Source organism: Indicator indicator, chromosome 20 (genome assembly GCF_027791375.1).
Source record: "Indicator indicator isolate 239-I01 chromosome 20, UM_Iind_1.1, whole genome shotgun sequence".
Taxonomy (NCBI): Eukaryota; Metazoa; Chordata; class Aves; order Piciformes; family Indicatoridae; genus Indicator; species Indicator indicator.
In genome coordinates this window covers 539,705-606,077 of record NC_072029.1, presented here as the reverse complement: position 1 = coordinate 606,077, position 66,373 = coordinate 539,705, and the positions used below count along the sequence as shown (strand labels likewise).

Here is a 66,373-nt window from a genome sequence, read left to right as displayed (position 1 = left end):
TTACAAAAAATATATAATGAAGCAAGTACAAACCTAGTTAGTAGTCTGTATATATGACTAACGACTTCTCAAATGAGGTTACAGAGTTATTCAAAGGATTCCTTTTGGTTTTACTCCTCATCCCCCAGCATACATTTCCTAAAGTTTGGTTTTTAAAACAAGAAGTAAACAAGTATGAAAAGGGCAGGGATATATTCTTCTGTCTACCAAGATAATTTAAATTTGACAAAAACACTTTGATACTGCAGCATGAAAGTGATTGGAGGCAGTTGCCCTTTGCAGTCTGGCACAGCAGGCTGTTGTGTGTATTCAGATGTTTGCCAAGGATATGCAGTGTTTCATGCTAAACCAGAAATCTCTAAAATCAAATTAGTAGATTATGTAAATCAGTCTTGTTCTGTTGAAATCAATGAGTTGCAGTTTGTAGTTCAAACCTTGGATGGTATTGATGCCTATCCATGAATCATGCCTCAGAAGCCTTCCATGGTAATGTAAGAGTACAAAAATAAATCAAGGTGCTTGCAGAGTGTCTTTGTTCATGGGACAGTTTCATAACCTATGTGCTAACCTCTCTGGAAGTGGGTTACTGCAGAGTACTTAAGTGTCTTGCTTCTTTTGGGTTGTGTGTCACTGCTGACTTTGGGACACGAGGTGGGCTCAAGTGAGTGCCTTTTGGGCAATTTAGAACTTAAGTATAATTACAAATGTCAGATTAGTGAAGGAGAGGAGCAGGTAAAAAGTTTGTATCCTGTGGGAGACCACTGTAAAGAGGTTAATGTGCAGATTTGTCTCTGGACTTACCCAGACTGTGCTAAGAGTGTCAGAGATGATTAATCCCATTATGAATATAGTCTAGTCTTGGTCAACAAGTAGGTCCTAGCTGTGGGGGTTTGGGGTTTGTTGTTTCTTTTCTCCCACCACCCCCCTTTGATGTTTATGGAGTTGTCTCAACTATAACAGCATACTAGCTGTGATCAAAGCAAGAGGAGTGAGTCCTTCAGCAAATGTATAGAAGTGCTAAATAGTGGGTTTACTCGGTAACATAACAGTTATGCTCATCTTCAGTAGGATGCAGGAGCTACCCCTAAAGTCCTTGTTAAGGACATCCTTTATCAGCCTTCAGTGTGCAGGTGAGCTCTTGAGATGCTTGATGTGTCTATTCTCCTTCTGTCCATGATGGGATATATTAGAAAAAATATGTCTAAAGCAATGAATGACAGTCTTCACATAATTGGAAAAATTACTCATAGATGATAGAAAGTAAATGATACAGCAGTTTTAGTTGGTTTGGGTTTTTTTTTCCTGCTTTCATCAAAAATAATCTTGCTTCAAGGCCTTAGGAAATGGTGGACCACAGCTTCAATATATGTTGTCATTTTAGCAGTGAAGAACATCACTCATCACTGCTCTGAGCAGGCTTTTACTGAGGAGAGCTGTGCTATCCTCCTGTGCTATTCTCAGTTGGGTCTTTGCTGAACAACATTTGGCTTTATTTGCTTATCCTGTTGCTGCATCTTGATCTCTAGAAGTAAACACTTAAACCCTGAGTTTCTCAGTCACAGAGAGGTATGCTTCAGAGTTCTGTAACTTAGTTGGCCACTTAGCTGTGCAGAGTGGGCCTGACCATTGAAGTTGTTGGGCTCAGAAGAACCTTCTCATCAAAGACTATCCTGATGCACATGGAAGTACGTTAGTATGTTGTGACGTTAGAACAGCCAAGATCTCTTCTTTCTTTTTTGAAGAAACAGTTTTGAGTAGGCTCTGTTTCTTGGGAAGCACTATGTGAGAAGGAGGTGCTGCAGTGCAAGCCTGGCTCTTGATACGTTCGAACCCCAGAAAGCAGCAGTGCTGCAGCAGCTGCTGCACTGCAGCTATTTCTCTGCCTTCTAATAATGTTACAAAAGCTTCTCAGTCCTTATGAGTGTGTCATTTGGAGGATGAAATAATAAAGGTGGCTGCATTCCTTCTGAGATATTTGCAGCTGATAACAGTTTTGAAATGTGATATTGATGTTGTCTTACTGTGCTCTTCTGTTTATCTGCTGCATGGAGGAGGGAGGGAATATGACCTAAATCTTGCCTCATAGCTGTGCAGGGTGTGATGTTTTCAAGTTTTATTGAGTAAAAGGTGTAAAATCATCGCAGGAAATAGTTGGAGGCTTTGCTCATTGTGGGAATTCACATTGCTGGGGAAACATTCTGTAATGTTCAGGAGTACAAGGAAGTAACTTGGCAACGGTGAGCAGTTGGAGCTGTAGTAATGGGCATGCGAAGACAAGTAGTTCTTAAATAAGCAAATATATTTGTGTTAAAATAGATTGCTGCACTCTCCCCACCCCAGCCTCTGGACAGAGATACAAGTGTCGATTTAGTCACCGTATCAGCTGCTCTTGCTGATCTGCTCAGTGCAAACTGCGAGGAAATAGGCAGGTCACATATGATCACATCATAAGCCAACGTTCAAAAGCTTCTGGATTTGCAGCGAAACTGAAAATCCTGTGGCAAACTTTCTCCTCTTCATCCTCTTAGTGATATCTTATCTCTAGGCGTAAAGATTTAAGGTGATTTTTTTCAGGTTAATGACTTAGTACTTTTTTTTTTTTAAGCTTTCTGTGCATTTTCTTTGCAAATTAAGTTCTTCACTGAAAAAGTTGCTTTCCTTCCTCTGTATAAGCAAAACAGATTGCAAATGTGGAGTTCTGAAATCATTTGCCTGGGGTGTTTGGATAAGTGGCTTTGTGCCTGTATGCTAATCTTACTTTATTTTTATTTTTTTATGAAACCCAAACCTTTTCACTTCTGAGGCTTTTAAAACTTAGACTGCAGTGATTTGCACATTATATAGTGTGTTCAAATGAAGTATCTTGAAACATGGGACCAGAGTGATATTTCAGTGGTGGGTGTGTCTGCAGGAGGTTAGTAATAGTCTCTGTATTAGGAGGCTTTGACACCAAGTAGCTCCAGCTGTATATTTAGAGGTTATTTTTCAGGAGGGAAGATGTCTGTGTGGGGCTGTAAAGAATCTTGACATGATTTTCTTACAAGTTTTATGGTGTCTTGAGCCACGTTCTCTGTTAAACTTCCTGAGAATCTGAAGCTTGGTACAAATAGTTCTTCTCTCAAGTCAGTTGTTCTTAAAACTCTCTCCATGCATCTAGGTAAATCTTCTGCAAGCAGAGTTGGATTCTGGGATAACAGCTCCCTTCAAATAGCTGTGTTCTTAGGGCAGCAACTTGGATTTCATCTTCAAGTGTCAATTCCCTAATATTTCAAAGGCTTCCATTTGGCTTTGGCCAGGTCAAAGATATTTCTGCTGTACATGAAATAAAAACTTGAGTAAAGCAGCAATACTGCAAAGTTGAATTATCTCAACAGCTTTAATTACCAACAGTAACCATGATGTGTTTATGCAGATGAAGTGGTGTAGCCAGTCTCTAAATGAGCTCATTCTTGTTTTTAGAACAGGAATGAGTGTTTTCTGCTTTTGTCGAGAAGTTCAGTAGCTTTAGTGAAAGAACACTAACCTCATACTTATATTTGAGGGAGAGCAGGTGTAAGGTGTACTTCCATCTCACTGCTGAGCCCACGAAGTAAAGCCCTTACTCAGCGTTGTAGCTTCATCATGGAGTAGCCCAGTCCGAACACCAGGGTTTGTTGTAGGGACAAGGAGGCTGTGGAAAAGTGGGTGCTGTCTTGGGCAGTTTAAATGAATTCTTTGATAGTCTGAGGCTGCAGTGGAGAGAGAATGAACTGAAGGAAATGTATAGGTAGTTTCCGAGTTTAAAGCTGTGGTGCATGTGGTTGCTGAACTGGGGTCAGTGCACATTGAGTTTTGCACTGTGCAGTGATTTTGTTTTTCCTAATGGCTTCTGCCGAACCATTTCACCTGTAAATAGGTGTGTTAGAATAGTTGGAAAGTCTAGTGAAAGCTGTCTGGTAGGTTGTGTGCTTGATGAAGTCTGTGTTATCCTGGAAAGCAAGAGAGCACAAACTGTGTTGAAACTGACTCCTATTTTTGCAGTGGTGTTCTTAGCTGGGGACATTGGTGGTCCTTATTGTTCTCTCCCCATTTCTAGGAAGCAGAGTGGGTCATGGGGTGACTCACATTCTGGGATCTATCAAAAAGTTCCCATAGACTTAAAAAAGGTAGCCCTTGACAGGCAGTGACTGTGTGCAGGCCATTCTCCATCATTGCTGTCAGGCTGCTGAGAAGGTTCTTTCATCATGCATGGAGTAAGCGCAAAGGTTGCTTCAGCGTTGAGGGGCAGAAGTGTGCTTTCTGGTCTCCTGTCTCTAATATTTCCAGATCAGACTGTTAAGGTGAGGACAAAGCATTTCCTATTATTACCAAGCAGAGAAGGAACAGCTTCTCTGCCTAAATTAGGATCACATGACATTTTGCTGTTTGCTACTAGCCCTGCAGATGTTTCCTCTTTCCACTTTAAGCTGTTAAGAGGGGAGGCTTTTGCTAATGAGCCTATGAGAAAACAAGGAAGCTCTCAATTTCTTTTTGTTTTAAATTTTTTCTGACTAAATTTAATACTGTGAGCTCTGTGTTATCGTAAATAGTAAATGCAAGATAGAAAAACACATTGTGAAAGTAGTTTGCAGTTACTCTTGGTGCTGTTACTCTGTGGAAGTCATGATCTAAACTGAAGTGGCCTTCTTTAGCTCTGAAATGTGTCCCAGTAAAGTACAGGTTTTGAGTGTGAACAAACTACTCCCAATATATATGGATGTGCACACAAACTACAGTAGACTTTTCATGTGTGTATCTGTATATAAACCCTATACATTTATATGTTAGGTTAGGGTCATCTTACTGAGCTGAAGTATGCAAAACTTCCTAGTATCTAATGTTTACAGGGAGATCTGGTAAGTTACTTTGTTCTGCCACTCTGCTCTGGTGAGACATCACCTGAGGTATTGTGTCCAGCTTTGGATCTTCAAACACAAAAAAGATATAGACCTGTTGGAGAGTGGGTCCAGAAGAGGCCATGAAGATGATCAGAGACCTGGAGCACCTCTCCTATAAAAACGAGCTGGTAGAATGTAGAATTGGTGGCTGTCCAGCCATTAAAAGAGCAGGCTTGGGGAGATCTTAGAGCAGCATTTCAATACCTGAAGGGCACCTACAAAGACTGAGGAAGCACTGTTTAGAAGGTCTTGTAGTGATAGGACAAGGGGAAATGGTTTTAGACTGGAGCAAGTTAGATTTAGTTTGGTCATAAAGAAGTTCTTTACAATGAGAGTGGTAAAATACTGGAACAGGTTGCCCAGGGATGTGGTTGAGGCCCCCATCCCTGGAGATGTTCAGGATCAGACTGGATGTGGCCCTGGGCAGCCTAATCTAGTTGGAGGTGTCCTTGCTGACTGCAGGGAGGGTTGAACAAGATGACCTATGAGGGTCCCTTCCAACTTGATGCATTCTGTGAACACGTAGAGTGCAGTAAGGAAAGCTTAAGCTGTGTAATAAGCTGTATGTCTGGAGGGTTTCACTAACTGTTTTGTGTGCACCTTTACTGACAACTGAAAATACTGTTTGTTTCTCCTTTGGATGATTGTGTTTACTCAACAGTGCACAGGATCATGTGTGCCTCTGTCCTCCTCCCTACCCCCTCCAGCCAGCTCTGTGCCTGCATGGTGCATGGCAGTAGTGCATGTCTCCTTCCCTCTGCCTCCAAGCCATCTGCTGTGCTGGCACACACACTTTGCTTTCCCAAAGGTTGCAGATTTCCCACTTACTTCATATATGGACTTGGAGCTGTCACATACTGCTTTCTTGAGCTTGCCTTCTTACCTAGGCTTGATTTGAGGCTGTGATTTATGTAGTTTATTGAATTGGTTCATTCACTTCTGCAGTGCATTTCAAAGGCTGTATTGTGTTCTTGCCGGTCTCTGCTTCAGGCAGGCAGCTGCTGTCTGTTACTGGATGCACCAGTATAGGTTGGGGAGTGACCTGGTAGAGAGCCATGTAGGAGAGAGGGACCTGGGGGGGTCCTGGTGGACAGAAGGATAACTATGAGCCAGCAATAATGTGCCCTTGTGGCCAAGAAGGCCAGTGGTATCCTGGGGTGCATTAGAAGGGCTGTGGTTAGTATGTCGAGAGAGGTTCTCCTACCCCTCTGCTCTGCCCTGGTGAGGCTGCATCTGGAATATTGTGCCCAGTTCTGGGCTTGAAAAGAGTCCAGCAGAGAGATACCAAGCTACTGTGGTGGAACATCTCCCAATGAGGACAGGCTGAGGGAGCTAGGGCTTGGAGCACAGGAGCCTGGGGGCTGCCCTCATTGCTGGGGATAAAGATGTGCAGGGCAGTGTGAGAAGGACGGAGCCAGGCTCTGCTCAGGGATGTCCAAGGACAGGACAAGGGACAATGGTTGCAAGCTGGAGCAGAGGAAGTTCCATGTAAACTCAAGGAGAAACTTTTTCACTGTGAGGGTGAGAGAGCCCTGGAGCAGGCTTCTATGACCTACTCTAGGTGATCCTGCACTGGAGTCTGTGTAATTAAAAGAATATTTGAGGCTTGTATTCCATCTGGGTAGGCAAATATCCTGCACCTCATGTGTGTATGACACCCACTCTGTGAGAAGAGGGGAATGGGGTCCCTGAGTTTTGGAGTTAAAGAAGTCTTCCTCTGGAGATTTAACTTTCCTCTTTCGTTTTCCTGCCTTCCTGAAGAGCTGCTGCATGGAAGAAAAGTTCTGTGTTCCAGTTCCAAAAGCAGACTGTTTTCTGCTGTTAGCAGTGGTCCCCGGAGAGAGGGGTCTTGACTGGACCAGTCTTATCTGTCTCTGGGAATGCTATCTCCTGCTGGTTGTATGTGTGAGGGCTCGTACTCCATTATCTCCACATCTCAGTTTTCTCTTGTGGTGAGAGTGGTTCTGTAGCTTGTTTGATCTTTTGAGCTTTGAGGGCTTGTTTGCATCTTCATTTCCAGTTTTAGGGCTTCATGGCAAGGCAGCCTCCTACTGAAAACAGGCTCTGCAGTTCCCACCATTGGGCTACCAAGCGCTTCCTGCAGCGTTCTCAAGTACATGGTACTGAGGTGAACAGGATGGAGACATACTTTCTGTCTTATGCTCTGAGGGCTACCTGTCAGTATGTCCATCATGATCTTTTGGGTGGGATCCATTTCCCTGTGTCCTGTTCGGCAGAATAATGGAGGAATAATTAGGGGTGTTAGGTAGTGGATGTGGCATTTTGGGATGTGGTTTAATTGGCTGTAGTGTTGTTAGGTCAGTGGTTGGACTTGATCTTAGAAGTCTTTTCCAAGCAAACCAACTCTAGGATTCTGGGGTAGGTGACTCCAATTGCCTGATTCTCCTGTTCAGGGTATACTCTCAGCAGTGTCACTGTAGATAAGAGCTTGTTCATCCTGAACTACTCTCACTACAGCCTGCTCTGTTGTGGTCATGTCTAGTTTTAGTGAAGTGCTGCTAGTCAAGTGTATGTGTCAGCAATTACATAAATTGATGCCTGTACTGCTGGGTTGTATATGTCGTACTGTGAACTTGTAATTGCAAGTTGAACTCATTATGGGATAAGAGGGAAGCTTTTATTTTTATCATTACAGTGATTTATTTCTACTTAGGGAAGTTCAGTTTTGCACAGGAACAGGTCACTTAGCCATGCCCAGGTAATGTTCCTATTTCTAAAAGGTAGAGAAGAAAAAATGTACTTTGATGAAAACAGAAATCATAGCAATGCTTAGTGGCAGGGTTTGAACATCATGAGAATTTAGTCTGGGGAGAGGATGTACAGCAGAAAGTTGGAATTCAGCTTAAAGTTTCTTGAGAAGTCTAGCATGGATGGCTGTAAAATATTTAATTGCTGGTTTTTTTTTGTTGTGTTTTTTTTTTTTTTTGGCCTCTCTTTATGGAAATTCTAGATCCATTTTGGGTTTTCCTGGTATTGGCTTGCATCCAAGATCATACATCTGGGATTTTAATAGGTTCCCTTTTATTCCACTTGTTCCAATTTGGCAGACTGATTTCTGTCCATCAGTGTGGCTTTGGAGATAGTGATGGTTTCATCTTCTAGCTACCTTGTGAGGACAGCAAATGATGGAAGGCTTCTTAGAGGAAGGGGCACTGTACATGTGCTGCCAGACTTACTGCCTTGACTGCATTTCTGTCCTTGCCAACATAGTTCCTGCTTGTTTAGGGGAAGACTACAGACTGTTGTTGAGCACAAAAGTCAGGAGTTTGAACAAGTGGATGTCTGATACATAGGTCCTGGCTTTTCTTCATTCTAGTTGTTCTGCTGTTCTCTCTTCAGGGATTTTTTTCCAGTAAGAGGCTAAGGCTGAAAGTGATGGAACTCGTGTTTGAGGAGAGAGCAGTGTCCTGGACAGGAGGATGGATTTACGTAAGGTGTCCCTCTGTGTCAGTAACTACTTTTCTCTGACTGGAAACTACTTCTATAGAAGATGCTGTTTTTACGTTCCAGTTTGATTTAAAGACATTAGAAGTGTCTTCTCTCACCGTTTCACCATGTGACCACAGCATTTGTCTTCCTCAACGTGACTCATCTGCCTTAAAGTCACTGATTTATGACCTTGGGGAGAACCAAAAGGGCTCACCTTGTATGAATGATGCTGCTTTGGGTGTCACTAAGAGAAAACATGGGCTGCTTTTCTTTGGGTGCTGGATACACCTCCCTGTGCTGCAAACGAGGATGGCAAGAATGCATCTCAAAGAAAAGGTGCAGAAGCTTTTCTTCTGTCTCTGGGATGTTTCTGACAGGAAGTGTTACCTCTTTTCAGAATGCAGAGAGCCTTGGAGAGTTTGTAGTGGTTTTTCTGTCATAATCAGAAGACCAGGGCAACGTTTTCTCCAGCAGATTAACCTTTTGTTTTGAGTTTGCTTCTGTGCAGAAGTCCCAGTCTGTAACCACAGGAGAAAATGAGTGAGGATGGAAGGGGACATGCTGTGCTCTAGGCATGGTAACATTTCTTTGCTTCATCATTTCTGATCAGATAGGTGTAGCAAAAATAAGGGGTTATGTTTGTTTTATTTAAAAAAGAGTTAATAATATTATCACTTCATTTGACTTTGTCAGCTTCTAGCAAAGCAATTTGAAGTTCTTCATATGATTGATACTAAAAGGTTCAGTGGCTTATAACCACATTTAAAACTAAGCAATGGAAGAACCTGGTTATTAAAGAAACAAAGGCTGACTTGCAGTGAAACTTGCTGTTGTTTTGTGGGTAATGTTTTTTTTTCCATATAGGTGGTATTTTTTGTCCCATGCTGTAGCCTTAGCAAGAAAAGACACTTTTTGTTTTGTTTTTGTTTGTTGTTTGGGGTTTTTTTTTCCCCTCCCTCCTCTCTGTTACCTTTAGAAAGATCCTTGTACTTAGTCACATTAAAATAAGATCAAACTGTTCTAGAAAAGTCCTTTTTTTGTCCCTCTGCAATTGCAGATTTAACAGGGCAGTTAGCTAAGTGATAGCTACTTTGGTACAGAAACTAGGGAAAATAAATGACCCAATGAAAGAAATACCGCTTTTTAAGTGAGCTCAGCATTTGTTAGAGCATTTTGGAACATCCTCTTGGTGTCATGGGATAATTTAGGGATTAATAACTATATTCAAAATGTTGCTTTGCTCTGGCTTATGTCAGTAATTACTTACAATGTTATTTTTATCTTTTTCTTTTTTTTTTACTATGTATTATAGCTATTGAATCAGTGAAATGAATACCATCAACTCATTTTCTGTCCAACCTATCCCCATTTAGCTGAACTGTTAGGTCAGCTATCACATTTCTTGGACTAGACAAAAGTTGAAGGTTGATAAATGCAGCTGAAGCAGGTGCTGCTCAGCACCACCTTTCCCTATGCTTTTATTGAGGTGTTGGTAGGTAGTCAGCTGCTTGGTCTGGTGGAACTTTCCCTCCTCCCCTTCTAAACATGTATTTAGGCTTCAGTAAATGTAGTTTGGGTAACCTTTACAACTACAATGCAACTTCTACTTACAGAAAACTTCACAAAGAAATGATTTGTGGTCAAAACAAAAATACAGGTCTGTCTGTAAATTGGTCAGCAGATGAAAGGCTGGCTTTGGATAACATGCAAATTGGATAGTTAGCCTTTATCAGTCTAAAAAAAAAATAATTCTACAGAATGGGAAATTACTTATTTGAGATTTATTCTTAATCGGGCATAGTATAATTTCCTGATTGTTCATAATTCTCTTAATTGTGTTATAGTCCCACTGATTCATGGAGTTCTTCAAGGCACCATCTGAATTTTCCTGGATACTTTCGTTGCTCAGAAAAAAAGAGTTAAATCCAGTATTAAACCCCAACTCTGTATTTCACTTACAGCATCTGTTGTATGTCCTTGTAATTGCCTATAACAGGAAATGATGCTTTGAGAAACTTTGTGCAAAAACCTTGTATGAAGAACTCCTGAGGGAAATGTTTGATTCATTTTTAGTAGCCTGGGATTCTTCAGTCCTTGAACTTGGTTGTATGTATTCTGACTTCCATTTGCAGCATTGCATCTATAGAAAAATAAATGTGGGGATCTTCACTAAGGAATATGGCAAAATAATCTTTGGGGGGGATTAGATTTCATATGAAATGAATGAAAAATGAATGTTTTATTTTCTCTTGAAATGCAAATTAGTTGACTCAAAAGACAAATTACCTTAAAGATATGAGAAATTAATTGATATGTAATTGTATTGCTGGCATTTGGGCTCACAAAGAAAGCTACGCAGCAACTCTGCCTTCAGTAACATTCCTGCCCATTCTAAACATCATCTGTTTCTTGGTTGCTGTCTTGCATCCTTGTTTTGTTTGTGGTTTTGAAAACTTTCTCATGTTGTTTTTAAAGCCTTCTCTGGCAAGGGACAGTCTGATGGGTGTGCTGTGGTTGGGCTTGTCACAGGATTACTCGGCAGATGTTCACTCTCCTCTTTGTAATTCAAACTGATTGTTCATACTGTGACTGTGAAAGTTGCTGTTACTGAATGTGTTAGTAGTGCTGCCCTCTCTTGTCCTGTTGGCAGAGCTTGTAGTGGTTCCCAGGCTGGCATGAAGATAACCTTTTAGTTCTGGAATGCTCTTCCCAGAAACAGTGATTTGATTGGGGAGTAGTGATGTTTATGAACAGCTCTTAGTTCAGCAACTTAGAATGACAAAATTATTTTGGTTGGAAAAGACCAAAATCATCCAGTCCAACCATTCTCTAACTCTACCAAGGCTGGGGCTAAACCATGTCCCTCAGTTCTACAGCTTTGCCTCTTTGAAACACCTCCAGGATGGGCATTCAAACATCTCCCTGGGGAGCCTGTGCCAGTGGTTGAGAATCCTTTCAGGGAAGAAGTTTCTTCTAATCTCCAACCTAAACCTCTCCTGGGGCAGCTTGAGGCTGTTTCCTCTCATCCTTCCACTTTTTACTAGGGAGAAGAGACCAACGCCCACCTCACTACAACCTCTTTTTGGGGAGTTGGGGATAGCCAGGAGGTCTCCCCTCAGCATCCTTTTCTGCAGACTAAGCAACACCCCAGTTCCCTCAGCTGCTCCTCACCAGCCCTGTACTTCAAAGACCTGTGTTTTGAATTTAAGTTACAGCATTTCCATAGCAAACATCTCTTGTTACACATGTTAAATCTATCATTTGGTCTAGTAGGAAAAAAAGACTCAGGTACATTGCAGACTTGTATTTATCACTGTTAATCTAACCTTGCTGCTTACACATCAGTAAGACATTGTGGATGTTGTGTGGTACCTGTGGTTGTTTTTGAGTGTTCAGAACTTCAGCATCAAGCATTGCCTGTAAAAAATAGAGGAGGAGATTGCGAGGGAATGCTAAGAGATGGGTTGCTGCCCGTCACTTCATAGAGGAAATCACTGTCATTTTTCAGAGACCAGGGATTGATTTTTTTTTTAATTTATTTTCTATTTTTTAAGAGATATTTCTTTTGCCATTTCACTAGGATCAAGATGTTGTTACTGGCTTCAGTTTCAGCTCGTGTTATGAGATGGAAATACTGAGAAGGGACATTTATTTGTGCAGAACTGAAAAAAGTAACTCTTGTCTTTGGAGAATCTGAACAGATTGGTGGAGAAACCTCAACAGCAAACCCTTCTCCTTAGCCTGAAGGGTCGTGTAACCTTTACCTTAATCTTTGCCCTGCTTGAACTTCAAACTCAAGCCACTCATTTTGGTCCAGTTCTCCCTCATTTTTTGTTCATCAGTCATCTCATTGCACAGTCTTTTTGTTTTCATACCAACACTTGAAAATGTGGTGGAAGGTGATAGATGAGGACAGACTGGGCTGAGATATAGTCCTTGATATTTATTATTGTTCTTTCCAGAATCTACTGATTATCCCTCCAGGCTGTTAAGAGGAGCAGAGTTTTGTCTGGCTGCTCTTAATGCTCTGCATTTTCTGGTTCCAGAAATGGTTCTGTTTTGTGGCTTGGCCATAGCACCATGACCTTTCTCCATGAGTATCTTCTGCCCTACTGATAAAACAGGGTTATTGGAGATAGGGAGACTGTTCGTGGAAGCACTGGCTGGTATTTGCTTATCCTTCCTGCTGGATGTAGCAGGATGTGGGTTTCCAAGGACAAACTGAAGTATTTGTGCAGAAATGTGTCATGCTTTACACATCTGAATGCAGAATGTTGTTCTGGTGGGTTAGCTCTTACCAAGCAGCTGCAACACTCCTTGCAGTAATCCATGCTGTCATCATTGTGGTTCGAGTGGGAATGCTTTATCTGCTCAGTAGATGTTGATTGGAGTAGGCTGGGCCCACCTTGCCAATAAGTGCTGCAATTCGAGATCCCAGCTGTAAGGCTCAAGCAAAAGGGATTATTTTGGGGCAGCCCAGGGAGAAAACTGAGCAGTAAATTCTGACACGTATGGGGCAGTGGCTGAGCCACAGCAGCAGAGCTCCAGGAGGACAAGACCACCATTATTTCCCTTTGGATACCCTTTGAATAGGCTGTAGGATCTGGTATCTAAATTTGTTTCATGCATCATTGAACTCAGCTATTTAGAGGGGGGGGTCACAGGGTTCTGCATGCTTTCTTCGTGGGACTTCTGCCTTTGATTTGAAATGTTGTGTGCTGTGGCACTCACTTCAAAAATTTAAATGGGAGATTTTATATAAGATGAGAAGATAAGTATTTTTATGATAGTATGTTTCTTGAGTCATAGGTATATAAAATTACCATTAAGAAACAAAACTAAAGATATCTTATTTTTGCATGAAAGGAAGGACTGCAGTTAGACTGTGAAAGGAAACTAGGTTTTTTTAACTTATGCACATAGAATTTGCATAGTGAAATGTTCAGGTAAAGTAGCTAAGGGCACAAAAAAACATAGGTGAAGTCTGTCCAAGGTATGACTGGAGGAAAAGAAACATCAGCTGCCTTCTTGCTGAGGAATCCTAACCGCTTGCATATGTGTTCAGTTGTGTTCCACTTGTTTTAAGTGAGGAGCTACTAGCTGAGAAGATGATGCCTGCATTGTAGGTGAGAAAAGGAAGAATTAGTCTTACACATATGAGAGCTGTGTGCACCCAGAGCTGGATTCCCAGAAGACAGATGATTGTGTCTGAAATAGTGATTAAAACATGAAGGCTGTACTCGTTTCTTGGGGCTTATTTGAGCCTCTCACTGTTGTATGTTGACTTTCTAACATAATTTAAGAGTAATTCTTTATGGTGTACTGCTGAAAGGGAAGCTGCTTTACAAGACATTTCTCTTAAAAATATTAGTGACCATCCATGGGGGAGAAAGGAGATTTTTCAAGTGCACAGGAATGTTTAGTGTGTTTGTTGTGGTTTGGGGGCTCTTTATTGTCCTAAAAAAATAATTCCCCAAATGATGACTTTTGTGTCTGTCTTCTTTATTTTAGGCATCAAAAAACAAAGAGGGAAAAGAGCAGAGTGAAGTTATATCACCATCAGAGGATGAAGAAACTTTCTCTTGGCCTGGCCCCAAAACTGTTGTGCTAAGGAGGACTTCTCAGGGTTTTGGCTTCACCTTAAGACACTTCATAGTTTACCCTCCAGAATCTGCAGTTCAATTTTCTTTTAAAGTAAGTTTAATAAATGAACCACTGACATACAGCTTTATTATCCTTTTTAGGGTCAAAAATCTAGCTTGAAAGTAAGCATATGTCTAGGTGTGTCTTACCCAGGTTAAAGATCTGTTATGTGTAAGGTGGGGAGGCTCACTCTCTGCTTCGTTAGATAGCCATGCACTGATCCCTTCCAAAAACATGGAATGGATTGAGTAGGAGTTTACACAAGGTCCTGGGCACCAGAGCCTTCAAAGCTGTGTGGGTTTGTTGTTCTAGCCTTGATTCGTTAGTTTTAGCCAAAACAGGGCTGTCTTATCTTCACCAGACTCCTTTCCTCAGCTGCATGGCAGCCCAGCTTCATGGATCTCCATTCCTAGGGATAACAAACATGTCTCGCTTCTTACCTTCTCAACCCTTCTCCTGGTGTGCACTCAGTTAGCCTGCATTCATTCTTCTCCCCTATAAGCTGGGCAGTTCTCCCACAGTGGGGATCAGTGAGCATCTCTCAGACAGTTGTGGAAGGAAGTGGTGTTTGGTAGGTCTGTTGGCAGAGACAGCCCTGTGTGAAAGATAGTCTTGGAAGCTGAGGCTGCAGTTTAACACATTTCATTCGGGCAACCATGCTTGCTGTGTTTGAGTGAGGCCACACAGCAAACTGGGAATAGCTGCACATTCAGGAGCAGCCCTTTATGGGTCCTCCTTGCTTCCAATGCCTCTTGTCCCTCAGGGAATAAGGAGCGTGTGCTTAAGCTAGCATTGCAAAAAGCCTGGGTGAAATGCCGCCTTTAACATCAGATAGTTATTAGGATTTGTTAGTCACAACACACGTTTCTTCATGTGAAGTTCAGTCTGGGAAGCAAGGGAGTGATAAAACTCCCTACTCGCTGTGCATGGAAGCAGCAGATACTAACATCTTGCAAAGTATAAAAGGTAAGCTTAGGAGGGAGGGCTAATTCCAAAACATTTGCGTTTAGTCTAAAGCATTCCATTTTTCAAGACCTGAGCTCATTGGCTTGGTACCACAGAAAACTAAGGCGCTGCAGCTCTTGTAACTGGGCTCTGCATAGCCAGTGACAAGCTGACAAACCCACTGCAGCATTTCATCAATGATGGCAGTTCTTTAGTACCTAACTTTTCCCTTCTTGAGTGCTTGCTTCTATAGCACCAAATCAGGTAACTCCCCTACACATGACCCGCATTCTCCAGACTCTGAATTCTAATATTCAGGGCCCTAAAGATATTTTTTTTCCCTTCACTTGATAAATTGGGTGGAAACAAGAAACATGCACACGTTAGCCTCATCTAATTTTGCGTTGCCAGTCAGTTTAAAACTATCTGACTGTTGGAAAGCTTCAAGAGAGGAAATGATGATGTGTTTCTCTGGGGATGCTTTATGTTAAGGCAGGTGTCATGCTGCATTCTCAGCACAAGGAAAGCCTGAATGCTTGTGGAAAAGTACTAAACAGCAGAATGCAGACTTAACGTTACAAATTCTGTTCAAGCCTCCTTATAGATGCCTATGTGTTTTTTTCCATTTGCTGGATTTTTAATATTATGCACTTTCTTTTTCCTTAGGATGAAGAGAATGGGAATAGACAAGGTATGTCTTGTTTTCCTTCTTTCACAGATCCAGTATGTTGAATGTTTCTCTTGAGCTGTATAATGCACTTCAATAGCTACCAAAGTGAGTTCACATGAACTCATTTCAAGTTTGTCCTAGACCCTCTGGATGGTGTTTGATTTAGAAGGGATGGAAAAACCTTACTTCTAGGTTATTCCTCTCGGTTCCCCCCCATTTTTCATAGCTTCCTCCCTCTCACGTTGCCTGTCTCTACTAATAATTCACCAATTAACTTTTATTAATTTGGGCTACATCACAGTCCCACTTAATATAAACTCCCTTTGGTGCTCAGCTGTTTTCTCATCCGTGCTCCCTCTCCCAATAGTATTTTATGTTTCCCTTAGAATAGTAGAAATGTGTTGATTTAGGTAAGGAAATGGAGTTTTCAGGTTGACAGCCCTATCTCACCTCCTGCTTTCCCTTTGTGTCCTGATGGTGGGCAGAGGAGGTGGAGTTAGCTGTGGTGAGTGCAGTGTGCAAGGCTTCAGTTTGTGCTTCTGCTGCCACTTGTCGACTCCAGCCCTGGTGATGGGTATTGCCTTTGGTCAGAGACAGCACAGGGTCAGTGCTTGTTTCACTGGTGAGTTCCAGTAGGCTTCACACCATAGCAGAGAAGGGGACCTGCTTTCAGTGGACTCTTAAAATCTTGCTTAGTTTGAAGACAGAGAATGGCTGATCTTTTGTTTTGGGTGTTTTGTGTGACAGTGATGTATCAGAAGTATTCTGGGAAACAGAAATGTAGAACTTTCTTTTCCCGTGGAGGCAGATGAATCCATCCCTTTCATCCTTCTAGTTTTACTTGTCTGTTGTCACCTGCTTGTTATATGCTGAAAACTCAATCTCTCCCCATTCTTCATCACCCTGCAAACCTGTGCCCTCCTCTATCTATTCTGACATCAAAAATAAAATGCACGTAACTTTAGGAAAGGAAGAGAGTCAAGTCTCACTGCCAGAGCAGCATGGAAGACACCACCTGTGGTCTAGAGGAGGAAGTTCTGCAGTATTCTTCTCAGGGAGGACTGGATCAACTAAGCATGGAAATATCATAGAGTGGTAGGGTTTGGAAGGGACCTCTGGAGACTGAGTCCAACCCCTCTGCCAAAGCAGGGTTACCTAGGGCAGGTCACAAAGGAATGTGTCTCCAGGCAGGTCTTGAAAGTCTGCAGAGAAGGAGACTGCACAACCTCTCTGGGCAGCCTGCTCCAGGGCTCCAGCACCCTCACAGTAATGAAGTTTCTCCTGATGTTGAGGTAGAACTTCTTGTGTTCCAATTTGTATCCACAGCCTCTTGTTCTGTCACAAAACACCATTGAAAAGAGAATGACCCCTTCTTGACACCCACCCTTGGGTCTGTTTATCTAAAATGTTCTCCAAGGTGTGTTTTTCAGCAGAGGAATAGCAGTCAACAAACATTGATTTGGTTCATAATGACACCTGTGCAGGTGGGATTAAGATTTCTTGCTGGAAACTTTGGTGTAGCAACTTAAACTGTGAATCACAGCTCAACTATTGCTACTTACAGCAACATAGGATGTTGAAATACAGATAAGAGGGCACAGAATGCTCTGGAGAGAGAACAATATTGTCATTAGCAGGAGAGAAGGTAGGACTGGTGCTCCTGGGAAGAGCTGAAATGGCTGAGAGGCAGAGGATGGTAGGTGTCAGTAGAACTTAACCTGATGGGTTTGTGTATTGCACCTTTACAAGTAACAAAATGGGACAACAGCTGTAAGATATTTCTCTCATGCATTTAGCCTGATCTTGGGGTTGGATGAAACAATTCCTATTTACCTTGCTACCAGTTGTTCCTATTCTCAAATGAGTCAGTAGCGTGTAAGTTAAAAACGGAGAGAAGCTGATCTCCTCTTTGGTGCTAACAAACAACAGGTTCATTTAGCACAAGTGGGTATGCCAGAAATGCTGTGAAGGATTAGCACAAGGATTCTTAAAGTATTGGAGAATGTGACAGAGCCACTTTGGAGAGAGGCAAGACCCTGTGTGTTTTGCTGCTGGGGATCCCTTGCTGCTGGAGCTGTGGTTGCTTCTGGAGCTTCCTGGAGAGCTGTGGCTGCAGTGTGTCGTGCAGAGGAGCCATCTAGTGGCAATCCTCTTGTGTTTGCCTTCAGACTTGCTGCTCTGAAGCTCTGTCTTAACAATTAAAATATCTGCAGATAAGTGTCTTTCCTTTTGAAGTTTGTGGGTGATCATTCAACTGAGCTTTCCCCATTAAAGGACTATTTTCAAAGGAGCTGAGCATCTTATTAAGTCTAGAGAGCAGAAGATAAGAGCCTGTACCAAGTTTGATGCATTCTAGCAAAGAAATATTATTACTTGATTTAAGAGAAGAGTAACAAAAGAGGAAATACCATCCTCCAATTGCCTGATCAACATGCCAGAGGTGCTTTGAGGTCCTTACCAACTGTGAATCTGTGAGTTTGGAGAAGCATTGCTGTATGTGGTACTCTTCCCAGATGTCAATTATAAATCTTAACAGTTCTTACTTCTGTTCTTTCAAAAGAAGTAACATTTGAATTTTGTTCTAATGTTCCTCTTTATCAGGAAGAAAGCATTTGATTATTTTGTGGCTCAGCTGCTTGCGCTAGTGCAGCGTGCTCCCTTCTGCTGCTTCTGGCACCTCAAACTTCTAGTTATAACTTTATAGTGGGAAACTTTTCCCTGGCAGTGTGAACGTCCTGCTGACTTGGAGTCCCAGCTGCTAGATCAGGTAGTATAAATGCTAGGTTGTAAATGAGTCTAAATATATCCAAATGTTTGAACCAACAAATGAAGTAAGACACCAATCTTAACGGTGTAGATTCTACTTTGATCTCACTGCTTATTGAGGGCAGTAATTAGTATTGCAAATTGCTAGTTAATTAGATTTGCACACAATTATGAAACACGTATTGGCTTGGAAAAGTTTCCTTGCAATAAACTGGTTTTCTCTTTTTGCCATGTATTTGATTTACAGATCCTTGTGCTTCCCTAGCCTGCTTTTCCTAACCTTGGTTGTTTAGGCTAAGGACCTCATTATACAGGCTGCCCTGATTCCTTGCTTAAGTCAATGCCTTTTTGCCTTGAGCCTTGTATATACTTGGTGATTAATTTTTCATAGGATTGTTTGTGTTGTGAAGGACCTGTAACATTGAGTCCAGCTGTCAACCCAACACCACCATGGCCACTAAACCATGTCCCCAAGTGCCATGGCCACATATTTCTTGAACACCTCTGGGGGTGGTGACTCCACCACCTCACTGGGCAGCCTGTTCCAAGGACTGAGCATTCTTTCAGAAAATAAATCTTTCCTGATTTCCAACCTAAACCTCTCCTGACATAATTTCAGGCCATTTCCTTTTGTTCTATCACCTGACAATAAAGAGACCAGGTCTCCCCACCTCAGCCTTCTCTTCTCCAGGCTAAACAATGCCATTTTATTTCTGATCTCTATGAACTGGTGCAGTTTTTCTGTCTAACTCATAAGTGGAAAGTATATTAAAGGTGTTCTGAGTTTGGCTGTTGGATGGGAGTAACTTTATCTGTGTGACCTCTTGTTATGTGTATTCAGGTATGGACAAGACAAAAGGTGGCACCTGAGTGTTTGGCAAACTAGCACGAGGCCCCTAATATTTTTGTGGAGCATTTTCTGAAGGAAGCTGAGGTAGCCCCTTGGTGTTGGGTGGTTGGTGTCAGATAAGGGTTCTGAATGAAATCTGCCACAGGAGCTGCAGTGTTTTTCTTGTCACTTTTTGTGGGCCTACAAGAGGTCATATTTTAACATCACTCTTGTAAGTGGTTGAAACAACCTTTTGTTCATGGCATCTGGGTAAATTATTCTTGGAGCTTGTTTAAACTTGCTGAAAAGTTACTACCTCTTAAAGGACAAGACCCATCATGTGTTCAGTGTCTGCTTAAATCAGCAGATTAAATATGACAGATATTAGCTTTGGCTCACAAAGAGCATTTGCTATGTCTTGTAGCTGTGTCCTGCTAATCCAATTTTAAAGTATTTGGGGACTGAGCTGCCAGCTGGGCTTTCTTGATTTTATACTTCAGTTGCTTTGTAGACAGTAGTTATCTGATTCTATCAAATCCACTTTTTGATTATTCTCTACCAATCTGAAGTTATTTTGAGGAGACTGTTTAGAGTATGAGTATTCAGTTCTGGTCAACTGATTTGTAGTAGAATGACAGGACCTGAGGGTCTGCATTATGAAGGCACTGGGCTAAAGCCTCTATTTGAAAAATGTGAATCAGAGTCAGAGGAAAGTTTCATTCTGTGCAGTCGATCAAAATTCTTCAAATAATGGACTTTTCCAAAATGGAAATGGAACAAAAAAGGCGTAAGGGAGGCAGCTTATTTACATTCAGTAAACAGTGCCGTGGATTAATATACATGGCCAAGTGCGATATTTAAAGCTGGGGAGGAGGGGTTTGCTTGGTGGTAACTTGTTTGGGGAGGGGTTTTGGGGGGCATTTCTGGTTGGGGTTTTTTTTTCTTTCTTTTTACTAAAGCAGTGCCTTCAACTAAATTACATCAGTTTGGTGGCGGATCTGTAAAAGCACAAGGTACTTGCCTTTCTGGAATGATAGAAATCAAGTGTATGCTGAGAAGGCAAGAAGATACAGGTGTTACGGTTCCCAACTACTGCAGACTAACTTCCAAGATGTATATGTGGATATGTGTGACCAGCAGGACGAGGGAGGTCATTCTGCCTCTTTGCTCTTGTGAGACCCCACCAGAGCACTGCATCCAGCTGAGGTGCCCCCAGCATAAGAGGAGAATGGAACTGTTGGAGTGGATCCAGAAGAGGCCACAAAGATGATCAAAGAGGGCTGGAGAACCTGCCCTATGGGGACAGGCTGTTCAACCTGGAGAAAAGATGGCCCTGGGGAGATCTTAGAGCAGCCTTCCAGTACCTGAAGGGAGCTACAAGAAAGCTGGGGAGGGACTTTTTACAAGGACTTATAGAGATAGGATGAGAGGGAATGGATTTAAGCTTGAGGAGGGCAGATTTAGACTGAAGATATGGAAGAAATTTCTTACAGTGAGGAACAGGAACAGGCACTGGACACTGGAACAGGCTACCCAGGGAGGTTGTGGATGTCCCTTCCCTGGAGGTGTTCAAGGCCAGGCTGGATGAGGCCTTGAGCAACCTGGGCTGGGGGGAGGTGTCCCTGCCCATTGCGAGGGACGGGGGTTGGGACTGGATGATCTTTAACATGCCTTCCAACCTAAACCATTCTATGAACCTATGAATGTGCACAGCATGTGCAGACATAATAATATACTTTGAATTATCCTTTGCTTCTGGAATTTTGATAAGTCTCCCAGAAAACTTCAGACTTCATTTTGGAACATCTGAGAAACAGTACTAGAGAGTCAGTGTTGCAGTTCCACAAGGACTGGAAATCAACATTCTGTAAAAGCCTTGTAATGCAGTATAATTACATTTGCTTAAGAAATATTCTTTCTTCCTCAGGAAAACAAAGAAACAGACTGGAGCCAATGGATACCATATTTGTTAAACAAGTTAAAGAGGGTGGACCTGCTTTTGAAGCTGGACTGTGCACAGGTACTGCTCTTCTGTGATGTACATGATGTAAAGGAGATATTATTTATGCTTCTACATACAGCTCTATCTTCCAATTAAACCTTGTTCTTCAGAAGTTTGAAACCTGTCTTTTAATTGTCCTTCAGTGAGGTTTTAATCTCAAAAGCACTGTTATTTTCTCTCAGCCAGTGCTATGGTGGTGCTGGGTTGATGTTTGGACTTCATGATCTTAGAGGTGTTTCCCCAACCTTAATGATTTTATGATTCTATATAAAATATATTAAGATATTAAGTCTTGATCTTTCTTGATTTATTACCTTTTTTAAAGTAAGAACAAGTATATGAGGAGAAAGAAAAGGGAGGAGAATTACACCTGTAAAAGCTACTAGTTCCTTAACTTTGTGACAACTGATAACATCAAAATAGATTTTTGTCCTTTAAATTATTCTACCTTACTTAAATGGGAACAAGCCTATCTCTTCTTATCAATTTCCACTCAGTTTTTAATTTAATCAAACTGGAGAGGAGAGAACACACTTTTTGTGAAGTGCCGGGTACTTTGTCACACCCTCTACTGAAATGTTGAAAGAGCCTGGGGGGAGAAAAGAAAAAAGCTCTGTGAGAGTGAGAAGTCTTAAAAGTGCTGAACTTGTTAGTTATGTGGATGGGTAATGCTGCAAACAGGTTTCTGTTCTTGAAAAATAGGCAAAACACAAAAAAATAGGCTTGTGTCCCTAAGGATGTGTTTTCTTAGAACAGATAATGTTACACACAATCAGAATGTTAGGGGGTTGGAAGGGATGTCTGGAGATTGAGTCCAACCCCCCTGCCAGAGCAGGTCACACAGGAACACATCCAGGTGGGTTTTGAAGTGTCTGCACAGGAGGAGACTCCACAACCTCTCCAGGCAGCCTATTCCAGGGCTCTGGCACCCTCACAGTGACAAAGTTTCTCCTTCCGTTCCCATGGCACCTCCTCTGCTCCAGCTTGCCCCCATTGCCCCTTGTCCTGTCCTTGAACATCCCTAAGCAGAGCCTAGCTATGTCCTCCCCACACTGTCCTTGACATCATCTAAACATGAATAAGGTCACCCCTCAGGCTCCTCTGCTCCAAGCTCAACAGCCTCAGCTCCCTCAGCCTTTTTCACATAAGGAAGATGTTCCACTGTCTTCAGCATCTTCATGGCTCTGGGCTATTTGCAGCAGTTCCCTGGACATGCATTTGACTGAAATAGATCCATTTTGGTATGTTTCTACCTAAAGGCATAGAAAGATTTAGGATGATCAGCAATTTTTAAACAGTGCTAGCTCCTATTTGTGCAACATGAGACACTTGTCTTTTTTTAACTCCTTAAGTAGTTATTCAGTGAAGGGCTACTTTGGCATTATTTTCATGTGATTACGTAAAGAAATGTTTGGACTTGATAAAAGGCAGCATATGCTGAAGCTGTACAGAGGAGCCATGTTAATTTCTGCTCTGTTCAGCATTTGCCAAATTGAAAGAGATGAAATCTCTAGAGAATGTTTTATTTATAGCCAGAGAAGAGAATTTTAGAAGCCCAAAATAAAGAGCAGAAAATAAATGAGGAAAAATAATTTAAATTACCAGAATACTCTTCTTAAACACACTGCTGATGGCAGTTCTATCTAATTAGGTGATACCATTAGTTCTTGTTTAAAACTTCAGTGTAACATGTATTGATCCATCTTTATCTTGAAATTCTATTACAAAACACTCAGGGAATGAGTAGACAGATTATTAACCTCTGATACAGACACTGAATAAATTTCTTGTTTTGTAGAATCAACTGTCTTTATTTTCTTAATTCAACTTGGCTTCGTTTCGTGGTCACACTAATGGAAAGAAAAGTCTTGCAAATCTAATGAGTGTAGGTTAGTTTGTCAATTCTTGTTTCACTGCCACAGGGCTCTTTGTAATACTGAGAGGCTCAGCACAAACTTCCTTACTCAGAATCAATGAGCTCTGTTTCAGGAACTTGCCTGGCTGCTACTTGCTACAAAGCCTGGAGTACTCCTGGAAATTTGAGGAATAGGTTACAATATCTTACTTGTAAGATGATTCATTTCGAGTATTTTTGAATACTCCTGAAAAATTCATAGATTCATGGAATGTTGTAGGGGTTGGAAGGGACTTTGAAGATATCTAGTTCAACCACACCACCATGGGCAGGAACACCTTCCATTAGACCAGGCTGTCCCATCCAGCCTGGCCTTGAACACCTCCAGGGAAGGAACATCCATAACCTCCCTGGGCAAACCTGTTCCAGTGTATCATCTCCCTGACTCTAAACAATTTCTTCCTAATCTTCAGTCTAAATCTGCCCTCTTCAAGCTTAAATCCATTCCCTCTCATCCTATCACTACAAGCCATTGTAAAAAGTCCCTCCCCATCTTTCTTGTAGGTCCCTTTAGATGCTGGAAGGCTGCTCTAAGGTTTCCCCAGAGCTGCTTTTTCTCCAGCACCAGCTCTTGCAGCCTGTCCCCGTACAGGAGTTTCTCCAGCCCTCTTGATCATCTTTGTGGCCTCCTCTGGATCCACTCCAACAGTTCCATGTCCCTCCTATGCTGTGGTCACCAGAACTGAATGCAGTGTTCCAGGTGGGGTCTCATGAGAGCAGAATAGAGAGGGGGAGAATCGCTGCTCGTAAGCCTTTGATACACCTTACACCTGCTTGTGGTTTTCTTTCTATGAGTTTCTAGGTGATTTATTTGGAAGCTTAGGAGGTGGCACATCTGAAAACATTCTGATAGAAATGCAGTAATGTAGCATTCTGTGTATGGCTACATGTAGTGAGAATATTTTATTTTCTTTTTTAAAATTTTCTTTTTCAAAGAAGTCTAACCTTCAGTTTAACATACTGTTGGTCCTGATGATTGTGGGATGTAGAAGTGCAACATAAAAAACGATTAAAAAAGAAATCTAGGCAAATTAATTTAAGGTGTAACTTTTCCCTTTACAGGTGACAGAATTATAAAGGTCAATGGGGAAAGTGTTATTGGGAAGACATATTCTCAAGTCATTGCTTTAATCCAGAACAGGTAAGACACCAGTATTAGTTACATGGCACATGTATTTTTTTGCGTACCAAGCAGAAGATGATCACTTCTGGTAGTTCTGGAAAAACAGCTGTTTTTCATTTTCCTTAATGCACAGTCAATGTCGTTATTTCTGGTTTTGGGTATTCCCTAAATGCTGAGCAGGGTGTGGGAATGTGCTGAGCTGTGCCACAGTCCTGTGTCAGCGCCTGTCCCTTGGAGAGTGACACTGAGTGTTAGGGGAAGGTTGTCTGAATTGAAATGGGCGGATGAGGTATCCATACACCACACGTGTCGATGTAACAGGAAAGTCAGAAAAACCTACCTCACTTAGCAGATCTGATAGCTAGAAATCAGCACATTTGGTAAAGGAAAGATTTCATGCTAGGATACACCTGCAGAATATTTTGGGTTTGCAGCAAGTCTAGAGCCAAATGTGTACATCCCAGAAGCTCACAACAAAAGGTCAGTGTATCCTTGAGTGTTTATACAGTAAATAGAACTATCAAGAAGTCCTTGGCTGAACCTCTTAAGATACAGAGATACATGCTAATCTTGATCCATAAAGGGAGCTCAGACTCCAGATCAGGTCTAGCTTCCTTGTAGCTTAGATGTACAGTTTCTCATATGACTAAAGGATGAACTCTCTCTAATTCTTTGCTGGAAAACAAGGGGAGTTTTTCTTGTCTTAGAGCACGTTGTTCTGCACAAAATATTCTATTTCTTCGGCTCTATTTCATGGCAAGTAAAATTCCCTTATGGTGTGTGCTTCTTGTTTTAGCATGCTGCTCTTGTATCAGCAGAGCCATCCTGGCTCAGACTGTACTCAAGCTCTTCATACTCTGAAATTACAAGTGACAGTTCTTGCTCTGCTTTGTCTCTTAGCTCGTCTTTCTCCCAGCACACCTTAGTGTTTTTTGTGCGACTTGCTGAAAGGCCTGTTGAAAGGCTAAGCTGTCAGTTGAAATCTCCTCTACTCAGGACTAAAAACAGTTTAAGTATCACATAAAGACAGTCTCAGTATGTTGTGTGATGGTTTTCTAGACATTCTAATGACAGTATTATAATTACAGTTTTTTATTACCCTTTGAAACATACTGCTGACTCTAAATGATTTTTATTTTGTCATTTTTCTGATCTTCCTCAGAGCAATTTTTAAGGATACAAAACATTATTTTCTTGTGCTTCCAAGGAGAGTGTTCCCACTGTTCAGCTGTTTTGCAGTGAACCTCAGTTTAGATTTGCTGATTATTTTTAATTAGATTGCTCCTGCAGCTCCGTTTCCATAGCTGCTCATTATTTTCCTAGACAGTTGTCAGTTGTTCAGTTATAGCTGTTTGTCTTCATTATATAATGCTGCAGACATCAGAAATTAGCTGCATTAAATGAAATGATCCAGTGGGACTTAGGAGTGGGATAGAATTTGCCCATGTTTTGTATTTTTCTCAGTAAAGTTTTGTGCCATGCCTAGAATGTTACCTATTTTGCTCTGGTTGGAAATAGAAAAGCTGAACTTAGACTAATTGTTCTCTGTGGAAGTCCTCTCCAAATCCTCAGCTGCACCAAAGGTGTGGCCAGCAGGTCAAGGGAGGTGATTCTCCCCATCTGTTCTGCTCTCATCAGAACCCAATCATGAAACCAGATGATCTTTATGGGCCCTTCCAACCCCAGCCGTTCCATGAGTCTAAGGTGAAGGGCACCAACTCGAAAGAGTTGTTAAAAATGACTGTCCTAAGTAAGATTAGCCACAGGATTGTTTTTAAGTCAAGGGTTTGTACTCTTTACCAATAGCTCTTGGTTTGCTCCATTCAAGAGGTGTTCTCCTATGTTTATGTAATCATCATAGAGATGTGCTGCTTACTGATGTAAATTCAGTAAATTATTTATGGTTTGAAATGAAACTGATTGATTTCCAGCTTCTTTATTTTTAAACTGTGGGGAATTTGATGAAATCTCTTTTGCTTGTTTGAATGACTCAAATGCACAGAGTTTAGCTGCTGAATCTGTTTTTAATTATACAAAAAAAATGCATCAAAATTGGGTTTACTGATTAGTGTTTTGGTTTGACAGCATACATTGAAACTGAACTCTTAAAATGTGTAATGGAAGTCATTCACGTTTTAGAGATCTCTGAGAATTTGCAGTACTATGTTTAGTGTTTTAGTGCAACGCGTCACTAAGTAAAAATTTCCTTGGAGGTTGTATAGTACAATGCACCAAAAGTATTCACAGATTGCATTGGGTTGGAAAGGACCCTCAAAGGGCATCTTGTCCAAGCCTACTGCACTCAGCAGGGACATCCAGTCTCAATCTGCCCTCTTTCATCAATAGAATTGAAATACAGTCAAAATGGAGAGACACTGGAATGAGTTGCGCAGGGAGGCGCATTTGCAGGGGGTTGGACAAGATGATCTTTAAAGGTCCCTTCCAACCCAGTGCATTCTATGATTCAGTGATTGTACTCTCTGAATTGCAGGCCATATATGGTGCTGCAGCTTTTGATTTCAGTAATTCAGTGGCAGGCTCAGCACTTAACAAATAGCAGGCATTTATCACCTATACTTCAGATGTCATCTGACTGGATATACTTAAGGTGATTCTGTTAGGAAGGGATTGGAGCAGAAAGGTGTAAGTCAGTGCCTCACTTTTCACATGATGCAGTGGTTATGATGTTTCCCTAGTAATTTTAAGAGTGCCAACAGACTTTAATTTTAAATGGAAGAAAAAGAGAACTTTTAACTTACGCTCAGAGATTTGCCACCATGTTTTGTCTCTGAAGCTCCAATATCCCTTAGGACTCACAGCAGATAATGATAAACATAACCAAGTGTGTTGGCCTAATGGACTAGCTTTGCTGAGAACATAGATGTAGTTTTCAGTCAGATTTCTGTTCTACTCTTATTTGTTAATACTAATAGAAATCAGTGTCTATTTCTGTTGTGCAAACTGATTTGGGATGGTTTTGGTCTATGGAAGTTAATGGATTGTCCTTGTAAGGTAAACTGAAACCAAAAGTTTATGTGTGGTGTTTTCCTTCTGTTTCAGTGACAGCATTTTGGAACTTAGTGTTATGCCAAAAGATGAGGACATCCTTCAGCTGGTATGTTTGAAGCTTATATTCAGGCATTGTTGACCAGAGGAAAAAAATTTCTGCTGTTGGTCGCAAAGTCTTTGAACTGTGCTGCCGGAAAATAATTGCTGCTTATCTCCCTGTTGCTCCTTAAATATGTCCCTACTTGTTTGCATTCCCTGAAATTTTAGAGGAATTTGAATCTAGGGGAGAATACCTTCATGAGGTACTTCTAGCATCTTCTTGAAAATAAAAATCTTAAGAGTAGTGTTTGTATATTTATTTTATTTTTAATTAGTTTGCTTATGTTAGAATGTATGAATTGGATTGCTTTCTTTAACTGGGTTGTCTAATTCTAAAGATACTGGGAAGCATTACTAAATAACACTAGCCTATGGTGCTTAACATTAGCTGTCATTAGTAACTTCCTAATTATGAGTGGATTTCCAGGACAGAAGCAAGGTAATCAGTGTGCTGAAGGTTTCATTATCAACATTTTTAATTGCAACTGCTCTAAGTATTTTTTTATGCTAGTGTCTATGCATTCTCACTTTGAACTGAGGTCCTGCATGTACAGTGGGATAATTCACCTCCCCTTTAGTGTCTCTTTAAGTCTAAAAGAGCTGTGAATAAAATATGTTGTGTAAGTGCACACAGTGAAGAGCTAGGTATGTTGAACTTCCTGAAAACCAGGCTTAAACCCATTCATCCAGGAATTGGGTTTTTTCATGCACCTCCTCAAATCTGAGATGAGTCTACTTATTCTCTTGATAATTTTGAGACGCTTTTATATATGTAACCATTTTGAGACCACAAGGATGAGTATTATGTGATACCCAGTGTTTCAAATTTGATGTATCTATAAGCAATTTCAGTATCATTCTCAACCACTTTTGACAGAATGTTGGCATCTTGTAGGTTTTAGTAGCACTGACTTCATATGACTGGGAAGACACATTTAGGTCAACTACAAATAGTTCTTTTTCTCAGGTATATTTAATGGAATTGTGGTTTTGTAGCCTTTGGATAACAACTTTAATATTAAAAACTTGTTCAAACAGTGACACTTCAGTGGTTCAAACACTTTTTATGCTACACAGGAAATACTGAGTGCAAAAGAGAGAAAATTGCAATTGCTAAGCCCACTTTATAGGCAGCTTTACTGTAGGCTTTGCACTGTCTTGTGTGTGTGTGTCACAGATGCACAGATTGCATTAGGTTGAAAGAGACCCTCAAAGGGCATCGATATCCAACCTAGATCTACCCTGAGACCATCCAGTCACCTCAGACCTAAAGGAGCAATATGGCTGTTTCAGTGGCAAATGGTGAAATCTTTTCCTTTCCTTGTAATCAATAGAGATGTTTTTATGAGTAGCTGTGTTTAGTCCAGTCTTGGAGCTCTTGTTTACTTCCAGATTTTGTACTGACGCAGTTACTGATGTGCATAGAGGTTAATATTAAAGCTCTGGCAGTAGCTACAATTGAAGGAGGGATGTGGTGTGTAGACATAATGACCTAGAAGAGACTTCAACTTTGTTGTGTAACATTGCCTAGATCAGAAAATACTGTTTACATCTACCCTTCTCACCTCAGTTTAAGCTAATATTTACAAGGCCTCTTACACAGTTTCAGTTGGAAATCCAATTTCTTGGACTTAAGGCATTAAAAGTAAAGACTAAAATTTCACTGCCATTGGGAGGGAAAGGGTGCAGTTGTTTGGGTGTTGGTTTTGTTTGTGGGGCTTTTGTCTTTGTTTTGGTGTGGGATTTGGGTTGGTTTTGTTTGTTTCTTTCTTATCTATGTTATCAATGTTTGCTGGGTGTCTCAGTAAAATGCCATGAAACCACTGGAGCTGTATTACTGATATTCTTGCCAGAACAAACTAGAACTGAAAAATGTTTCCTTATAAGACAGCTGAAAACATTCTCTGGTGAGCAGTTTCCATACTCATGCTAAACATGATAAGAATAAGTTAGGACCAGGAAAGAGAAAAATGTAGTAGTAAAGAAACGTCATCTGGAGCCAAACGGATTGGAGAAGGAAGGAACAATACCTCAAGCTCATTCTTGTAAGGTGCTGGGCAGGTTAGCTTCTGATTCATCAAAACACTTATCTGCAGTTTTGCAAGCAGTTTAGTGAGGAGCAGTGAAGCATGCACATCCTCAGTGAAGCACCTGCCTGCATGCTTTTGTGGGTTTGGACTAAGGGCTGGAGGGCATGGTCTTTAAACTGTGGGGTTTTCACCATGATTCTTACTGAGAGCAATCCTTGGACGCTGGCTGTCATTATTCTAGCATTGAATCGGGTGGGAAAAGAGAGAGCAAACCCCTTCAGCTGAGGGTTAATAAAGTGTCTTGTAAAATGTTTTATTTGCTTTTAAATTCATTTTACATATCACATGGCATGAATGTGTTTATCTTAGCAGTGAAACCCTTAATGTGCTAGCAGCTACACACATTCAAACCTTTGCCATAGGAGTTTGCAAACTTGGTGGAAACAAAACCAGATTGCAAAGTGGGAAGGAAATTTTACCCAGTAAGTGGAAGCATGCTGAGTCCTTACTTGTAAGCACAGCAGTTCTCTTCTAGTAATTGTTGTAGAGCTGTTCCCATTCAGGGCTGGTGCTGTCACTCTCAGTTGTTGGACTTGCAAGCCCTTCTGAGCCAGACTGATTTTTTTTTTTTTTTAATTTTTTTTTTTGGTGTCATGTTGAAACTTCTGAGTTACTACTGAGTACAGGGCCCTGTAGGAATTTGAGCAGCTTGGCTGAAGCATCTCTGATCTGCATATAAAAAGATACTCTTTATTTTTTTTGAGGGTATGACTTCGGTTTAAGCCATACTCTAATGACTTTTTATGAGTGTCTCTCTGTTGCAGTCGCCTAGAGATTAAAGCAGTACTGCCACATAATATGTATGAGAAACAAAAGGCAGAAGAAAGTATTCAAGTTGTGCTTTATATATAATTGCCAATATGTTAAGTGTCAAAACAGGATATGAACGTTAAGTAGTACATTGGTCTACCTCATTTTTCAGTCTTCAAACATATTCTGAAATTTAAACCATCATCTTCTGGTTAAAGCAATTAAAGTATTCCATAGTAAGAAGGCTGCTAATGCATCAATCAATGTGATCTAGTTTGGAATAGATCCAGGCACCTCTTTGTAAGCTGCAGTATTTCTCTGTAGGCCCTTCATCAGAATTCTGAAAAAAAACATTAAATATTCTTTGTGAAAATGTCACAGCCTGCATTTGTGAACTTTCTTGTTCCTGGAAGAATGTTCAGCTTTCCTTCCCAGTGATCCCTTGGGAGGTGGGTGGAATAAGGTTGAAATAACGACACTTTGTCATCAAAACCTTTTTTCCAGTAACTGTGTCTTGCTCATAACTGGCAATATGTGCAGATGTACCTGGAATCACAGATAGACCCTCTCTTTTGGGGAGAAGGAGGCAGAAAGCCCATCTGATACCATTTTGGACCCTCTAAGGATTGTGTATTTTGAAGAAGATATTTTAATCCCTGTGATGAATTTTGTCAAGAGTTGAGAACCGGTATTTTTGTACTCATTTGTAGTCTCCAATTACAGTCAGATCACAGCAGTTTTGGATGTAGCCTTCCTGCTGTCAATGTCAATGAAGCATTGTTTGCATGGGGATGTTGTACAGAAGCGTAAACAGAGTGCATTCTATGCTGGTGTGATGTGTGAGTGTCTGTGATGGTTTGAAACTGCCTTTTTAATTTTTTCCTTGCAAAGTTCAAAACAGAGAAAGTGAAAGAGTGTAAATAAGTCATTATTGGGTGTAAGAAAGCAAAATAACGATTGTTCTAAACACTTCCATTGGATAGATAGAAATGTTTAAGAACTACTACCCAAAACAAAGTGGGCACTCTGCACATTCTGCGTTCTGCAGTGGGGGCAGTTGCTGGGCTGTCTGGCTGCTGTTTTCTTCTTCTTCTCTTCTGGCTGAAGATAACACACACTGACCTTAGCTAAGTTAACAACTTTCTGCTCTAACTAACTCTGCTTCTCTGTCCAGGGGGGTCTGGGGGGAAGCTCCTGGGAGAGGGAGGCCCCTTTAGGAAGGGTCCCCTTTGGGGGGAAGCAAAGGGAGATCGGTTGTGCTTTTCTGTTGATTGTATATATTTGTAAATGTTGTGAATTTTGTATATTTGTACATATTCATTGCATTTCTCTGTTTGTAAATACAGCCTTCATTTGCTTCCAGACTGGGCTAGCCTGGTTACTTGTTGGTGGGGGGGAAAATTTCAGCTCACACCGACACACTTTTTATTTCTGGCGCTCCAACTTGGGGCTTGATTGCTTGTATGATTTATTCCTGCTCAGATTAGGAAGCAAAATGAAGCTGTTTTGGATTTTGAGTAATTTTATTTCATCTGTTATCGGTGTGATTGTCTACAGATGGGCCGCTTCCTGCATGATAGACAAGATTGTGAGATATGTGGCCTATAAGTCGTTTCTTTGGGTTAAGAACAAGTTACTAAATGTTGTTGGATTCTGTTGTGGTCTTATTGGGCTAAGAAGATATGGTAACTCAACTATGAATCTGCTAGCAGACACATTTGAGTTTGTTACTCCTCTTACAACTTCAGAGGGTCTTTGGAACCAGTGGTACCCTAGATATCTTGTGCTAGCCTTAATTTTGTTGTTTCTTGGAATAATCATATGGCTACTGATAGCACTGTGTCAAGAAAAACATAAGGCTGCTTGCTCTTCTGACCTGCGTAGATGTAAGAGGAAATATAGAAAAGCTCAGAGAGGTTCGGAATTGGTTTCTGATTACGGTGACCAGGAAATCACAGTTCAGGTTTGTGAGAAAGATGCCGACAGCCTTGACTCAGAGCCAGCAGCAGTAGCTGCGGGACCTTTGCCAGAATCTGAGATAACAGAAATGGCTGCGCAGGCAGACATAGTTACACAGACCTGAGCTTTCAGATGAATCTGCAGTTGTGGGACAACATGAGATAGAGGATGTAAAGCTGCCGGTTGCTTCTCAAACTGTGCATCACAGACAATACAGAACTAACCGTGACTCTTTGGTGCCCGTTCAAAACTTGATTTGTCAGTTGGAGAATCAGAAGGTCATCAGCAAAACTCATTCACCTTTCAACAGTCCAATCTGGCCTGTGAGAAAGCAGAATGGAGAGTGGCGTCTGACAGTTGATTTCCGTGCCTTGAATGAAGTAACTCCACCCATGAGTGCAGCTGTACCAGACATGATGGAACTCCAATATGAGCTGGAATCCAAGCAGGCCAAATGGTATGCTACCATAGACATTGCTAATGCTTTCTTCTCTATTCCCATGGCAGAGGAATGCAGGCCTCATTTTGCTTTCACCTGGAGAGGCATTCAGTACACATTCAATCGTTTGCCCCAGGGGTGGATTCACAGTTCAACCATCTGCCATGCAGTGATCCATGATGCTTTGGAGAAAGGTGGAGCTCCAGAACACATTCAGTTCATCGATGACATCATCGTCTGGGGTGAGACTGCTGAAGAAGTCTTCGAGAAAGGTAACAAAATCATTGACATTCTCTTGCAAGCTGGTTTCGCTATCAAGCGAGACAAGGTGAAAGGACCTGCCACAGAAATCCAGTTTCTGGGAGTGTGATGGCAAGATGGTTGCCGTCACATCCCAATGGATGTGATAAACAGAGTCTCCACCATGGCAAATCCCATCAACAAGAAAGAAACTCTGCGTTTCTTAGGCATAGTGGGATTTTGGAGACTGCACATTCCTGGATACAGTCAGATTGTGAAACCTCTCTATGATGTGACTCGAAAGAGAAACAGTTTCCAGTGGGGTCCTGAGCAACAAGCAGCCTTTGACCAGATCAAGCGAGAGGTAGTCCAAGCGATGGGTCTGGGACCTGTCCGAACTGGTCCAGACATTAAGAACATTCTGTACACGGCCGCGAGTGACAATGGTCCAACCTGGTGCTTATGGCAAAGAGCTCCAGGGGAGACACGAGGACGTCCTCTTGGTTTCTGGGGTCGTGGCTACAGAGGCTCAGAGGCAAACTACACTCCAACAGAGAAAGAGATTTTAGCTGCTTATGAAGGAGTGAAAGCTGCTTCTGAAGTGATTGGAACTGAGTCACTACTTCTTCTAGCTCCTAGATTGCCAGTTCTGAATTGGATGTTCAAAGGCAAAGGTTCTTCACCACATCATGCAACAGATGCTACCTGGTCTAAGTGGATGGCTCTGATAACACAGAGAGCTCGAATGGGAAATCTCGAAAGGCCTGGTTTGGTGGAGGTGATCACAAACTGGCCAGAAGGCACAAGCTGTGCAAAACCTCCAGAGGAGAGAGTAACTTGTGCTAAGGAAGCTCCTCCTTACAGTGATCTGTCTGATGCTGAAAAGAGATATGCTTTGTTCACAGACGGTTCCTGTCGTCTTGTTGGAAACAAGCGAAGGTGGAAATCTGCAGTGTGGAGTCCAACGCACAGAGTTGCAGAAGCAAGAGATGGAGAAGGAGAATCCAGTCAATTCGCAGAGGTAAAAGCTGTCCAGCTAGCTCTTAAGGTAGCTGAACGTGAGAGATGGCCAAAGCTTTATCTCTACACTGACTCGTGGATGGTAGCCAATGCCTTGTGGGGTTGGCTGAAAGACTGGAAGAAGAATGGCTGGCAGAGGAAAGGAAAGCCAATCTGGGCTGCAGATCTGTGGGAAGACATTGCTGCTCGCATTGAGAGAATCCCAGTGAAAGTGAGACACATCGATGCTCACATTCCTAAGAGCAAAGCTACTGAGGAACAACAACACAACCATCAGGCAGATCTAGCTGCAAGAGTTTCCCAGGTGGACACAAACTCTGATCCTGATCCTGATCTTGACTGGAAACACCGAGGTGAGCTGTTCTTAGCTCAGTGGGCCCATGACTCGTCAGGACATCAAGGCAGAGATGCAACCTACCGATGGGCTCGTTGACAGATCCATTGACATTTCCATGGATGCTATCATACAAGTCATCCATGACTGTGACATTTGTGCTGCTATTAAGCAGGCAAAGCAGATCAAGCCCTTGTGGTACGGTGACCGATGGTCCAAGTACAAGTATGGTGAAGCCTGGCAGATTGACTACATCACTCTACCTCGTTCTCGATCTGGTAAGCAGTATGTGCTGACTATAGTAGAGGCAAGCACTGAATGGCTGGAAACTTACCCAGTTCCTTATGCAACTGCACGTAACACCATTCTTGGTCTGGAAAGACAAATCCTGTGGAGACATGGATCTCCAGAGAGGATTGAGTCGGAGAACGGAACTCATTTCAAGAACAATCTTGTAAAAAACTGGGCCAAAGAGCACGGCATCGAGTGGATATTCCACATTCCCTACTATGCACCAGCTGCAGGGAAGATCGAACGCTACAACGGTTTGCTGAAAACCACTCTCAAAGCCATGGGGGGTGGATCTTTGAAAAACTGGGAGAAACATTTATCACAAGCAACCCGGTTGGTGAATAGTAGAGGTTCAGTGAATTGAGCTGGACCTGCCCAATCAGATTTGTTGCAAAAGGAGGAAGGTGATAGAGTTCCTGTTATCAGAGAAAAGAATCTGTTAGGCAAAACTGTTTGGGTATTTTCTCCTTCAGGAGAGTGTCCTAGGTTTTTACCTCTATTGCCAGCTCTGGGAAGGAGGAATTGTTTTCTGATCATAGGGGGTGATTGGCATGCAAGACAAACAAAACCAGTAGCCTCTTACTCTGATCTCTGTTTCCTGGGTCCTCAGTATCTTTTCCTTTCTTGCAATTCTTAACAGCCTATTGATTTCTTAAATTGCCATTTACTTAAAGATTCAAAACCAGTTCTCTTTCCAGGTCCTCTCCCTCCATTAAATGTGCAAGTGGAAATCTAACTGATTTTTTTACTACGAGTGGAGGGGGGAAAAAATCCAAATCACATGAGCAGACTCTTTCTGCAGCATCATTGCTCCCATTTCAGATGTACAGCATGAAAGCAGCTGCAGTCAGCTGACAGCTTGTGGTCATGTTCCCATATATGTGAGGAAGGGGCGTGCTGGTTGCAGTGCATAATGAAGTCCTTGTTTCGTCACCAGGAAGCAGGGACAGTAGCAGCCCAGGGGAAATGAGAGACAGGAATGTTGCTGTGGTGGAAGGGAAGTCTCGCTGCATAGAGGCAGAGCTCTCTGCAGGCAGCTCCAGGGATGCACCAAGGCAAAATGGCACAAATGTATTTTGCTTTCTGAAGGGTAGAGGATAAATATGAGGAGCGGGTCAGCGCCTGGGATGGACGTGTTCAAAAGGATGCTGAAGTTATTTTTTATGCTTTGCTGCCCTTTACCTCTGTTGGTACCTTCCAGTGAAATCAGTTGTATTTTTAGCTTTCTGTATTCAACATCAATATGACAAGATAGTTCTGTCTTTACATCTGTAAGCAGCTTTTACTGTCTTTTCCTGTTTTCTGCCAGCTGCAGTTTACAAAGGATGTCACGGCACTGGTAAGAAATGTACAGTAGCCATTGCTCGGATGGTTTTGTAAGGCATGTTCTTAATGATTTGTGAGAAGCAGGAATGTGAAACAGCCAATTGGTTGGAAATGAGCTAGATATAGACTGAGCTGAATTTTCCTCATGATTCTAATCTCTTAACTTGTGCTTTGTGCCTGTCTTATTTGGTGGGTTTTCTCCTCATGTTTTTGCACTTCACTAGTGCTTGGTATAACATTGCAGCAGCATTATAAATGCCTCACCCTCCTCCCTGCTTTGCTCTGTATTAATGTTATGCCTGCACTCTGGGCTTTTATAACCTCCCTAGCTTTCAAAAGCCAGGGCACACTGATACTGTGGAATTGAGCACGTTATGAATTGGACAGGACATGCTGCGCTGGGATACCACGCCTAAGCATGTCAAAGCCCTGAGAAATCATTTTAATCTGCTGTTGCGTTGGCAGGCTCTGCCTTGGCTCTTTATTTCATTCTGTTCAAACCACACAAAGTCATGCTGAAGTTGTCAGTAATAGGATGCTCGTTTAAGGGTGCTGGATGCTTCTGATGGATTTATTATTTGGCATGTTCTGTTAATTCCATAGTGATAAATGCTGCTTTGCTAAAAGGCTACAGAAGCATACCTAGTGTATTTAAACTATGCTCAGTCAGGCTCTGGAACATGAAGGTGCAAATAAAATATACTGAGGAAATGAATTTGGGGTTTGAATTTGTGTTTTAACAGTGTATGGACAGCAGTGGATATGTATGCATTTCATGCTGTTTGAACCTTCAAGTTAAAAATGTTAAATATTATTAATATGTTTTCAGTAAGATTTGTGTGTCTTGGCTGTCTCCTGTAAAATGTAAGATGACTTACAAGGTGTTGGCTCACAACAAAGATGTTACTGCTTCAATTTTATTAATTTTCTGTTCAGGACCAATAGCCTTTCTATGCAAGATCTCTTAGAGCAGTGTGGTGGTGCATATTTGTGTATGCTTTTCTTATCCGCTATGTTAAATGGACAGAGGAAATGGGGAACAGAGAATTTTCTAGTGCTGGTTGAATTTGTTATGCAGTATTTTAACCTGTCAGTTGCTGTGGAGTTCTGGTTTCCAGCAATGTGGACTTCAAATGGGAAGAATGCATGAAGCATCACAATGGAAAGCAAAATTAAAAGGGAGAAAAATACTGTGTTTTGAGCTGGTGATCGTGAGAAACCTGCCTCAGTGCCCTGCCTGCAGTGTTTCTGACAACTGCTTATCAGTTCATTTTTTAATTGTTGAGGGGGGAGGTATGCCATGATTTTGCTTGTTCTGTTTCTGCTCTTGGAGTGGGGAAATGCTGGGGCTATCTTTGTAATCAACATTTTGTCTAAGATTATAGAAATGTGAATTTCCTACTTGTGTTCAAACAGTGAACTTCTCCATCTCCCTCAATGCTGAATACTCACTTCCTCTTCTCTCCACAGGCATATTCCCAAGATGCCTACCTGAAAGGCAACGAAGCCTACAGTGGTAATGCCCACAACATCCCTGAGCCACCGCCAGTATGTTACCCACGCCTGACATCCACAGCTTCTGTAACGGCACAAGCTGGTGAGAAGCTATCTTCGGACTTCTCCCTGGGGAAGCAGCAAGTCCATAGAGCAGTGCGGGCATTGGCACAGCCAGAGAGGGCTTACAGAATGGAAATCCAAGTGCCTCCATCACCCACAGACATTGCAAAGTCAAATACAGCCGTCTGTGTTTGCAATGAAACTGTAAAGACTGTTATTGTGCCTTCTGAGAAGGCTGTAGACTTGCCATCTTGTAGAAATAACCATGCTGGTCCAGCACACAGGACAGAGGAGGTAAGATATGGCTTAAAAGATCAGAGCAGTCTAAAAGCATGGACCACAGCACCACCATGTTCAGCACCCACTGCCATTGTACTTCCCCAGACTCCAATAACAAGACCAATGGAAACAGGAACACTCGGTAAAGCTTCGAACTACGTAGTGTGTGCAGAAGGAATCCCCAGCAGTCGACCTCCTGCTCAAACCACAGACTCACCGCCAGCCTCTGCCAACCATTACAGCTCTCCCACCTCCCACCAGCACATAGACTGGAAGACCTACAAAACATACAAAGAGTACATCGACAACAGGCGCATGCACATGTACGGCTCCCGCACCATACAGGAGAGGTTGGACAGCTTAAGGGCAGCTTCTCAGAACACAACCGACTACAACCAAGTGGTGCCGAACCGCAGCATGTCCCAGGTACGGCGCAGGAGCACCTCTCACGACAGGGTCCCTCAGTCTGTTCCAATGCGGCAGAGGAGTGTGTCCCAGGAGCGGCTGGAGGATCCTGTGCTGATGAAAGAGTGGCCCCGAAGTGCTTCCCAAGATACCCTAATTTCACCTTTGGTTAATGCTAAGAGCCACAGGGCTCACTCCTGGGACTATCTCAGCAAGCAGGGTGAAGTGCTAGAGAACTTTCACTCGGAGAACCTGATCGCAGATACGAACGGAGACAGGAGAAAGACTTACAAGTGGACAGGGTTTACAGAGCAGGACGATCGGCAAGGCATTTATGAGAGATCCCGGCAGCATGCATTTCACGTGTCCCTCCGAGGTCAGAACTTCCCTGTGGCTCCCAGTGCTTATATGTTAGACAACAGGAGAACAGGCAGCAGGGCTTCTCTGCCTGGGTCCCATTTTCAGAAGCCTTCCCCAGAAATGAAAATGTTACAGTCTTCTCGGGACTTGCAGGCTCCCGGGGGAGTTTCGAAACCTACAGCTCTTTCACAGGAGAGGTTGTCTCTCACACCAGCCAGAAGTTCTAAAAGTAGCTCTTTGAAGAACTCTGCTCCCTATGCAGCAAAACCATCCTTTCCTCTTAACCAGAGCCTGGATGCCATTACCAGCAAAGACCAAAGAACAGTAAATCACTTGCACCACGGTGGTCTCTTAAACCAGCAGTCCAGGATCCGAGCAGAAGGTGCCCCAGATCGCAAACCTGAAGCTGGCAAACCCATCCAACCCTCGTCTCTGTCTCTAGCTTCCACCAAACTTGCTCAGCCAACAAGTGAGACTTCAACTACCTCTGACAATGTAGGTGGCTCTATCAGACAGAAGACTCAAGATTTTGAAAGGGAAGGTATCCATGAGCCTGGAATTCTGCAAAGGGATGTTCAGGAAAATGACAGAGAGACAGTGGTTATGAGGGACAAGTCGCCTTCTGGCCACCAAACCCCACAGCCTTTGAGGCATCAGTCCTACATTCTTGCTGTAAATGACCAAGAGGCAGCCTCAGACACTACTTGTTGGTTACCTAACGATGCTCGAAGAGAGGTCCACATAAAAAGAATAGAAGAAAGGAAAGTATCAGGTTCCAGCCCACCTGGTGACTCCTTGGCTTCTATTCCCTTTATTGGTGAGTTCAACTATTCCATTGTCTGGAGAGCAGCTGACTGCTGTTCCTCTGAATCCTGGGGCTGAGGGGCATGGGGGTGCTTTTCTCACCTAGGGTAATATTAGATTGGTGAAATTGAAAATACTCTTTAGTGGAGGAAAGATGTGTTCTGTTTTGTCTGGGGAATCAGTGTGGAAAAAAAGATCTGGAAGGATTTAATATTTTTCTAGAGTTTTCCTTATCCCCCCTGGAGAAGTCTCCGTTACATAACTCTGTCTGTTTATCACTCCAGAAGGCTCTCTTGTTAGGTGCATGGACAGCTGCTAGCAGCACCTCCCAGAGTATTTTTTCTTCTCTGGTATAAAATCCAGTAAAAAAAGAATATGGATGGAAATCTCTATAAGGGTGAATTGGGGGGGTGGCGGGGTGGAAAGCTTGTCATCTGAATAGGTAGGGTGAAACCTTTCTGAGACAGATATAGGATAGAGGTGTTTCAGGTGCCAGGATAGCAATACAGTGAAGTGAATTTGTAGGTAAAGATGCTAATGTGGATAGAAATCAAAGAGTTTGTGGAAGCAGAATGTAGGAAGGCACAAAGATTTGCTAGTGGGTTGTGACACAGAGCTGGAATTAGAGGGAGTTTATAGGAAGGGGGTTCTTTAGACCCTGAAGACCTTTCTTTAAGGGTTAGTACACATTTGTAAGACCTGTAACTGCTCTTTGTGCAGAGGTTTTTAACACTGTGCCTCAAATGAGTACTGGGCACTCTAATTTATGTGCAGTGTTTGTATTCACTTAGAGGTGCTTGCTGGGAGTTTTCTAATCCCCTGCAATTTAAATGTTACAGAAGTATCAGATCAAGATTGTCAAAACCCTTTTCTATACAATCTTTTGATTTTGACAGAAATCTGCCATGAACTCGTACTCAGGTGGTTTGCTTCCAGATTTTAGAGAAATGTGATGATCAAAGTTCAAAGAAGCCTTAATCATGGCAATTGTACAACATTTGGCTAGCAGCTGAGCAGGACAGAGGAAGCCAGGCTGTAACTCTCCCTTGCAGTCTCTTGGCATAACACCACCTGGGATTGTGTGAATTCTTATGGGTTCCTTGGCCTCTTGGATTGAAAGCTCCTCTATACTCCAGAGATACTAAAAAGTGGTGCTGGTTGAATGTAGGCATGGGCTGAGCCAACACAGTACTTGTGGCCATCTTCCTAGCAAGAAATTCTTCTGCCAGTGCAGGTGCTGTGGTAAATTTCCACCACAGCTCCAGCACCTTGAAGATGAAATAACCCTCCCTGAACAGGAAGGACATCAAATGCCATTAAGAGTGGGCATCTTCTGAAGTTAGAATTAACATGCATGATTCTAACTTCGTTTGTTCCACTGCCTAATTACAGCTTGACTTGTTGAACGCCTTGCTTAATCAGGCAGATAAAGCCCTATAGATCTGTTGTGCAACCCAGTTAAAGGCTATTTAACTCTTCTGAAGGGAAATCACTCAGATTCTTGGATTTTTATCTTTTGGTTGGGATTTTTTCCCTTTTTTCCTTCTGATTGAGAAGGCTGCTAATAGAAATACCTGCTTAGTTGTTGCCACCCTCTCTGCATCCTTTGTTTATATAAACTTAGGTTTTCATAGTATTAGGTCTTGTTAGATGTGGTTCATTTCATAGATACACTTACTGAAGTTATTTGTACACTAGGCCTTTGGAGCAGTGTGGAAATGTAAGTTTGGGGGAAACAAGTATCTTCCCAGGTTCCACATTACTGCTATTTTAAGTACTATATGGTGTGTTTGTAGTCACTTTTTGTTCATTAAAGTAATAGATGTGGCCAAGCAATGGTAGAATTTCAGCCAGGTAGAGTTAGCTTCTGCAGCAGTATTTAAAGACTAACCTGCTCTTGAGAATCATAGAATCATAGAATCAAGAAGGCTGGAGGAGACCTCAAAGATCATTGAGTCCAACCTGTCACCCTAAACCTCATGACTATCTAAACCATGGCACCAAGTGCCATGTCCAATCCCCTCTTGAACACCTCCAGGGATGGTGACTCTACCACCTCCCCGGGCAGCACATTCCAATGGCCAACCACTCTCTCTGTGAAGAACTTTCTCCTCACCTCCAGCCTAAACCTCCCCTGGCACAGCTTGAGACTGTGTCCTCTTGTTCTGGTGCTGGTTGCCTGGGAGAAGAGACCAAACCCCTCCTGGCTACAACCTCCCTTCAGGTAGTTGTAGACAGCAATGAGGTCACCCCTGAGCCTCCTCTTCTCCAGGCTAAACAGTCCCAGCTCCCTCAGCCTCTCCTCACAGGGCTTGTGCTCAAGGCCTCTCCCCAGCCTCGTTGCCCTTCTCTGGACATGCTCCAGCAACTCAACATCTTTCCTAAACTGAGGGGCCCAGAACTGGACACAGTACTCAAGGTGTGGCCTAACCAGTGCTGTGTACAGGGGTACAATGACCTCCCTGCTCCTGCTGGCCACACTATGCCTGATGCAGGCCAGGATGCCATTGGCTCTCTTGGCCACCTGGGCACACTGCTGGCTCATGTTCAGCTGCTGTCAACCAGTACCCCCAGGTCCCTTTCTGCCTGGCTGCTCTCCAGCCACTCTGACCCCAGCCTGTAGCTCTGCATGGGGTTGTTGTGGCCAAAGTGCAGCACCTGGCACTTGGATTTGTTGAATGCCATCCTGTTGGACTCTGCCCATCTGTCCAGCCTGTCAAGGTCCCTTTGCAGAGCCCTTCTACCTTCTAACAGATCAACACCTGCTCCCAGCTTGGTGTCATCTGCAAATTTACTGATGATGGACTCAATCCCCTCATCCAGATCATCAATAAAGATATTGAACAGGATGGGGCCCAGCACTGATCCCTGGGGGACACCACTAGTGACAGGCTGCCAGCTGGATGTGGCACCATTCACCACCACCCTCTGGGCTCGGCCCTCCAGCCAGTTCCTAACCCAGCGCAGAGTGCTGCTGTCCAAGCCACAGGCTGACAGCTTGGCCAGGAGTTTGCTGTGGGGGACAGTGTCAAAGGCCTTGCTGAAGTCCAGGTAGACTACATCCACAGCCTTTCCTACGTCCACCAGACTGGTCACCTGATCATAGAAGGAGATCAGGTTGGTGAGGCAGGACCTGCCCTTCCTAAATCCATGTTGGCTGGGCCTGATTCCTTGGCCATCCTTCAGGTATGCAGTGATTGCCCCCAAGACAATCTGCTCCATGATTTTCCCTGGCACTGAGGTCAGGCTGACAGGCCTGTAGTTCCCAGGTTCTTCTGTTCGTCCCCTCTTGTGGATGGGCGTCACATTGGCCAGTTTCCAGTCTTCTGGGACCTCTCCAGTGAGCCAGGACTGGTGGAAAATGATGGAGAGAGGCTTGGCCAGCTCATCTGCCAGCTCTTTCAGCACCCTAGGATGAATCCCATCAGGTCCCATGGACTTGTGAATATCCAAGTGACTCAACAAGTCTCGAACTAATTCCACATGGATTTCAGGAGTACAACACTGCTCCTTGACCCCATCAACCAGCTCAGGAGGCCAGTTATCCTGAAGTCCTCCTGCCTTACTGTTGAAAATGGAGGCAAAGAAGGTATTTAGAATCTCAGCGTTCTCCTCATCCTTAGTTACAATGTTACCCTCCACGTCCAACAAAGAGTGGAGGCTCCTCTTGCCCCTCTTTTTAGCATTAATATATTTATAAAAATGCTTTTTGTTGTCCTTCACAGAAGCGGCCAGTTTAATTTCTAACTGTGCTTTTGCCTCTCTAATTTTTCTTCTACATGATCTAGCAACATCCTTAAACATATCACTAGTTGCCTCCCCCCTTTCCAAAGGCGATAAACCCTCTTTTTTTCCCTTAAATCCTTCAGGAGCTGCTTGCTCATCCAGGCTGGTCATCTTCCCCGCCGGCTCGTCTTACGGCATGTGGGAACTGCCAGTTCCTGTGCCTTTAGGAGCTCCTGTTTGAAGTAGGTCCAACCATCCTGGACCCCTTTGTTCTTAAGGGCTATTACCCAGGGAACTTTCCGAATAAGTTGCCTGAACAACCTGAAGTTTGCCCTCCGGAAGTCCAAAGTGAGGGTTCTGTTACTGCTCCTCCCTATTTCCCTGCATATTGAAAACTCCACTATCTCATGGTCGCTGCACCCTAGACAGCCTCCGACCATCACATCTCCCACCAGCCCTTCTCTATTTGAGAACAGCAGATCAAGCAGAGCCTTACCCCTGGTAGGTTCACCTAAGAGCTGCATCAGGAAGTTGTCATCCATGCACTCTAGGAACCTTCTGGACTGTCTCCTCTCTGCTGAATTAAGTTCCCAGCAGATGTCTGGTAGGTTAAAGTCCCCCACAAGGACAAGGTCTGATGATCTTGAGACAGCTTCCAGCTGCTTATAGAATATCTTATCGGCCTCCTCGTCCTGGTTGGGTGGTCTATAACAGACTCCAACCAGGATGTCAGTTTTGTGCGGCCTCCCTCTGATTTTAACCCACAAGCATTCAACCCTTTCATCTGCCACCTCAAGTTCTGAGGCATCAAAGGATTCCCTAATATACAGGGCCACCCCTCCTCCTCTTCTCCCTTGAAGGGAGCCTAGGGATGATTTTAGCTCTTTGAGTAGCACAGTGCCCTGCAGCACAGACAGAAACCCAAGCAGAGATCTTGCAGGTGTTATGGTGGGTTGCTGAAGATCTGCCTTTTGACATTAGTCCTCTCCCAAAAAGCTGCTCTGAAGCAGGGACTTGAAATTTTGGGTTGTGTTTGCTAATAGAAATGAGAGATCTGTTCAGAGCAAACCTGGTATGCAGATGTAATATCTTTTACGGGAGAATCTGGCAAAATAGGCAAGATACTATGTGCTTAAACTCTTCTTCCAGGTAAGCAAATGTTCCTGGGGGCTGAGGAACCTGCTGTGTTTACAGAAAAACATACCCTGGCACTGCAGCCTTCAGTCCTTCCCGGAGCTGCTGAGTGCAGGGTCTTGTGGTTAGCTTGGAAAGCTGCTGTTTCTATTTCAGATTCAAAGAAAGGCTCTCTGCTTGAAATCATCTCTGTTGTTTCAAACTACATCAGTCAACCTCATGAAAGGTTATGCCAGAAACGGCCTCATCTGCTCTCCAGTAAAAATTGCCTTACCTCTATCAGTGGCTGTTAGCAATTGTGCTGTTTAATGGATGTTTTTTTTAGTCTTGCAGTTTCTGCACAATTTCTCTGTTAGAGAGCAGCAAATGATAGATTCCTGCCCTCTTGTCTCATTTTGGATGTGTTCACCTGCACCAGGATGGAAATGAGAACCCTACTTAACATTTCTATAATTGTTCAGGAAAGGTTGATCCAGGATATAGTTATTTGTGTCCATTTCTTAGCCATAGATGTGTGGTGTGCACAGCTGAGATTTGCAGCTGGCTTGAAACTGTTTATTTTTAGGTCACTTCATTCCACTGTTAATTTGTGAATAAATGAGAGAAAATGAACCAGATAAAAATATTTGACCAGACTTCAGTAATGCCAAAGTGTTGTATAAATTAGATGAGTGTCCTCTCTCTGGCCAGAGCTGCTACCAAAGGGAAGGTATGAGAACAGGACAAGGATATGTGATACTCAGTGCTGGTACTTAAAGGTCACCAACCGTTGGCACTGTACAGCGTCTCTGAGCCAAATGGTGATTTGGAAGGCTCCACACATTTCTCAATCCTCCTCTGTACTACAGGCAGATTTTGCAGTCCAATACAGCAGATTCACAGCTTTCACCACATGGTATTTAATGCTTTTTGTGGGGGGGTTATAACTTGTCTCCTGCTTGCTGAGTTTCTAAGAGAGGTGTTTTAAGAGCGACCAGCAGGCTGCTAATCTTGATTCACTTCCAAGCCACTCATGGTTTGATCTCTGTTGCTTTTATCCTTAGTGCAGAGAAACCCCCACAGGGATTTCTGTGCTGGTAATCAGGCAGACTCTGCTTTTAGCTTCACTTTAAGAGATGATCTTCTGCCAATTTTCAAAACCAAGGTTTTGTTATTATTTTTTAAATTGTGTTCCAATATCCATTGTTCTACAGAGCTCTGTCATAATGAAAATGTATGGGTACTTGTTGATCAACAGGTAAGATAAATGTAGCTGGCTTGTAGTAAATGATAGAATCATAGACTGAGAGCCCTGGGGCTGTTTAGTCTGGAGAAGAGAAGGCTGAGAGGGGATCTGATCAATGTCTATAAGTAGCTCTGAGGGGTGGCTGTCAGGATGAAGGTGCCAGGTTCTTTTGGGTGGTGCCCAGTGATAGGACAAGGACCAATGGGTACCAGCTGGAACACAGGAAATCCCACCTCAACATCAGGAGAAACTTCTTTGCTGTGAGCCTGCTGAAGTCCTGGAGCAGGCTGCCCAGAGAGGTTGTGGAGTCTCCTTATCTGCAGACTTTCAAAACCCACCTGTGTGCATTCCTGTGTGACCTGCCCTAGGTGACCCTGCTTTGGCAGGGGGGTTGGACTTGATTTGTGGAGGTCCCTTCCAACCCCTTACATTCTGTGATTCTATGAATGTACTTGTTCTGGTTTCTTCTCAAGAGAGAAGCATCAGGCAGGGAGAAATTAAAGCACTCAAACTCTTGCAACAGAGAATCGTGGCTTGTGAACCTAACCTTAAAGGCAAGAGGTAGGTGATTAGAGATGATTGATGGGCATGTTTTAAGTAAACTGTAATTGTAGCAAAACCTGTTAGTAATCAAGATAAAGGTGAAAGTCTTCAACTATTGTGATAATTGGTTTTGTTTTTTTTCTGCAAGTTACTGCCTGGCTATTCCGAGCTGTGGAAATACAAATGTAAGTGCAGGAGAAATCAGAGCTGAGAGATGTTCATTGCGGAGGGACTGTTGCTTCCATTATTTTAGCGGTAGTGTTGGCACAGCTTTTAACATGTCATCAATGTTTCTAAGATAAGCATCAGCCTTCTATTTTTCTTTTTTCAGGATTTCACAGTGTCCTGCCAAATCACTATTGCTCCAGGCTGAAATTTTCAGTATTTCTTATCCAAAGAACAATTTTTAAATCATTGTGGTATCCTGAAGCATAGCAGCCAAAACACAAAGTTATAAATTCGTGGTTTATGTGCTTCTGTGACTCCAGAATCCTTTTTTTAATTAAAACATAATATTGGAAGTCAATAATTCAGAGCATCTAGAAGAGTTTTCATTGAGCAGAAGCATCAGATTTGTTTGGTTAATAAGTAATCGAAAGAAGTGAATCCAGCAGGTTGAGAGAGGTGATTCTGGCACTTTGCTCTGGTGAGACCTCACCTTGAGTACTGTGTCCAGCTCTGGGGTCCCCAGCACAAGAGAGACATGGACCTGCTGGAGCGGGTCCAGAGGAGGCCACAAAGATGAAACTCTCCTATGAAGACAGGCTGAGAGAGCTGGGGCTCTTCAGCCTGGAGAAGAAGAGGCTCTGGGGGAGACCTTAGAGCTACATTTCAGTATCTGAAGGGGACCTGCAGGAAGGCTGGGGAGGGACTGTTCAGAAGGGCTTGGAGTGATAGGATGAGGGGAAATGGTTTGAAACTGGAGCAGGGTAGGTGTAGGTTGGGCATCAGGAGGAAGTTCTGCACAATGAGAGTGGTGAAATACTGAAACAGGTTGCCCAGGGATGTGGTTGAGGCCCCATCCATGGGGACATTCAAGGTCAGACTTGATGTGGCCTTGGGCAGCCTAATCTAGTTGGAGGTGTCCCTGCTGACTCCAGAGGGGTTGGACAAGATGCCCTTTGAGGGTCCCTTCCAACCCAATGCCATCTGTGTATATTTTCAAAGCATAAATCCTACTTAGTATATCATTATAACTTAAAATAATTGCAGGTAATAAAGGAGTGCTGTCTTGGCCAAAAAGTACAGTGGGAATTGGTTTGTTTGTTTTATGTGCTGGGGTAATATTGTGAACTGGAACCTTTAGAATTGCTTTCTGTTTGTATGGAAAGATGTATTCACATTTGCTTTAAGGCTGAAGTAAGCCCCACAGTCAGAGATGAGATTTTTAGAGTGGCCTCCCATGAAAAATCACCTTGCAAAGCCTTTTTCTGTTTGTGTGCAACTCAGTCAGTATAATAAACATTATTTAGGTGAGCACATTAGCAGAGGGCTGGATTTGATGATTCAGGAGGCTTGTTCCAGTGCTGTGTTTCTCTGGCTTACAGAAATGAATGTGCTCAGCATGCAGACATGTTCCCATTCTATTCTCTTGGCCACATGAGGATAATTACGTAAAGTAGATATATGAAGAAGTTCTTTGTGAAGACAATGGGGGCTGTCAGGGCTGCAAGCACTTAAACTAACAAACCAAAAAAAGCTTTTCAGAGGTCCTGTTTTGAAAAAGGAGGTAGCCAGTCATGCTGAATCCAGGCACTAGTGGCTCTTCTTTGCAGATCATGTGCTTCAGGCTGGCAGGTCTCTAATTATTGGAGCTTTTGCCCATGGTTGAAGGGTAAAAGATTGTAGGTTAAAGTCCAAGATGCAGCAGCTTGCTTTTCATGATCTGTACCACAGATCTGTTCTATGCTGTCTCAGCAATCTTCATGTGCAAAGCAATTTAAAGTTTGTTATTTAAGGATGTGTAACTCCACAGCTATTACATTTTCCTTAGTTGAATCTTTAAATGAGATAATAAGTAGTCTTTGATGAAATCATTCCCCTCTAGTTGGCACTTCTTGGGCAAATGCCCTGAGCAAAACCTGGTTTGAATTAAATGCTATAAACAAAGACATTAACTATTACATGAATCATAGTAATGTTGGTTTGTATCAGTGTAATGGGGTCTGATGCAGATCTCTAATTGTTATTTAGTGCTTTTTTTGGTGTTCATTCCTTTCAATCCTTTGGAAATTGGGTAGTACCTGTTCCTTCATTCCTCATCCACAGAGGGGGTATAGTACATCCTCTTTGTCATCCTTTGTCCCCCATGGAATCTTGACTTTTGAAATCCCTAGTTCTGTCTCTGTCTCAGGGTAAATTTGTCTTTCCAGAGAGAAAGCCCAGCACTGAATGAGGCAGTCACTCCTATGGTGTACATTAGGGTTTGCTGTAGGATCACTTCATGTCATGTAAAAGCTTGCCAGTAGCTGACCTTTGACCTCTTAAGGACTGAAGAGAGTTGTTTCCCTCCTGCATCAATGTCATTGTGCCATTTCTTTAAAGCTTGCCTATGTCTAAAGGCAATCGTGATTCATCTGGGGCCCAGATCCACTGCAAAGTACTAATTTGAGTAATTGTTAATTTCAAGGACTTAGAAACTGGATTTCCTCAGCTGTATTTAAGTGCTTTGGGAACCTGTGTAGTGTTGCCTAACACTTCTGTATTCACAGCTTGCAAATATTTCAAGCACCAGTGCTGGTGTAACTTCTGAAAGTAGAAACTGTGACATTTGGAGATCAGTCTGTAATAGCAATAACTTAAAAGCTGAGCACTTGCAGCTTGTATGCCATCAACTCTTTCATTCTACAGCAAGTGCTTACATTCCTTAGTCCATGTTACTGTGCTTATCTCAGGGTTTGCTGCAGGGAAGCTGAGCAAATGAAAATGGGCAAGAGAACAAGTGAGCTGTTGTAGTTTGGAACTGGAAGTGTACCTGAGGTGGTTCCCATCTCCTAGATGGCTGGAGAGAAGAGATCTGTCAATGTCTCATTTATCCCTGTGGATACAAGCAAACCTTAGAACCATAGAATTGTTTTGGTTTGAAAAGACCTTTGAGATAGAGTCCATCCACTGACCTAATCCCACCATGGCCATGTGCCCCAAGGTGCCATGTCTGCACATTTTAACAACTCCAGAGATGGTGACTCTACCACCTCCCTAAGCAACCTGTTCCAATGCCTGACCAACCTCTTTCAAACCTGAGGCTTTTTTTAGGCTGTAGTATCACAGATTTGCTGCAAGAGGTTTTGTTTTCCCTTTTTATTGTTCCTAGTTTGCAGCTAGGTGCGGGTTTTTTGTATGATGTTTAGCATAACCTCAGGAATTATGATCTTTTCTACGCCAGACAATGTAGAGGGTTTTTATTGCCTGAGCTTCCTGTACTCTAATCGTTTATTGCCTTGTTTGCCATGTACATTGCCCAATTTTGATGGTGCAAGTGCTGCCTTAACAGAACTGTTAGTGACTGTAAGGACAGCACAGTGCAGCACGCGCAGTTGTGTTGGCACAAAGCAAAGAATAAACCTCTGTCTGTGAGCGTTCATTGCTTTCAATGGGCTTTTCAGTGGCTCTGCATATTGCAATTCCTAGCACCTAGCATACATTCATATTCATTACAGCAGCACAGTTCCGCGCCTGCTTGGCATTTCGTGTGGTAGTTTTTTGCCCTCCATCCCTTCTTCTGTCAGAGCACGAAGCAGGATCACTTTTTCTAGTCCCAGTGATGTGCTCTAGAAGAGGTTACAGCTCTTTTCTCAGGATGCCTGAAAATGTATCTTTGGACTTCTTCCATCTTGTAACAAACATGTTCAGTCCTAGAAATACTTGAAGCCTTCTGGAATCTTTCGTGATGACCCTTGTGGCCGTTGAGACTGTGAGGTGCTGGGCATGTATGGCATGCAATCATTTGTATGAGCAATTAGAGGAAGAACTAATTGGTATGTAGTGCTGCCATCCCTTCAAAATAGGAATACTTGCTGCTGTATTTGGATGGGGTGGGGGAAATGGGCTCTTTGGATGTGGGTTATATGTTTAAATGCTCTTTTCTTTGCTTGGAACTTGGCTTTCTTATTTAAATGCTTGTTCAGACTAAGTGATTTTAGGTAGTCTGCCTGTATTTTGTAGGAAGTCATGCAAGTTTAGACTTACTGATGTAGTAAGTGTGTGCTTCACTTGGGCACATAAACAAAAATGGTCTACTTGAAAATAACATTACATGAGCTTAGCAAATAATTCCTGTTTCATTTTCTCACAGCAAACTTTGTAATTGGGTTTGATGTTCTTTGCCCCCATCTCTGACGGACAGTTAACATCCCTATGAAGTCAAACTTGTGTCTTACAGAACACCTTTGATAGTGTGAATTAACTGGATCCTTTAAAAGACTTCCATGTTTAATACCTGATAATGCCAAGTTCAGTCCCCATTTCATGTATGTAATGTGCTGATGTATGACATTACTTTTTATAGATGAACCGACTAGTCCTAGCATTGACCATGATATTGCACACATTCCTGCTTCTGCTGTCATTTCTGCATCTGCTTCTCAAGCACCAGCTATAACAACTGTTCCTCCCAGCCCCACCTCTCCAGTCCCTTTAATTCGGCGACAGCTGTCACACGATCATGGTGAGTGTTCATTTCTTTTTCTTTGTTCCCTCTCCTTTTACACTTTGGACAATAAGGGTGAAAATTACTTGCCTTACGAGGAGAGGCTGAGAGCCCTGGGGCTGTTCAGTCTGGAGACCAGAAGACAGAGGGGATCTGATCAGTGTCTATGAACATCTGAGGGCTGGGAGCCAGGAAGGCCAGGGACAGGGACAGCCTCTACTCACTCATGCCCTGGGATATGACAAAGGGCAGTGGATGGAAACTACAGCACAGGAGGTTCCACCTCAACATGAAGAAAAACTTCTTTGCTGTAAGGCTCACAGAGCACTGGAACAGGCTGCCCAGGGAGGTTGTGGAGTCTCCTCCTCTGGAGACTTTCCATCCCTGTCTGGATATGTTCCTGTGTGACCTGTGCTGGATTCTATGGTCCTGCTCTGGCAGAGGGGCTGGACTCGATGATCCCCAGAGGTCCCTTCCAACCCCCTAACTTCCTGTGATCATGAGCTCTTTATTTCTTGAAATAAAGTGCAAAAATAAGATTTAGGCTCCTACATACTCAGAAAGCCTCTGTCTGTTTGTAGAGTCCATTCGGCCTAGTGTCCTGGATAGCCAGTCTGCTGCAAAGACTGAGAGATCCAAGTCGTATGATGAAGGACTGGATGACTACAGAGAAGAGGGAAAATCGTGAGTTCATCGCCCCAAACCCAGCTGATTTGAGATCTGTTTTTAAAAGTGTATAAAATCACATTTTGACATTTGTTTTTTTCTCTCTACAGGTCCATTAAGCATGTGTCAAGTTTAAAGGGGATTAAGGTAGGTACAAAATAAACAACAAGTCCAAGGAATTACACATAGTGCTGTGCCCAGTTGCAGAGTTGTACAACTCCATTATACAAAGTGATGACTGAAATGCAGAGTGAAGTTTAAGATTGCTGCTCATCAAATTGTGTGCATCATATAGACATGGCCTCTTTTCTAGTCACCACATAGTCCTTGATTTTCATTTTCCTCAGCCACTGTAAATAAAGCATATCTATGATGTGCTTTTGTAAAATCTTACTAATGAGAGTCTCAGACTCCTGCAATTTCTCAGCATATTCTTGGGATGTGTGAGGTCACTGCTGTATGGAAACTTCCCAAGCTGTTTTTTCCCAGGAGGATACTTGATGGGGCATTTTTAAGTTGACAAGCATCTTGAACATTGGGATCGTCAAGAAATGATTTAGAAGAAACACTGAGGTTCTCTCTGTGATGCTTTCTTTAGGTCCCAGACAGCCAGAAATCTTCAGAAGATTCTGGTTCCCGAAAAGATTCTTCTTCAGAGGTCTTTGGTGATGCCTCCAAGGAGGGATGGCTCCATTTTCGCCAGCTTGTTACAGACAAAGGAAAGGTATCTGTCATGTTCAGCGTTTTAACCTGGCACAGGTTTTATGCTGGTGAAATCTAAGAATCTTGAAGCTTTCCTTTCGCTTTGTTGAATATTTTTTTGGGGCATATGAGCATCAAAAAGACTGACAACATTTTAGACCTGTTAGAATGTTGACATCAGTGAATTCCTTAGTATCTTTTGCAGACTGTTTTCTAAACTCTCTTAATTTTACTTTCAAGACATCTGTGAAGTAAACTAATTTCTGATGACTAAGTAGCAAGAATCAGTCCCTTGATAATTGTAATTAGTGGTCCTACTAATGGGTGCTACTAATGAAAAAAGCTGTCACTCTTGAGACTGTTGTAGAGCTGAGTTCAAATTAACCTTCTGCACAAGTATAAACTAACACTTAAGGAAAACTGGGAGTCTGAAATTGCAGCCATGTGTAAATGTGAGTCAACTTGAGTGGAGTCTAAAAGGCATGGGCAAGAGACTGTCCAGTCATAGAATGGCTTGTGTTTGAAGGAACCTTAAAAATCATCTAGTTCCACCCCCCTGCCACATGCAGGGACACCTAAATATTTGATTTTTTTTTTTTTTACTAAATTTGTGTGAATACCTCTGTGAAGTTTCCGCTTCTTGCTGCTGTCATAGGTGAGCAGGCACTTAATGGGGTGGGTAATTCCTGGATCTAATGGAGAGCCCTTAGTGAAGCCCACTTTTGTGTAGTCTTTTCCCACAGGACATTCTTAAGAATGGTGCAGATAAGTGGTTAGTCTTTTCTTTTTGGAGCTTCTGGAGGTGGTTTTTGTGATCCAGGAAGATTGGTTGTAAGCTAACAGGTCGGTTGGTGTTTTTGCAGCGAGTCGGTGGCAGCATTCGGCCATGGAAGCAACTGTATGTTGTTCTTCGAGGTCATTCACTCTATTTGTACAAGGATAAAAAGGAACAAGTGACCTTGTCTGAAGAAGAGCAACCTATAAGCATCAATGCTTGTTTGATAGACATCTCATACTGTGAAACCAAGAGGAAAAATGTATTTAGACTCACCACGTCAGACTGCGAGTATCTGTTTCAAGCTGAGGACAGAGATAATATGTTAGCATGGATTAAAGCAATACAAGACAACAGTAACCTAAATGATGAGGTAATGCAAAAGCCATGGCTCATGTCTTTTAATTAAAAATTTATTGTATTTTTCTTGTAATTAATACTGCAACAGAAGAGATGATTCACAATTGAACAGTAGACCAAAACGTACACAGAAACTTATTTGCAATTAAACAATAGACCAAAATGCATACAAGGAGCATCAAAGAAAATGAGGTGAAAGGCAAGGAAACTGACTAAATAAATAGAGTTTTACAAAGCCTGATATCATCAGAGAACAGACTTTTGGAATAAATGATTTCATGTTACTGCTGACTTGACTAATCTTTTAAAAGAAGAGGAGAATTGCAGGATTGAAGGAAATGTGTTCAATCTTCAGACTTCATTGCAGTGATGTGTGCAGTATGGTGAATTTCTGAGTACTTACAAAGTGAAGCTTTGAAGGATGCCTGTTTTGTGATTGTTTATTTCCATGAAGGAAATGTTAATGCTGATTACAAAAGATAAACATACACTATTGTACATAACGTATCAGTGTCTGTCCCAGTATTGTCCTCAGTGGTTTTTCATTTCAGTGAGGAGTAACAGAGGAATATTTTTATGTATGGTCATGCATATCTGCTCAGGTTTGAAATAATTATTCAAAGTAAAAGGGATTAACATACATTATTAGTCAGATGGATCAAAGCACATTTGGATTCCTGCCTGTTTCAGCTATATATGTAGCAGTAATTAGTTACGTAAGTACTGTGCACACATAGGATTGAACTTTTCAGAGTAGGCTGCATGTTTAACAGGACTTAATCAGAGTCTATTGCTTGCTTGGCGGGGGAAGAAGTCTAAGTAGCAGTATGGAATTTGTAGTTACTGCAGTTTTCCTTATGATTTTTAGAAGTTTTGTCCTTACTGTTCTTAAGGGCAACCTGTCAGACACTGATTTTTTTTTTTTTATTGTTATTTTTTAGCTGTACTGAAATGTTAACTTTTCTTATGCCTTCTATTGACAGGAAGAGGTAATTTTAAGTATTCTGAAAGTGAAAAAACGTTTGTTGTATTTTCTGAGATTGTAAAAGTTCTCCATTCATTCCATAGGACACTGGGGTCACTAGTAGAGACCTAATTAGTCGAAGGATTAAAGAATACAGTACAATGATGAGGTAGGTGAATTGTATGCTGTCATTAGCTTTTGTAGACTTCTTATATAGCTTCTTTTTACTAATGCAATATATCTTGTTTCAGTTCTTCAAGCAGCAAAACAGAGCCATCTCCCAAAACACCTCGCCAGAGTCTAAGCATCAGACAGACTCTGCTTGGAACTAAGGCAGAGCAGCGGACTCAGAGCCCGCATTCTCCTAAGGATGAGTCTGAAAGGAAGCTTCTCACTAAAGGTCTGTATGGGTTCTTTTCTTTATGTCCTTATAGCTCCAGTGGGAAGCCATTGAGCTGCCATTCTCTGGTTCTTCAAAGTCATGAATGTACAGATGCAAACCAAGTGTTAACCAAAGGTTTTCAGAAGCTGCATCTATGATCACTCATTTCTTATAACTACTTCATTTGGATGTTGTCTTACATTTCAGTTCTCAGATCTGTGAAGCGTTTTATTCCAGTCCTCTCTCAAGAGGATTTTAGGGTTTGGAGGTTTTTTGGTTTTTTCCCTACAGCTCTGTGTAGTGTTAACAGTAGTAAAATACAAAGGTTAAACTTCTTGTGACCTGAATTTTGCCAAGCTTTGGAAATAACTTTGTAAGTAATTGATACTTTCATCTCCAGCTGATGTGGAAGTGACACAAGGTAAATTGGTTAAGAAACCAGAATTTTTCCACTGAAGTGTTGAAATAGAGAAGAACATATTCTTTTTGTCTTAATCTTTAAAATACAGGAGAAAGAACTTACCGCTTTACCCAGAATTAATGCCTGATGAGTTCTGAAAAAGGTCCAATGAGCAGGCACTGCAAACTTAAATCACTAGATTGAAGTCTATCACATCATGTCACAAGTTGATCTCTGGTGTTTGTTGTCAGCCTGTTGTAAGGATGTCACGTACATGTTCAGGCAATTGTCTGAGCAATCACTTCTCATCAACGACTCTTGAATTTAAGCTGTGAGACAATTCTGATTTATCTCACAAATAAATGTCCCTTGGCTCCTGCTATGCTGCAGATTATGTAACTGAATTGCAGATGTGAAATGGCAAATCTGCTGAAAGAATATTTCCAGAAACCCTTGACTAAGAAGGAGGTAACTACTGCATGAGCTGACTTGCAGTACAGGATGGCTGGGAATTGTCATTTGCTACATAGAATTGTGGGATGGCTTAGGTTGGAAGGACCTCAGAGATCATCTACTCCAGCTTCCCTGCCATGGGCAGGGACACCTCTCAACTAGACTCAGCTGATCAAGGCCTCATCCAGTCTGGCCTTGACCACCTCCAGGGAGGAGGCATCCACAGCCTCCCTGGGCAACCTGTTCCAGAGTCTCACCACCCTTGTACTGAAGAACATCTTCCGAAGATCCAGTCTAACCCTGCTCTGTCTCAGCTTTAAACCATTCCCCCTTCTGCTATTGCTACACACCCTTATGAAAAGTCCCTCTCTAGCCTTCCTGTAGGATCCCATTACGAGTTGTTTAGGAGAGGTAATCTCTAATAGAACCCTTTATCTGATTTTGGGGTAGATAATATTTGTAAGTGTTTGAATGCTATTTGAAATAATCTAGAGTTCACAGGTCTGCACAGGTGAGGGCATGGCTGTATAGTTTCATAGAGCTTTTGGGCAGCACTGTGATTCAATACAAACTTAATCTTGCTTTATTAAATGTAGGTTGTGGTGGTTTTACTATGATTTATATACCTTTAGTCTTAAAATTATTAAATTCCACAGTACCATCCAACTACTTGTTCTAAATCTAGGCTGTTAGTATGTTCTAGTGTTTTTTGAATCACAGAAGAGCAAAAGAAGGTTATGAAAGTGTTGGGTAGAAGGTTGGACTTGATGATCTCAGAGGTCTTTTCCATCCCTAATAACTCTTTGATTCCATAAGCTATGTTTAAGACAGAACAATATTTAATGAGTTGTTGTGGGAGTCAGGGCTGCTAAAAGAGGTTAAAATGCAGCAGGTCATTTGATCTCTCTATTACCTGGATCCACAGTAGTTTTTGTGACTTAAATGCTCCTTTTTTTCTTCTTTACTTCCTTATTTGCCTTATCATAACAACCAAAAGATGAGACAAGCCCACCAAAAGACAAGGGAACGTGGAGAAAAGGCATCCCAAGCATCATGAGGAAGACGTTTGAAAAGAAGCCATCTTCTGTAGGAACGTTTGGTGTCAGACTGGATGACTGCCCCCCAGCTCATACCAACAAAGTATGGCAGGACATTTTTTCTTTTTCTCATTATTTTAAAATAGGTTTTGTATTAATTTCTGCAAAAAGGTATTTACAGCTTCTTACCTTCCTCAGTATATTCCCCTGATTGTTGATATCTGCTGCAAACTGGTTGAGGAAAGAGGCCTGGAGTACACAGGTATTTACAGAGTCCCCGGGAACAACGCTGCCATCTCGAGCATGCAAGAGGAGCTCAACAAAGGAATGACTGACATTGATGTCCATGATGATGTAAGTCTTCCATCACATCAGTTCTGAGTTGAGCTCCCAAAAGCTTCTGGTTGTGTTGTGACTACAGAAATATAAAGCGTCTGTCCTTTCCCTCTAACTGCGTAGAAATGGCGAGACCTGAATGTGATCAGCAGCCTGCTGAAATCCTTCTTCAGAAAGCTCCCAGAGCCCCTTTTTACCAATGGTAAGTTGCTGGTGGTGTGATTTTTGTCTTTAGGAATTTCTGTTGAACAGTTGTAAGGTGATTTGAGAGAAAATCCAGTGGAATCATCCTCACTCTGTAAGAAATGTCCCCTTTCTTCACTGAAGAGCAGGAAGTCATGGTGATCACACAACTTAAGAATGAGACAGAGTTGTTTTTCTAATGGTGCAGGAATTACAAATGTCAAGAAAAAAATGAGTAAAATTTGCATTTTTACTTTGCAGTATTCTATGCAAGTTGTGTTGTTTCTCTCCCTTACCCCCCATTACCTTCTCATATATTATTATATTAGCCTATATTATACATATAATAGGCTAATCTGGGGCCCCATCCCTAAAGATATTCAAAGTGGGGCTCAATAGGGCTCTGGGCAACCTGATCTAGTGGAGGATGTTCCTGCTGACTGCAGAGGGGTTGGACTGGATGACCTTTGGAGGTCCCTTCCAACCCAGACCGTTCTGTGATTCTAATTTTGACTTTAAAATATCATTCATCTTTATGTATTACCTGTATTCATGAAAGGTGGGGAACTGTGAGGGGAGAGTGTGTGTATGTGTGTGTATATGTATAGATGTGAAAAATGCTCACGTGATTAATTTCTGCTTGCTTTCACAGACAAATATGCAGATTTTATAGATGCCAATAGAAAAGAAGATCCTGTTGAGCGTCTGAAAACATTGAAGAGACTGGTAAGCTGCAGTCAGGTGTGGTGTTAGGGACACTACCTCATTAACATTAAATGTTCCATGTTCTGAATTGTGTTTTGGTTTTGTTTCAGATTCATGATTTACCTGAACATCATTATGAGACTCTCAAGTTTCTTTCCGCACACTTGAAGACAGTGGCAGAGAACTCAGAGAAGAACAAGGTATCAGAAACAAAAATGCAATGTGTTTTGGTTTGTTTCATTCATTAAGTAGAGTTTTTGTGCAGGATTACTTCTGCTAGGATCAATAATTTATTTCTGTAGATAAAATTAAGGTTTTTGCTTGGTTGAGAAGATTTTTTTATTATTATTATTAGACTAAGGACCTCTTGCCAAATAATGTCTCTGTTCAGTGTGAATTAAGTTTATTCAGACTGGTATTAATTCTTGTGGAAATAAGTGCCTACATTTATCCCAAGTCTGTATATTTCACCTAAACAGCAGTCAGAGCTTGCCAGGGCAGGGCACAGGTCTGTGACCTGAGTGAACCTGTTGGCAGAGGCTGTCCCTTCTCCTATGTGTGAAGTCTGGCTTCCTGCATGCTTGAGTAATTTTTAAGACCAGGAGTTGCTGTAATTATAGAATCAGTAAGGTTGGAAAAGACGTCTAAGATCAAGTCCCACCTTCTACCCAACGCCTCCTTGACCACTAGGCCATGTCCCTAAGTGCCACATCTACTTGCATGTTTGATGACCACATAGAAAATGGTTGGAAGAAAGAAAATTGATGATGTAAGAGCTGGTAGTTGATCACTACAGGCTTTTAGTCCACCACTAAGAATAGCTTTTTGTCTTTTCCATGGGGTGAGGAAGAGTTGTTTTGTGTGAGGTGCTTCTTTGCATGCTCTAAGCCCATGGTAAATGCAAGTCATAGCATCCCCTTGGTTTAGCTCTAAGAAAGGGGTATTTGAATGCAGGGCTGTGCACAGCAGGAGTGTGCTTATGGCTGCTTACCTGAGGGTGGCTTGTCACTTGGCTACCAACATGCAGGGTACAGGAAAAAAATTGTTGTGAAATGATGGCTATAAAGAGGAGCCTATGACCAATCTTAAATCAAAAAATGCCTCGGTTCTGGTGAATGTGCTACAAATAGTACCTTCTTGTTAAATGGGAATAAAAAGGAGATGAGTGTACTTAAAAGATAGTTAACAAATTATAACCTTTAGTGGAATTAAGCTGACATTATAAGGAGATGCTAGTAAATACCATGTTTAAGTGCAATGCCTAAAGCAAACCTTTATTTATCATTTTATGGGTTTGATGTGCTGTATAGATGTTGTTTAAATAATGTTAATATTGAAGAATATATAAGGCTAGAGGAGTGAGGTGATAGGACTTTTCAAAGGCTGTAATTCAACTCAAAAAGTGAATATTAAGGGCTTGTGTCATGTTTGCAACTTCCTTCTGGTAAGCACAAGGACCTTGCCTCCTATATGTTGTTGTAATGTTATATATATAATGTTGTAGTCATGAGGTTTAGGGTGACAGGTTGGACTCGATGATCTTTGAGGTCTCTTCCAACCTTCTTGATTCTATGATTCTATATTATTCTGTGTCACAACAGTGTAAACTAAGTCAGAAGTAAGCAAAAATAGAAGGTAAAATAGAGGGTAAGTATTCTGCTGCTAATTTATGGAATTATTTGTCACATCAAAACTGAATTGAGTGGATGATTTGTGTTGTGACATGATTGCATAACTCTCTCACGAATACATGCTGGGTCTGGGATGTTGGTTGCTGTTGCTGCTGCCTCCTCCAAAGTAGATGCAAATTGAAAGAGCTTTTTGTCAATAGGCATAATACAGTATTTGACTGCCAGCTTAATTTTTTTATCATGTAAACATTTTCAGGGAAAAAAGAAAACAAACAAACCAACAGGAAATTACCAATGCCCTTTTAGTTTAAAATCTTAAAACATCAGTGTAGCAAAACAAAACAAATAGTCTTTAAGGGAAGAGGAAAAAAAATACCCAAAACAATTCCCCTGGAAGTGTAGAGTATATCTGAGTTCTTTTGGGGTTTGTGCTTGTGCAGCTTGCAGTGGGTTAAGGAAGGTTGAATTCTGAATTGTAGGAATCATAAAATCATAGAGCAGTTTGGGTTGGAAGGAACCTTAACAATCATCCAGTTCCAACTCCCTGCCATGGGCAGGGACACCTCCCACCAGGTTGCTCAAGGCCTCATCCAACCTGGCCTTGAACACCTCCAGGCAGAGGGCATCTACAATCTCCCTGAGCAGCCTGTTCCAGTGTCTTCCCACCCTCACAGTCAAGAATTTCTTCCGAATCTCCAGTCTCAATCTCCCCTCTTCCAGCCTCAATCCATTCCCCCTCACCCTGTAACTACAAGCCCTTGTACAAAGTCCCTCCCTAGATGCATGGATGGATCCAAATGTTGAACGCATTTATTGCAGCTTCATACAGGAGGGCTTTTAGTGTAGCATTCTACCTGAATCATCAGTGTGGTTTTAAAAGCCTTTGTCCATATCTAAAGTGGTTCTCAGATACCTTAGCAGTGTGATATCACTGTACTTAGCCCATGGCACTGTATTTTCTCATTGTAAATGTGTTATGTGGAAATATTTCATTTCTTAGATGGAACCAAGAAACCTGGCAATAGTATTTGGTCCAACACTCGTGAGGACATCTGATGATAACATGACACATATGGTTACCCACATGCCAGACCAATACAAAATTGTAGAAACACTCATCCAAAAAGTAAGTGCATGAATTTCATTCTTTATGAAGTAAGGTCGTACCTGGGTCGAAAGCTACTCTCTCCTTAGGCCACTTTGGGGCTGGTATTTATCCTTCACACTCCAGCAAGTTGCTTTTTGTTTCCAGTAAATGTCCATGTTTGTTTGTTCCACATTTTAGGGGTTTTGTGTTTCCTATGAGGTTTTCACCTTTTTTGTTTTAAATTGTAGCATGACTGGTTTTTCACAGAAGATGATGCTGAAGAGCCTCTTGTAAGTATTATGTCCTAAATATTTGTCTTCTAATTAGCTTATCTTAGAACCTGCTCCTGCTGCCTCTAGAATGTTTGTAGATTTCTTATTGCATCGCTGTACAGTTTGCTCTTCAGAAGCACCTTTTTAGCTCTCCAGTCCTTAGAGTAATGAATTTAAAAATAAATAAAAAATAAGGCAAGCCATGAATTTTGTTTTAAAAGCAAACTGGGAAAATAAGAAGGCATGAGGAAAGTCTGTCCTCAGGTGAATAATTCTGAGTTTTCTGAATGCTGTTAAATCGTGATGAACTCTTTGTGAAACGATGATGAAGAGATCTTTGTTTATTAACTATAGACAGCAGTTCAGGAGGAAAGCACAGTAGAATCTCAGCCAGTGCCAAACATAGATCATTTACTCACCAACATTGGAAGGACGGGAGTATCTCCTGGAGACGTATCAGGTAACTCTTGCCCGGACAGCCCCTAGGCTAGAACGACTCTTAATGACACTAAATACTCTCTTAACTCACTGCGATTCTCTCTTCCTATCTTTTTTCCACTAATGAACTTGTTTTTCTCTTTTCCAAAAGATCATTAACACTTCTTAAAGACTTGAAGTGTTGGTAATCGTGCATGACACAAAATTCAGAAAACTTTGTTGCCTGCCAAGAATCTAATGATGAAAAGCTGAGTCTTGCACATAGTGTTTTATCTATTGACAGTAAGCCATGCACTCATCATTGTGAGGGGAAGCAGATAGCTGCTGTAAGGTGGTTTGTTGTGATGGCAGAAAGGCTGATTTTCAGAGGGGTTTTCCTGTTAACCCTTCCCATTGTTAGGAATGCAAAAAACTTGAGCTATGTTTTTCTTGTCGAGTGATGGACACTTTAATAGTAATGCTGCAGTATATCTATACTAAAGCTGGTTTCCTTCTGTTTGTAAATGCCATCCTCTTTTGTGGCTAAGGACAAGCATTGCAGGCTCTCTCTTGGTGACGTTTTTCCCCCTTCTTTCACTCTACTGCTGCACTAACCCGGCATGTTGTATCCCACGAATGTTACCCCTGCGTCTCCAGCTTCTGTTTCAGTTTTCCAAGGGTGGTTCAGCACTTACTGAAACAATCACTTTGTACTGATGTTGCGACAGGAGAAGTGGGAGGAGTCTATCACACAGTGATGTCATTAGTGGATTCTGTGATGTCACTGGTGGACAGCTGGAACTGTAGGAAGAAGGAGGACTGTTGCCCACACTGTAGCTGCCTTGTCTGCAGAAACCCCCGGTTCTTGTAAATGGAGAACAAACCAGTTGATCTGTGCTGTAAATTTTTGTTTAAGAGTATTTTAAACAGATCAATGCTACTTTTTAAAGTTTTTCTGCTGTTTCTTGTTATCTCTGAAGCAGACCCTGAGGAGAAATAGCATGGTATGGTCTACCAGTCTTTCTAGTCATAAAGCATTAGCCATGTGTCAAAAAGGGGTGTGGCAGGGGGCTCAGCCCTTTCTTCCTAGGGAGAAAGTCCCTAAAGCTTGGAGCATCCAAATGCCTGTTTTTCAGTCACTGTGCTAGCCCCTTCCTACCCTCTTTGTAATTGTATAATCTTGGGTTTTGCCAGACAGTACAAGTATGGTGTCCATTTTTCATTTCATGAGAGCGCTTGTTGTAGAAGAGGACAAAACTGGAGCAGTGGCTGGAATCCAGCCCATTCCAAAATAAAACTTTACCTGCACGTAGTCAGAGGGTGGAGAGGGATGGATGATTGAGGTTTCCTCACAAAATACCAGTCACTTCCTCTAAAAACCTCACAAAAAGGCTTACAACTCCATGAGCCGTGATTTGTCCCTAGGGCACCAACAGTGCTAAGCCATTCAATTTTGCTTTGCGTCTCCTGCGCCTCAGGAGAGTACCCAGTACAATCCTGAACAGGTCTCAGCTGCGGTTTGGCAGGGGCTGTATACTTAAAACATGGACTAAACCTTAAACCTTAGCATTTCTGTTTGTTTTATTTAGAAGAACAGGGCTCCTTTGCCATTCCTATCATTGAGCTGGTTCTGCCTACAATTCACAGCATCCTTTCATGGCGGTGGCTTTCTGTGGTGCAGCTTGCATCTTTGTGAGCTCTGACTATTCACTCTGTTCTGGTTTTGATTTGCTTCACATTTTGTTCTGTGCTTGTCTTTTTCCATAAGTCCAGCATTGTCTGTAGCAACAACAAGGAAAAAAATGCACAGGACTGAGCAGAATTGTTTTTTCTTTTTGATTTTTCCACAGATTCAGCTACTAGTGACTCAGCAAAATCTAAGGTAAATCATTTTGTGAAATGATGCAGTTGTAAGCTTCTGAAATCTGTTAGATATTTGCTTGCTTTATCGTATCATCTATATGCAGATGAACCACAGAGCATGTTTTTAATAAGTGGGGGTCAGTCTTTTCTCACCAAGTAATTTCAGAGGGTTACATTGGAGATGTTGCTTGCAGATAGCTGCATCTGCCAAAGCAGTCAGCTCCACACAAACAGCTTTACTCCAGCTCCCTCAATTGTGAGTGCTTACCTCCTTTTTACATGTCATTGAGTAGAGAGAAGTGTCTTTAGTATGGTCCCTCTCACTGTTGGCATCCTGCTTACTTCCAGATAGTAATTGCGTTTCCCTGTTTTCATTGAGAGAAGCATAAGTAGGATGTAGCCTTTTCTTCATTAGAAGTAATAGTAGCTGCAACTCCTGTGGGAAGCCAAAGCTTTGGCTTCAAAGCTGCTGTGCAGAATCTACCTAGGAAGTATTGCTGTGCTTGGGAGGGCAGCCTTAGTAGGCTTGGGGAACAAGGCTGGAACGAGTGCAGCAACTCAGTCCTCAGTAAGGACTGACCTATGGACAGCTCTTTCAGTCTCTCGGGCTGTGGTTCAGTAGCTGCTGGACATGGGTGTCTGTAGCAGTGAGTGACATGGCAGCATGTGGCTGCCCTCACTCAGCTGTGAGCACAGGGGTCAGCTTTCTGCTGGTGTGTGTCCTGGGCATCCCCATTGGAGCTGAGAACAGGACTGAATGCATCCACGTGGGTCATTGTTGAGATGCCAGCCCAGCTGCTTTCTGAGGATTCGTGCAATTCTAAAGATAGATCCTTCAAAAATCAGGAAGTTTATTTCTGTTAATTGTCTATACTTGTGAAAGATAGTTGTAAAATGGTTGGACAAATGAGCTTTTTCACACAGGTGAGACTCTGAAAGGAGGGACTGAGACCAGACTCTTGGGTCCTCATCTGTGAAGCAGTTTCTGTTGTGAAGCAATCTTGAAGAGGTTGCCTTGCTATAGTGGAGCCTGTTTTGTTAGTCAATCAACAGCCAAATAGCTGCATTTACAAACTGATCTGTGTTAGGTGGAAGGGATTCAGATACCAAGTGGAATCCCTGGGGTGAAAACTGACTGCTTGGGCAATGCCATGCAGGCTACAAAGAGCAAGGAAGCATTTCCTGAACAAAGGCAGGCGTTCTGCTGAGTTGCTCAGGATGTGGCTTTCAAAACTCTCAGGCTAACAAGTATTTCCTTTGTGATTTCTAATCATGCCTTCTCCCTCTCTTTGAACAGGGTTCTTGGGGGTCTGGAAAGGATCAGTATAGCAAAGAACTGCTCGTGTCCTCAATTTTTGCAGCAGCTAGTCGCAAGCGGAAAAAAACAAAAGAGAAGCCCCAGCCCAGCAGCTCAGAGGATGAGCTGGACAATGTGTTTGTCAAGAAGGAGCTTGCAGAGCAGTCTCGTGGTGACACAGCGAAAGAGGACATAGCTAAAGGGGAGTATGAGAGAGAGAGAGACATAGGGAGAAAACAGAGGATGTTTGTCCTGAAGGAAAAAGACAACAGCGCTAAAAAAGATGTGAGTGTTCCGAAGGATGAAAAGAAGTCGTTAAAGAAAGAAAGCGTCCTGTCAGAGGAACCTTCATTGCCTTACCATGAAAAATGCACAAAATCACCCAATCTCAGCTGTTTGCCAGCCACACAGAAGAGTAACCCAAAACTGCCTGTTTCACAATCTTCTTCCCAGGTTGAGGAGACAGTGTCTGACTCTGGCACTATGCTAAGCACTTCCTCCCAGGCTTCCCAGCACAGATACTCACGCAAAAAAGTAGCAAGCCCTGAAATTAAACATGGGGAGTTTGTAGCAGCTGATGTCAGCTCCATCACCTCAGATTACTCAACGACTTCATCAACTATGTGTCTCACTGGATTAGATGCCAGCATGCTGAGCCCTGAGGTGCACTCAGTGACAGGAAGCAAGGGAGAAGATGCTGATGACGAGAGGAGCGAATTGATCAGCGAAGGGCGGCCGATGGAGACCGACAGCGAGAGCGATTTCCCTGTCTTTGCCACCAGTGCCACTGCCGACAGGCTGGCCAAGGGGAAGGCTCCGGAGGTGGCAAAGACCAGTCGGAGAAACTCTGAGGAGAGCGAAGTAAGTTGTACTGAGGGCAGTTCCACACCCAAGTTGGAGAGCCGCAGACTGTTCAGCTCGCACAAACTGATCGAGTGCGACACGCTGTCCAGGAGGAAGTCTGCACGGCACAAAACGGACAGCGAGGGCTCGGGCGATGCCAGGAGCGAGAAAGACTTGCCTGCTGTGACTAAAATGTTTGACATCATGAAGAAAGGGAGGTCAACCAGCAGTTTAGCTATGTCAGCCAGAAGCGAGGCTGACAAACAGGAGCCTACCTGGAGACTTAAAATCACCGATAGGTTAAAGCTGCGGCTCAAGTCCTCTGCGGATGACATGTTTGGAGTTGGGAACCAGAAAGCGAACTCTACAGAGAGCGCCAAGAGGAAGAACATCAGGCGAAGGCACACGCTTGGGGGGCAGAGGGATTTTGCTGAAATCAGTGTCCTCAATGCTTGGAAAGCTCAAGAGCCAAGCCAGAGCAGAGAGAGGGAATCTGAGCTTTCAGCTGTGAATCGGCTGAAGCCGAAGTGCCCAGCTCAGGACCTCTCCATCTCAGACTGGCTGGCACGAGAACGTTTGCGCACCAGCACGACCGACCTTAACACAGGGGAGCCTGGAAAGCCCAGGCTTGAGAATACTGCCCTAGCAGATGGATCCAAGGTAGAGCTGCCTGCATCTGCAGGCCTGCAGGCAGATGAAGGTAGTTCTTCCAGCAGCTTGACTCTAGTTAATAGAACACCACATTTGGGACCATTTCAGCCACCAGACCAGGTAAATGGTGAAAATTACCAAAATATGAACAAAACCAATTTTAGCCCAGCAGTTGATGCCCATCCTCATAAACTGTCCGGGACCCAAGTGGTTAGATCTCGATTCTACCAGTACCTTTGAAATGGGGAAGCTATGTCCACCACAGCAATTCAGTTGCTTACTGTTACACTTCCCAGTAACTCAGTGTGTGTGTGTGTGTATGTACATATATATATATATTTTTAATTTTTTTTTCTTGTACTGTTGTTGTTATGCAGCCTTCATTTGGGCTGGTTTCATCAATATGCTCTGTGGAATGTCTTCACAGTGCATTGCCACAGCCAGAAGAACACTAAAGTTTAAAGTGTGTGTGTGTGTGTATATGTATATATATATTTTAAGAAGAAGGAAAAAAAAGAGTATATTTGATGGCTGCATACAAATGTTGAACAAAGCATCTGACGCAACACACTGTGCAGTGTGCCCATGGTTCTCTGAACTGAGAGTTGGCCTGCCATTAGTATGCAGACAACTTGTTCTTTTGGTTTTAGTCACTAACAAGTGCCTCATCATCAATTCATTTGGTTTATTAGGGTGCCATACTGTTAATTAGAGCAACTGATCACAAACAAATGAATGCATTTCACCCTTAACGAGTTCCGTGGCGGTTTACAGATGTTACCACAGGTGGCTACAGAGCTTCCATTCCTTAGGCATTCCAGTTAAATATTTGGAGTTTTATATTTTCAATTT

At 42.4% G+C, this 66,373-nt stretch overlaps 1 protein-coding gene across 2 annotated transcripts; it reads left to right on the top strand.

The window, feature by feature from the left end:
* Positions 1-15,620: 15,620 nt before the first annotated feature.
* On the top strand, positions 15,621-65,868 carry ARHGAP21 (Rho GTPase activating protein 21). 2 transcript variants are annotated; one of them, XM_054390270.1, is made up of 23 exons: positions 15,621-15,645; positions 21,147-21,239; positions 24,199-24,277; positions 27,320-27,374; positions 35,800-35,829; positions 37,287-39,234; positions 50,357-50,515; positions 51,079-51,181; positions 51,274-51,310; positions 51,762-51,887; positions 52,729-53,013; positions 54,069-54,133; positions 54,228-54,364; positions 56,197-56,339; positions 56,435-56,590; positions 56,696-56,774; positions 57,408-57,481; positions 57,571-57,660; positions 60,092-60,217; positions 60,427-60,468; positions 60,805-60,910; positions 62,718-62,749; positions 64,028-65,868. In XM_054390270.1, exons 2-23 carry the CDS (start codon positions 21,173-21,175, stop codon positions 65,759-65,761), a joined length of 5,673 nt encoding a protein of 1,890 aa, XP_054246245.1. In that variant the 5' UTR covers positions 15,621-15,645; positions 21,147-21,172; the 3' UTR covers positions 65,762-65,868. The 2 variants fall into 2 exon arrangements, with proteins under 2 accessions (XP_054246245.1, XP_054246246.1); XM_054390271.1 differs by lacking the exon at positions 35,800-35,829.
* Positions 65,869-66,373: the final 505 nt, after the last annotated feature.

What these genes read in the sequence shown, in the direction of transcription:
- ARHGAP21 (XM_054390270.1), top strand. Translation starts at nt 21,173, where the DNA reads ATGGATACCATATTTGTTAAACAAGTTAAAGAGGGTGGACCTGCTTTT. An exon ending in ATGAGGACATCCTTCAGCTG is followed by an intron (nt 27,375 to 35,799) that starts GTATGTTTGAAG and finishes GTTTTCTGCCAG; the next exon opens with CTGCAGTTTACAAAGGATGT. An exon ending in ACAGTAACCTAAATGATGAG is followed by an intron (nt 53,014 to 54,068) that starts GTAATGCAAAAG and finishes TTCATTCCATAG; the next exon opens with GACACTGGGGTCACTAGTAG.